This window comes from Hibiscus syriacus, unplaced genomic scaffold (assembly GCF_006381635.1).
Source record: "Hibiscus syriacus cultivar Baekdansim isolate YM2019G1 unplaced genomic scaffold, ASM638163v2 tig00110858_pilon, whole genome shotgun sequence".
NCBI classification, from domain to species: Eukaryota; Viridiplantae; Streptophyta; class Magnoliopsida; order Malvales; family Malvaceae; genus Hibiscus; species Hibiscus syriacus.
The window spans coordinates 702743-774831 of record NW_024062890.1 but is presented as its reverse complement, the minus strand read 5'-3'; the positions used below and the strand labels follow the sequence as shown (position 1 = coordinate 774831).

Genomic DNA, 72089 nt, shown 5'->3' with positions numbered 1-72089 from the left:
TATGCTCATTAGAACATAGGTATATTGTCCATATGTCTCAAAAGACATAGGTAATTCTGTCCATATGTCCCGAAAGACATAGGTAATTATGTCCATATGTCTTAAAGGACATAGGTAACCCTCGACTCTTGGCATGCCAACTATACCTCTAGCTCTCCTTTCACATAACATGGGATTTCTCTTTCATATTATTTCCCATATTTAAATATCATTCTCTTCTATCACATATCAAATGTATGTGTAAACATCTATTTCATATCGTTTAACATGCATCACATATACATGTAATCACATGGATCATGTCTCATAGCTTATATCATATCACATATATTCATGGGTATATCCCATAGCATATAAAATAACATATAAACTTATACATGTATTCATATGTATACTTTCATCTAGCCTATATATCAATGTCATATAACTTAACTCACTTTTCATATTATTCATTTATCACATATAACATGGATTAATATATGTTTGTATTCTTTTTCACCTAATCACATCTACCTCGTCTCATATATCTCATACATAATCTCTACCATATATACATTCATTATCTTATAGTTATGTATCATATTACATAATTTAACTTATATCATATTATCATGTGTACATATACCATGGACAATGAACATGTATCATATAAACATGTATTCACACATATCATTAACACATGCAACAATCAATAACACACATGTAACATATCAAACATATACCCGTATTAATGATTTCATGCATTTTACTATAGGAAATAGACTTGTCACAAGTCTTATTTCCATTAAATATAATACACTATCTAATATGCACTCACCTTGGCCTCAGTAAATTCCAATCTCATTTTATGATTCCTTTCTTTTGATCGAATCTTAACCTGATAGTCGTCCCGAAACTTGTTCGTGCTCGATATATATATAATCATATATTGATACATATCAGTATCCAATTGATGTATTCTAATCTATTATTTCTTAGACCAAAAGAAATATTTATTCCATTTCCCATTGAAGTGTATCGATACATTCTACAGTGTATCGATGCATTCTTTAACATATGCATCGATGCACTATCCATGCATCGGTACATAATTCACCTTTGATGTTCTAATCTTAAGGGGGTACATCGATGCACTCCTTATCATCGATACACTAGTGGCATCCGATGTTCATTTATTTGAGAGTGCATCGTTACACATTGAAGATGCATCGATGCACACAACCCATAAATTACATTTTGAGCTCGAAATTTCTTACTTTATCCTTAAATTCTACTTATTAATCTCTTCTTATACCTTACAACTTATCTATACATATGTAAACCTTCTTATAACATTATAACAATTCACTATCCCTCATAATTCACCATAATTCTTGAATCAAAGAATTTCATCAAATTTTCCACGTGTTCTTAATTCAATTCTATCGCCTCTAACTTCTTAATTAGCCATTTGACAAGTCAAACTCAACTTCAAAATCTATTAACTCCTTCTATTTCAATAATTCACTTAAAATCTCCTTTTACTTAATCTCTTATAACTTGTTCATTTTGGAGTTTTAAGTCACCATAAATCTTCCCTTACTCTTTCTTATCACTCAAGAATCAAAAGAAACCATAAGATTGAAGAAACAAGCAAATGAAATCCAACTCACCTTATACATGAAGACACGGGAAGAAGAATAAACTGAACTCCATCTCTCCAGACTTTTCTTTCCCATTTACACGTGGTTATCTCTTTTATAAAGAGATAATAAAAATCTTTCTTTACAAAAACCAATTTACCCTTACCTCCTTACATATTTACCAAATAATCCTCAAAATATTTCTAATTAAGTCTCTGAACTTTCCAATCTTTCAAAATTAGACTTCAAATTTCCAAAACTTACATTTAAGTCACTAGTCCTTATTTTGGGATGTTACAGTAAATCATTTCTTAGATGAAATGTATATGTCCTCATTCCCTCAAATGTTAAAGTTCAAGCAGAAGGTGATTCCAAACCCTAAACTTCTCAGATGGGCAAAATGGGTTTCAAAGTACTCATTTGATTGCAAGAACATCAAAGGTAAAACTAATATTCTTGCAGATCTTTTGTCTAGACCATCACAAAACCAAATCCATAAGATCATGATGTATAAAGCTTCGTCCTCCTCCTCATCAAAACCACCAAAGAAACCAAAAACTGAACTACCAGAAATAGCTTTTTCAATCCCTCCAAACCTAAATCCAGAATTCCCTCCTTAAGTATACAGACTGGTAATAGAAGAAACATTTCATTCCAAAGCCTGAGATATGATCTTTAAATATCAGTTAGAACTTTTTAGGTTCTATGGAGGTCTTTTTCTCAAACCTCATGGACTTCATGTTGATTACCCATTTATCCACCCAATCCCTTTTGAATTTACTGAAGTATCAGGTGAATTAAAATGGTTATTATGGTATTTCACACATATACACCATGTAGCCATCCAATTCCATTTAGAAGACCTTCAGTATTTTCTTGACAAAGCCATTAGAGGATCAACTCAGCCAGAATTAAGAATGATCTATTCCGAACTTAAAAATCTTTTTGTTATTCTAGAATGGTTTTATCCTTTACCCTAATGGCTTGAAATGGTAAACAAAGAAGCACAAAAGACTCCAGGTCAATACATTCTGATCATCTTCTACAAACCATATTATTTCCTACAACATGGAGTTTCAAAGCAACTTGGCACGTTACCGACAACATGGATACATCGAATCTACCCTGATGATGTCGGAAAAATCGATCAATAATACAAAGATCTTCAAAGATATTTATGCCAGATAAACAGACAATTTCCTATTGAAATCTGGCCCCCTCCTGATATTGATGCACCATGGGACACTTGACGTAGTAACCCCTCACTTCTGACACCCTATTACAGATCAATAATGGAAGCCACTAAAGCATTCAAAGAAATGATCTTAGATCCATCAGAATGGTCTCAAGATTATCCGTGGATCAATAGTGTTGCCAGCTAAGGTAGTGAGTCATCACAACCAACAGAGCACTCGTCAACACAACGGACAAATACTTTGCCAGCTCCAGAAAAAGATAAAGCATGGTATGAAGCTTATCAGTTGGAATGCTACAGAAGAAAGCAGGAAAATGAAGACATAATTATAAAGCTAAATATCACTTCAGATGAGTCTACTGATTACTTTGACATATCACTGTAATACTTTAATTATTAGCGACATATCACTGTAGTACTTTAATTATGTTAAGTTTTTTCTTTTAAAAGCACCAGACTTTGTTTGGAATCCTATGTACTATAATTATATAAGTTTGTCGTGTTATAATTATATAAGTTTGTCGTGTCTGTCTCCTTGGGACTATAAAATGAGACCTTATGTATTGTAAAGGAGATAACTTAGCCTTGAATAAAAATTGTGTGCTTTAAAATCCCATGAGTTTCTAAACTTTCCCTCTTTCTTCTTTTTGAAATCTTAAAGATATGTGAATAGATCTCCCGAGAGAAAAATTTCCTGGTAAACAGATATAAGTAGAAGAATGGATATTAGTAAAATCTATGAAGAAATACTATAACTAACAGACAGTGCCCCGTTATGGCCATGGAGGCCTTTATTTTGGCATAGCATACCTGTTACAATATTATTTGTTTATTGTTCTATTATCCATCCTGATTATTTTGGTATCAGAGCCAGGAAGAAGAAATCCTCAAACATGACAAACTCTGTTTCAATAACATCCTCTTTAAAATCCCTTGTTACTATGGGCGATTTTCCTTTAAAATCTCATATTTCCAAAAAATTTCTACAATGCTCGTAGAGCGTAGTGAATATAATTAACAACGATCACCGTTAAATTAATTTATAAAAATTAAATTATAAAATATTAAATGTATAATTATGTATTAGTTAAAAATATAAATATAATTTAATTAAAATATAATATTTATAAAACATTAATTTTTATAATCTTATTTTAATTATAATTACATCAAATATTAATTTGAAAAATTTATAAACCCTAATTTATTTTCATAGCTTTGAAGTCCCACCGCTGCGTCCACTGTCATCACCGCCACAATCACTATCGCTACCGTAGTCACTGTCCTCGGTATCATCTTTCGTTGTCGATTTAATCTTTGTCATTCGTCGGTGGTGAAAGATGATATATATGACTGCGGCGGCAGCGATAAGAGTTACAAAACTATAAAAATAAATTAGGTTTATAAATTTCTCAAATTGATATGTGATTTAATTATAATTAAAATAAGATTATAAAAATTAATATTTTATAAATATTATATTTTAATTAAATTACATTTAGATTTTTAACTAATTTATAATTATATGTTTAATATTTTATAACTTAATATTTTATAACTTATATTTTATAAATTAATTTAATAGTACTCATCGTTAATTATACTCATCTATACTTATTGTCGCAACCGTCTTTCGGTTGGGCCCCGGAATTGGGCTTCGACTTGAAAAATGTGGATTGGAGTCGCCACCGATCATTTATTTAATAATAAATGGGTTGATCGGATACCCTATTTCTTACCTGATCTGCGTCTTACCAGAAATATGTCGGGTTCGGGCGGTTACGGTCAAGGAAGGATTAGCACCCTTGAACCGCCCTTTCGGTACTACGTAATTTCCAGTTGTCTTAATTAAGAAAAATAACAAGTTAAATTAAAAGGTAAAGTTTCGATCCTAATTACTTACCCTTGATTGATTTAAAAAAAATCGAGAAATATGTTAGATAAACAAGGTAAAGAAAACAAATAAGATACAAGAGAAAAATAAAATAAATAAAATAAGTAAGTAAGATAAGAAAAAATAGTAAAGTAATAATTATATAGTAATATTTGAAAAAAGGAAAAATATAAATATATATATATATATATCAAAGTATTAATAAAATAATAAGCTATATATGTACACCAATACTTAAAAATAGAAAAGCTACCCTCCCAATTCACGAAAATGGGGGGCTCTAATAAGAAATAAGACAAAAAATGGGCCCTCTAGGTTAGTAGTATATAATATAATGTTTAATAATGATAATGATAAAGACACAAGGTTTTTTAAAAAAATAATAATATAATAATAATGAAAAAAAAAACGAAAATAATAAAAAATAATATAAATATAAAGTTATAAGATTATTACATAAATAAAGAAATAATCAAATAAAAATAATTAAGAATATATATATTTAATAATATGTATATAAATAAACTATTAAAAGTATAAAAAATATATACGACTAGATAAGATAATTTAATATATATAGTAATATTAGACTTATAAGTAAAATATTAAAGAATATATATATATAATAATAATATAGTAAAAATCAAATGAAAATAATTTAATATATATATATACATATAATAATAATAACATGAATAATAAAAATAAATGAATAAAATATCCATATAATAAATAAAGGGACTAATATAGATTTATAAAAAGCTCTTTCCCTCCTTTAACCGAAAATCAAACCGGTTTTTAAAAATAAGCCTCGGGGTAGATCTAGGTTCGAAACTTCGAAACCCCACCCATTTTGGTCATCGGCGCAACCCACGTTTTGGTTATTCGAACCAAATCTCAAGAAAAATAACGTGCACATGCAAAAAAGAAAAAAGAAATGCTACCTTTTATTTCCTTTTCGAATACTTTACAATAGCTTTGCCTTTGTATCTTCCCGTGCTTTCCTCTATGTTTTGTGTATAAATCGTGTCTTACAATAGTGAGTTACAATGGCTATTTATAGTGCTTGTGGATCCTATCTTTAGGAGTTTAAATCATAGTAGAACTCTATCCTATTTTTTGAATCCTAGCAAAATTCTATCCTATCTTTAGGAGTTTGAATTCTAGTAGGACGAAAAGGTGTGTTGACAGCTGCCCCTCTTTGCCCATAGTCGTGTAACGGGGATAGGGCAAAGATTAAAAGACACACTTTTCGTTCGATGGAGTTGAAAATTGACTCTGATGTTTCAATAACTCCCTGTCGAATTGAGTTACGGATGACTCCTCCGTCGTGAAGCCGAGTTCATCTTGGAATGAAATTGAAGCCGTAGTTCGGAATTTGAATCAGAACGTGGCTTCTCGTTGCCCTTCGGTCTTCTTCTCGGTTTAAAGACCTTGGATCGGAATCGAACTCAGAAATCTTCATTGACATATAGCTTTTGTTTGAAAATGGTTACTTGTCACTAAGGCACGGTTAACCCAGGTCCTCTTCTCGACTTGAAAACATCGACTGCAACCGGAAAGTAGTGCGATTGATGTGTCATCGAGCTGAATGGAATCGAACTCGACAATTTTGATGGCAGATAACCCTTCTAGCATTGAGTTATGCTGTAAATGATATGCCTTGGAGCTGAGCGTAGTCGAACTCGAAGGTCTTTGTTGACATATACTCCCTTTTTGAGTTGGATATCCTTCGCCGTGAAGTTGAAATCCAATCTAAAGATAGATGATGCTTGTGTGCACGATTCCCTTCGTCGTGAAGTTGAGCCTGAAATTGGATATCCTTCGTCGTGAAGTTGAAATCCAAGTGAGTAGCATTGTTCAGAGTCCAATATCCTCCGTCGTGAAGTTGAAATTGAATCTGAATGAAAGTTTGTTGACAAGCAGCGGTCCCTTCGTCGTGAAGTTGAACTTGCGTTGTCTGGAGTCCAATATCCTTCGTTGTGAAGTTGAAATTGGCTCTGAGATTGGGAAGTTGTTGTTGACAAGCAGCGGTCCCTTCGTCGTGAAGTTGAACTTGCATTGTCTGGAGTCCAATATCCTTCGTTGTGAAGTTGAAATTGGCTCTGCGATTGGGAAGTTGTTGTTGACAAGCAGCGGTCCCTTCGTCGTGAAGTTGAACTTGCGTTGTCTGAAGTCCAATATCCTTCGTTGTGAAGTTGAAATTGGCTCTGAAATTGAGAAGTTGTTGTTGACAAGCAGCGGTCCCTTCGTCGTGAAGTTGAACTTACGTTGTCTGAAGTCCAATATCCTTCATTGTGAAGTTGAAATTGGTTCTGAAATTGAGAAGTTGTTGACAGGCAGCGGTCCCTTCGTCGTGAAGTTGAACTTGCGTTGTCTGAAGTCCAATATCCTTCATTGTGAAGTTGAAATTGGCTCTGAAATTGAGAAGTTGTTGTTGACAGGCAGCGGTCCCTTTGTCGTGAAGTTGAACTTGCGTTGTCTGGAGTCCAATATCCTTCGTTGTGAAGTTGAAATTGGCTCTGAAATTGAGAAGTTGTTTGTTGACAACCAGTTGTCCCTTCGTTGTGAAGTTGAACTTGTGTTGCCTCGAGTGCCACGATATCCTCCTTCGTGGAGTTAAAATCGCAGATGGCCCCTTCGTTGTGAAGTTGAGCCTTGACTTGAATATCCTTCGTCGTGAAGTTGAAATCCAAGTATTGTATGTTACGGGTGGACACAATTCCCTTCACCGTGAAGTTGAAACCGTGGAGACCCCTTTATTGTGAAGTTTGGCTTTGAGCTAGATATCATTCGTCGTGAAGTTAAAATCCACTCTCGAGCAAATCGTGTCGCTTTGAGTTCAATATCCTTCGCCGCGAAGTTGAAATTGACTCTAGCTAAAACCTGAAAAAGTTATGCATATATGATGCTATGGATGCAATGCTCTTAGGTGTGCCTAAAATGCATATGCAACATATGTTATCTTGGGGCTCTGGAGAGAAATCTCGATCTCCAGTTGCCTGTCTGGAATCTTGATTCTTGAATCTTCAAATTTTGATCCCTGATCTTGAATTCTTCAAATGTTCAAATCTGATGTGCACATTCTATTTTTGATTTGAGAAATGCTTCTCGACCATCTCAAGTATGTGCCTGAGCTGAGTGTAACGGTTCAGATGATGCTTCAAAAGAAGTTGTCTTGAAAGAGATAGAATTCGTTTCAAGGGAAACGATCTCAAAGATATATGTTGTTTCATGAGAAACGGTCTCAAGGGAAACAAAATTATGTTTTAAGGGAAATAAATTTGAAGATTTTGTGTTTCAAGAGTAACTGTCTCAAGGGAGAAAAAATTTGTTTTAGGGGAAATAAATTCAAAGGTTTTGTTTCAAGGGAAACTGTCTCAAGATAGACGAAAATTGTTTCAAGAGAACTGTCTTAAGAGAGACAAAACTTAGTTCCAAGGGAAACTATCTCAAGAGAGACGAAATTTATTTCAAGGGAAATGTTTTCAATGTTTATGTTTCAAGAGAAACTGTCTCAAGAGAGACAAATCTTGTTTTAAGAAAAACAATCATGAGTGAAATAAATCTTCTTTCGAGTAAAACAGTCCCAAGTGAGACAAAGTCTGTTTTAAAAAAGCAATCTCAAATGAGATAATCATCTGCATTAAATGACACTGTCTCAAGCGAGACAGAATTTATATTGGAAATGTCGAATCTGAAAATGAATGTCGATCTTTCTATCTGTCGAGTTGGTTGAAGTGTAGCTTCTTGCTGCTGAGCTAAACAACCGACATCAATCTGTAAAGGTGCTTTTGAATCGAGTATCCTTCGTCTTGAAGTCGAACTTGACTCTAAAGTTGTAAAAATTATGTACGTGGAAAGAAAATGATAGATATGATGCTCTAAAATGTATGCATAAGATGCATGTAACATGAATTGGTTATATTTTATCTCCTGAAAAAGGTCTGATAATTTGCATTAGGATGTTGAATCCCCAAAGATGCCCCAATATCAAAAAATGCCCCAATATTTGATGTTGAATCTTCAAAGATGCCCCAAATGTTCCTCATTTCTTGCTTCATCATTGATTCTGAGCACGAGCTTTATGTCTAAGAGTCACATGTCATTTACCAAGATCCACTCTAGAGAGACTGTCTTTTGAAAAAAAATGTTTTTCTTTCTCTTTTATTTTTAAAGTTCTGAAAATATCAATTAAAAGAGTTTTGAAAGATGTTTGATCCAAAGTTTTGAAAATATTGTCACTTTCACGGTTTTACAATTGAGACAAATCATAAAACTAGAGTTCATCGGATATCAAAGAATTAATTACAATGTTAATCCTTCAATAAATTATAGCTATTTGACATGTGCCAAGATCAAAGCTATTTTTGGGAAATGGTCAAGCAAAGAAAGGATAAAAAGTCTCAGGTTATTGCGTTTGGTCAAAGGTTTGGCATTTTTGTTCATTTGATGCTAAATGGTTTGACATTTGATGCTCAAAGGTTTGATGGGGTAGCTTGCATGCTCATCTACTAGAAGTGTTCTCCGACTCCCAGCTTTTATGGTCACACTCGGATTGTGTGATGCCTTGTCGAGGAATTTGTGTGATCGCCTCAGTTGCACAATTTTTATATTCGAGCCGCCTTTTCAGGTTTTCAAATCGAACACTCCTTTGGTTTCAAGACGTTATTCAGGATTTACGTCTTGAACCCCCTTTGTTATTTTTCTCTATCATACATTAATTACATTGTTTTTTGCAAACAAAGATTAATCCTGATGGGCGGGATGAAATCTGAAGATAGTCTCTCCTGTTTAGAAATCCATGTATGATTAGAAAGGACTTTTAAGGCACGTAATGTAGGCCAGGGTTCATGGTTATGAAAGAAAAGGATAAATAGGCCCAAACAACTGTTTCAGGGTGTTGAACCAAGGATCAATTCATTCTGATGCCTTTAATCTTATCTTGCTCAAAATGTCTCTTTCTCTTGATGCTCTATGATCTTCAAGTGAAGTGATTCGGGAATGATTGTGCTTGATCAATCTCGTAGTTTGAAGCTTGATGTGTCATTTGTCTTTAGGGAATCTTTGCATGTGTTTTTTGTCCTTTTTTCTTTTTTCTTTTTGTTCTTTTTTGCTTTTTTTTTGCTTTTTTTTTCTTTTTGCCCTTTTTATTCTGATTAAATCATCGCACTTGGCATTTGGTTCACCTTTCAGTATCTCATCTGAATCAATGTCTTCACTCATGTGAGCAGATTTTTCTCTACCTTGCCCCCAGTGTTGAGGGTGATCCTTGGTTAGGGTTGAATCAGAAGAAAAAAAATACTATAGGCTCAAAAGGGGATGCAAGGGATATATATTTTCTCCTGTTGTGAATGGATAAAGAAAGAAAGTCGTTCATCATTTCATACATGTAAGTCTTCACAGAAGAGGTATCCCCAGGGGGATAGATTTTCAGGATTAATTCTATTCACATGAAAACAGTGCAATTAATGCATGATAGAATTATTTCGAATGAATTATTTTTTCTGCTCCTTGCTCCCAACATGTCTCAATGTTCAGGCTCCTGGCGAGATGCCCCAAACTGTATCTTGGAAGAATGCTCATGTTCAAATGAACAACTCAATGCCTTGGGTTTTAATGGTAAAAAAGGTTAATTTTGAGTCTAAAAAGACAGTTGTGTGATCTTATTGACTCAAAGAAAGGTGTGGGTGTATCAAAAATATAAAGGTAATGTTCAAGAATTTCAAATGGAGGTAATGTCAAAATTTGGTTTTTTGATAATGACAATGAGTTATTTTGGGTAAAGAATCAAGGTGTTTTATTCTAGGGTTTGAGACAGGGTAAGAAAGGTCTAATCTTGTCATATGTCAAAAATCTATAATTCTTGAAGAATTAAAAGAATCCTCAATTCATTTAATATTCAAAGAACTAAAGATTAAAATTTGTTCAATTACTCCACCTTAGAAAGTAACATGAATTCAATCGTTTAAAAGATGTGTTCAAACAAAATAATCCTCTAAGTGCAAATGGTATATGCCATGCCCCCTTCTTCGGCAAGCGCCTTACAGTTTTCAGAAGAATGTTTGGGAATCCTTATGTGGCAACAACTTCAACATCGTAGCCCTTAGGAGATGGGTACTCTTTTCTCAGATCATCCTGGTAGGCTTAGTCCTACAATCAACTGATCCAGCTCCCCCTGTACTGATTTCAGTTTTTCTTTAATTGTTAAAATTTGGCTTTCATGTGGTGTAATGTGGTTAAGACCACTTCATCGAATCCTCCGTGACTTAATTTCATGTTTATGAAAATGCTTAAAAATGTAGATGAAGATGCAAAAATGCAAGAATGCATGAAATGTTCGAGGCATTGATCCAAGAAATGTGCCTGTTATTATGAATAATCCTTATTGGGGACAAAAATGTTTTATCTTTTAAGAGACAAAAATATCCTGACAGCTTCTGACATGTTGACTAATCTTCTGCTTTCGTCTTTCACCGGTTGAATAACCTGTCGAACCGCTCCGACCTCTCTGGATGAACCGTGAAAATGTTGAGTTGTTTTTCGTACTGGTCCAAGAAGTCTCGAATGATCGCATCTCGAGCATTTACTTTTGTTGAGCCTGTTCCCAACGAATTCGTCATTGGAGCCCTTAATTGATAGGAACTATGTGAAGTTCATTAATCTGTTTCTTGAATTCGCCAGCAATGGTCTCCAATTTCAGCTATCATTTTGCCATTGTCGTGTTCAAAGGGACTTCCAAGATACATAACCTTCATCCTGCCCCTGCAACCTCTGCCAGTCAGTTCTTCAAAGATAAGCTTTCATTGTGCTTGATGTAGACCCGGTTCATTCTGAGTCCTTTATAATGCAGCAGAGTGATATACTCTTCAATTGTGGGCACCACGTCTTCTGGATTGAATGTGACACATAGTCGCCTTGTAGACTATCCTCTATATTTTCATCTCTTGTATTACAACACCTTTGTCCATGGATTCAGATTATTCGAGTTTTAACAAACACGTTTTAGTGGATCAATGATCTCTTTTGAATGATGCAAGTGATGAAAATAAAATAAAATAAAAGAAAGATGAAAAGAGTTAGTGAGGTGAAAAATAATAAAAAATGATCATAAAAATGAAAGTCCTACCCCCATGATATCTACCTCACATGCTTATTATTCCTACCTGAACATGATCTCTATCCCGCAAGTTGATTTTGAACAAGTCCTAACCGCATAAATTTCTAGTTCACATGCTTTGAACATAAAGTAAAGTAGGAAATAATTCTGGCATCCTAGGGTTTGGAATGAGGTTTTGGGGTGGGCTCTAACTCCTTGTAGTCTCCCGGTTTAGGTTCTAAAAAAAAAGGTACCCGAGTTATCCTTGCCGGTGCCCCCTTGGGCTTGCCAGACCCTTAGTCCTAAACCCATCACAGGCTTGTGTGGACTAAGTTAAACTCGGGAGGATACATTCCCTTATGCCCATACGGAGAATAAATTCACACGAAGGCATAAGGTATATGAATCCCGAAGGTTACTTGCTAGGCCTATACGGAGAATAAATTCACACGAAGGCGTCGCTTTCACCCCCACTTAAATAGGGTTTGGAGCTCAGGTATAGAGCCTTTAGATGAAAAAGTTTAGAAAGCTGAAATTATTAGAAAACAATCAGTACAACTATTTACTCAAAAATGTAATCAAATGTAAGTAATAAGAATCAAAATGTTACCTTAAAATTTAAACTTACCCTTTTCGTTAAAAAGACAACTGGAAATTACCTTAGCCTGACTCACTTATCTGTGTCCCCAGCGGAGTTGCCAAGCTGTCGCAACCGTCTTTCGGTTGGGCCCCGGAATTGGGCTTCGACTTGAAAAATGTGGATTGGAGTCGCCACCGATCATTTATTTAAAAATAAATGGGTTGATCGGATACCCTATTTCTTACCTGATCTGCGTCTTACCAGAAATATGTCGAGTTCGGGAGTCGGTTACGGTCAAGGAAGGATTAGCACCCTTGAACCGCCCTTTCGGTACTACGTAATTTCCAGTTGTCTTAATTAAGAAAAATAACAAGTTAAATTAAAAGGTAAAGTTTCGATCCTAATTACTTACCCTTGATTGATTTAAAAAAAAATCGAGAAATATGTTAGATAAACAAGGTAAAGAAAACAAATAAGATACAAGAGAAAAATAAAATAAATAAAATAAGTAAGTAAGATAAGAAAAAATAGTAAAGTAATAATTATATATAGTAATATTTGAAAAAAGGAAAAAAATATAAATATATATATATATATCAAAGTATTAATAAAATAAATAAGCTATATATGTACACCAAATACTTAAAAATAGAAAAGCTACCCTCCCAATTCACCGAAAATGGGGGGCTCTAATAAGAAATAAGACAAAAAATGGGCCCTCTAGGTTAGTAGTATATAATATAATGTTTAATAATGATAATGATAAAGACACAAGGTTTTTTTTAAAAAAAATAATATAATAATAATGAATAAAAAAAACGAAAATAATAAAAAATAATATAAATATATAAAGTTATAAGATATATTACATAAATAAAGAAATAATCAAATAAAAATAATTAAGAATATATATTTAATATATGTATATAAATAAACTATTAAAAGTATAAAAATATTACGACTAGATAAAGATAATTTAATATATATATAGTAATATTAGACTTATAAGTAAAATATTAAAGAAAATATATATATAATAATAAAATATAGTAAAAATCAAATGAAAATAATTTATATATATATATATATACATATAATAATAATAACATGAATAATAAAAATAAATGAATAAAATATCCATATAATAAATAAAGGGACTAATATAGATTTATAAAAAGCTCTTTCCCTCCTTTAACCGAAAATCAAACCGGTTTTTAAAAATAAGCCTCGGGGTAGATCTAGGTTCGAAACTTCGAAACCCCACCCATTTTGGTCATCGGCGCAACCCACGTTTTGGGTTATTCGAACCAAATCTCAAGAAAAATAACGTGCACATGCAAAAGAAAGAAAAAAGAAAATGCTACCTTTTATTTCCTTTTCGAATACTTTACAATAGCTTTGCCTTTGTATCTTCCCGTGCTTTCCTCTATGTTTTGTGTATAAATCGTGTCTTACAATAGTGAGTTACAATGGCTATTTATAGTGCTTGTGGATCCTATCTTTAGGAGTTTAAATCATAGTAGAATTCTATCCTATTTTTTGAATCCTAGCAAAATTCTATCCTATCTTTAGGAGTTTGAATTCTAGTAGGACGAAAAGGTGTGTTGACACTTATCAAACATAACAACATCATCCTTAAAAATAAAGCTAATATTTATCAAAGGATCAACAATGACGATCCTAAATTTAGGATTTTCGGTTATAACAATTTTAACGGGGTTTTAGAATGAAAGCACATAAAAATTAAAGAAACAAGATAACAATAATTAATTTTTAAATGATTAGTGTAAAACACACAAGATTATTTGATTATGCCAACATATTCTTTATTCAACAGAATTTTAAATATTATAAAATAATTATTATGAATTGAATAATTATTAAATTTATTAAATAATTAAAAATATTATTATTTATAAAATTATAAAAATTAAAAATAATATTAAAAATATCATTAATATTTGATTAAAATTTTATTTTAATCTATATTTTTTAGAGTATGTTGTCTCTTAATTATTCATTTTAAGCAAAAATAGACTCTTAGCGTTTGTCTAAATAATCACTTTACTTCTTATTTTTGGAGTATTTTAATCTCTTAATATTTTATTTTAGGTAAAAAAAATTTGTTAACTAACAATTTTCATCTACAAACTAATTTAAAAAAAATATTCATATCAGCAAACTCCAAAAAATATAAATTAAAATAATTATTTAATCAAAACTATTTTTTTTCATACAAACCCAAATCGATTTCATATTTTTTTTAATTTTTTTACGTTTTAATTAATGAATTCTATAAAATATCACGTGGAATTACCTTGTCCGTCAAAACAATCTCACGTGGAATCAGCTTCTAGAATACAAATGGTTAATTGTGGAGGGAAAAAAAAGTTGATAGGATGTAAGGGAGTTCATTTTGGTATTTTGCCACCGCATTGCTGACTGGAAGGGAATTCAATGGATTCCTCCCAAACTTGTCCCATGGAACATCACTCTCCTGATGCTGAAGAAATTCCTGACGATTTTGTTTGTTGCGTTTGTCTGTAAGTAATAATCACTAACCTCAAATGATTCTATGTTTCTCGCGATCTTGTCCTTTTTATTTGATTTTCATCTGAAAATACCAAAACTATTTTTTAAAATGAGTTTTTTTTTGCAGGGATCTTCTTTACAAACCGATAGTTCTGCGTAAGATTTTCCTTTGCTACTTTTATAGAAAGAACTATGAATTTCATGTTTTTTTATGTTTAACTGTTATAATTGATTGGTTCAATATTATTTTTCTTCAAAATCTACAGATTGTGGTCATATATCATGTTTCTGGTGCGTTTATAGATCAATGAATTCTCGGTACAAGTCCCACTGTCCAGTTTGTAGAAATCAATATTCTCACTTTCCGGACATCTGTCAAATGCTTCACTTCCTATTGTTAAAGTTATATCCGATTACATACAAAAATAGGGAAGCTCGGATTCTAGGTAAGCTTGGTTTGCTTTTCAGTTCGATTTCACGTTCAATCAAATATGTTTTCATGGATGTGCTTTATAAAGATAACTATTAGCAACAGAAATATTGTTTCTTAGTATTGTTTTCAAGAAAATGACATTTGATTTCGTAATCAATATTTCTATATGACTAATTTGTTGAGTTGGTTTTTGCATTGAAACGGACTGCTTATGTTCGCCATATTCAGTGGTGGATTTGTCTCTATATTTAAGGGCTGAATTGTTGTAGATAGTTTGAGATTATTCTCACTGTATTTAGTGCAGTGCTATATGCCTATATTTTTTGACATTATGGAACTTCTTATCTTGTTGCTTTGTTTGCTAAAGAGGAGGAAAAGCAAAAAGCCTGCTTTTCGCCGGAATTCAGTGGTTATGCATGTGAATCAGAGGCTGATGGAGAAATTAATCACCTTGGAAGCTCGTCAAAGTCTTCTAAAATTTCTGACTCTTCTACAAGCAAAGATGAACTTAATAAACCAGATGGACAGATAGACTCTCATGTTTCCAGGAAGGAAAATGATCAGATTTCAGTCGCGGATGTCTTGTGTGCAAGCAACTGCTTTTCCGTCCTATTGTTCTTAACTGTGGACATGGTATGCCTCTTCAATTGTTTCTTTCTTTACATTAGCATCACTGAGCCTCAATTTCCAGTTATTTGTGACTTATCTTTATTCTTTCTCAGTCTCTTGTCAATCTTGCATCAGTATCCCTGCTGCTGAGATGCTTAGGTGTCAAGTTTGTCAATGTTTGCATCCAAGGGGTTTTCTGAAAGTCTGCTTGACACTTGATTACTTTTTGGCGGCTAAATTTCCCAACGAGTATGCACTGAGAAAAGAAACTATTCAGCTCAAACAAGCTTCTTGCAAGCATGAGGGACAATCCACTTGTATGTCTCAATTTTCCACCGGTCCCATCTTGTTCTTGGTCTATCAACACTTTGGTTGATTTAGTGGTTAGCTGAATTGTATTTTTGGTTCTATCCTTTTTCCTGCTGATTGGTCTATTTCCTTATTTTTTAAGCTAAAAACTGAAGCATTTGCTTACTAATTCAATATCCAATATTTACCGAATTTCTTAGTCAGTCATGTTGGCAAAACCAATCTTAATAGGAGTCTAATTGACTGATTGTGCTATAATAGTGCTGCATTAACTTTGAGTCCTCCATGATTTTAGACTAGTTATTATGTGTGAATTTTCAGGTTCCTGGAAGCTGGTAAAAGAGATATCTCACCTGTCCAGTTGCCCTCAGAAGCAGAGCCTCATCCCTATACTCATGTAGGAGCTGGTTGTAATGCTTGTGGGGTAAATACTTTGCATACTTCCTTTTATACGAGTGCATGTCTATTTATGTTATTTAGGAGTGGCATCAATTCAGTCTTCTTTAAAGTTCAAATGAGTTGGTTTCATGCATGCTCATAATTGTCTTTTGTCTTCTTATTTCATCCCCATAAATAAAATATCCCTGTCGTAATCGGTTTTCGTCCGGGCACGAAATATTTATTTGGCGGGAAAATTGATGTGAATAAATGGTTTTGAAAATAAATAATTTGGGAGTCGCCATCGGCCTTTTGGGTTAGGTAGGTCGAATACCTAAAAATTATCTTTTAACAGAGTTTTTAAGAAAACATCAGTTAAAAGATGAACTGATCTGCGTTTATAACCAAAAATTCGTTCTTTTTAATAATAAAAAGGGATTCGTGGTCGGTTACGTTTAGGGAAGGATTAGCACCCCTACAACGCCCAAAATTGGTACTTTTTAATTATAAATTGTCTCTATTATTATAAATTTAAAAAATTCAAAATATATTTAATTTATAATACTATTATTTCAAAATTATAAAAAATATTTAAAAATATCTGAAAATGACTTCTAGGTGCCTTAAGACAGCTCTTTTCTTTGATATTTAAATTAAATAATATTTTTTATATATTTTTTTAATTTTAAAATACCAGAATATGACATCCAGTTGTATTAAGACTGTTATTTTCTTCGATATTGAAAAATAAATATTAAAATAATTAAAAAAATATTATTTATTATATATATTTATGAATACATAATAATAAAAATATTTAAAAATATAGACAAGTAAAATTAAAACAATAAAAATACAACTAGAACGATATATTTAAAAGCAGTAAAATAAATGAAAACATTTAAAATAAATGACTAAATTATAGTAAAAGTAAAATTAAAAACCTAATTCATAATTAATCAAAATTATAGGGATTATTCATGCTATTTCTTTATTTTATTTATTTAGTGACTAAAACAAAACTATATAAAATTCGGATATTAGATTAAAATAAATTAAAAATATAAACTCAGGATTAAAATATTATTTATTAAAATTAAGGGACTAAATATGTTATTTATCCTAAATATTTATAAATACGGTTAAGGGTTAAAATATAAAAAAATAAAATTTAGAGACCAAATTGAAAGGATTATAAATTTGATTTAGTGACTAAAATGTAAGAATTACAAGTTAGGATGGCTGCGGAAAGGGTTTAACCTTTACCAAATTACACAGATACCCCTCATCAAAACGGCGTCGTTTTGATGAGGGTATTAATACCCAAACGGCCGGCCTCCCTTGGGCTATTGTTTCATTTGTCTGGTTTTGCTTCTCTCTCTACAGAGAGAGAAGCTCTCATTTTCCTTCATCGGAGAAGAGAACCGGTCTCCGTTTTCGACGATGATCGCCGCCGCCGGCCACCGTCTCCGGTGGCCGGAGATTACCAAACTACCCCAAATTAAAGATATCAACTCCTAAAGGCCAAATCCAACCTCCTTTTACCCTAAATCCCCTTAGATCGACATAGATCTAAGGTTTTTTTACCTTTGACTCTCGACTTTTCGATGGTACGAGGAGGCTCTGATGACTGCAGTTTCCTCGGTAAGTTTCTCTCTTCCCTTCTCTTTCGATATTTGACTGTTGGGTTGTTCTGTGTTGGCTTGCTGTGGCCCCTCTTTGTTTTTGTCTCTCCGTTTTTCTCCTATTCTTCATTCCTCTTTTTTTTTTCAGGTTTGGTGGTGGCTTTTTATAGCCACCACAGTGCTCGGATCGGACCAGTCCCAAGAGGGAAGCTTTGGTGAGTCACCATAGCTATGGTGGTGACTCACCATAGGGCTTCAACGTGTGTGGCTTCATGGCAACGGCGGGCTTAGACATCTGGAAGTGGAGGTGTCGGCAGTGTGACATGGGGCAGAGTGGAGGTTTCTGGCGAGGCGGCTGGAAGCTAGGGTTTGGGCCGGTTTGTAGTTATTATTATTATTTATTTATTATTTTCTTTAATAATAATAATAATATATATAATAATATATATAATAATAATAATAATAATAAACAAATAAATAAAATGGGTAAAAAAAATTAGTATCTTCAGCTGCCCCTCTTTGCTCATTCTTGTGTTAACAAGAATAGGGCAAAGATGAAAAGATAATAAAATTTTTTATCCATTTGGTTTCACTTGATTATGCATGGAGATGTTGAATAACTTCTTCTCTTTCTTTCAAATGAGTTCTTCTCATTATGAACTTTCCGCTGGGGATGATGTTGACCTCTTTCTTTCTTTTTTGTGATAGAGTCATTCAAAAGGTTGAATAAGCTCTTGATGAGTTCTTCTCATTATGAACTTCTTCTTCCTTCTTCAGATGAGTTCTTTTCATTATGAACTTTTTCTGGAAAGGCTGATCCATCAATTGATGAATTCAGGTAAAAGGTTGAACAAATTCTCATTATGAACTTCTTCCTTCTTCAGATGAGTTCTTCTCATTATGAACTTTCTCTGGCAAAGCTAATCCATCAAGTGATGGATTCAGACAAAAGGTTGAACAAATTCTTCTCATTATGAATTTCTTCTTCCTTCTTCAGATGAGTTCTTCTTATTATGAACTTTCTCTGGCAAAGCTAATCCATCAAGTGATGGATTCAGGCAAAAGGTTGAACAAATTCTTCTCATTATGAATTTCTTCTTATTATGAACTTTCTCTGGCAAAGCTAATCCATCAAGTGATGGATTCAGGCAAAAGGTTGAACAAATTCTTCTTATGAACTTCTTCTTCCTTCTTCAGATGAGTTCTTCTTATTATGAACTTTCTCTGGCAAAGCTAATCCATCAAGTGATGGATTCAGGCAAAAGGTTGAACAAATTCTTCTTATGAACTTCTTCTTCCTTCTTCAGATGAGTTCTTCTTATTATGAACTTTCTCTGGCAAAGCTAATCCATCAAGTGATGGATTCAGGCAAAAGGTTGAACAAATTCTTCTTATGAACTTTTTCTTCCTTCTTCAGATGAGTTCTTCTCATTATGAACTTTCTCTGGCAAAGCTAATCCATCAAGTGATGGATTCAGGCAAAAGGTTGAACAAATTCTTCTTATGAACTTCTTCTTCCTTCTTCAGATGAGTTCTTCTCATTATGAACTTTCTCTGGCAAAGCTAATCCATCAAGTGATAGATTTGAACAAAAGGTTGGACAAATTCTTCTCATTATGAACTTCTTCATCCTTCTTCAGATGAGTTTTTCTCATTATGAACTCGAACTGGAAAAGATAATCCATCAAGTGATAGATTTGAACAAAAGGTTGGACAAATTATTCTCATTATGAATTTTTTCTTCATTCTTCAGATGAGTTCTTCTCATTATGAACTCGAACTGGTACTGTTGATCCATTGAATGATGGATTTAAATCTTTGCTAAAATCTTTGAAATTCCTATCAAAATTCAACATGGATAAAATGAATGAAAATGCACATATTTTTGCAAATGCCTAAATATGATGCATGAATGTTGATGCAATCTTCATTTGACTTCAAAATGGTGAACTTGGTTTTCCTCCACTTCATCATTTATTGTCAGGGTCGCCTTTGGATATCAGTGTAGCAATTTATGCTATCAAGCTTGCATTTTTGAAGAACCATCTGATCAACTTGTATCTTTATGTCTTCTTTGCTTCATGAAAGTCTCAGAAGAATTGTTTCATTTGTGGAACTCTTGCCGTAGTCAGAACTATGACTTTGATGCCCCATTTTGTTTTGGATAAAACCAACTTTCTTTGCTTGGAGTTGTGTAGAAATCTAATAAAGCTTTCATCTTTGAAAAGAGAATCTGTCATCTTTAAAAAGGGAATCTATCATCTTTAAAGAGAGAATCTATCATCTTTGAAGAATGTAGATGTAGATATGTTTGACTCAGCAGGGATTAATTAGGAGAGTAGAGTCTGTTCTGATTTGACTCTTGAAACACATCATAAGGAGAATTTATCTCAATTCCTTTCATGTCTCCATATTTAATTGGTTCCCGAACAAAGCAACTTGGACCATATAATATGTCTCCATATTTAACTAGTTTCTTGTGGTTAAAATTTCAGCTCTCCATCTGCGGAAAGAAATCTTCATCATATCTCATCTTATAGTCTTGAAGTTGAAAAAGACAAACTTCATCTTGGATCAAAAAAATGGAAAACCATATGATAACAATATTGGTTCAACACCATAATCACTGGTTCGTAAAACATTTGACAACATATTCATCATCTCATGTGGCTTCTGCTTGGATTGCTGGTCAAGAAAATTCTTTGCACAGTGTTTAAAACTTTTGTATGATGTCACAAGACCATTTGAGAACAAAACTCCATGGGGATTCAAGTGTGATGTTGGTATGACCAAAAAGTTGGTCAATTTCTCAAGATAAGCTAGTGTTGAATTGAATAGGAGACACTAATTGATCTTGATATCATCTCGGGCAAAGACAAATGTGATACTGATCACGTTTTCTTCTATAATGATCTTTGTAGGAAGTAGAAACACTTCAACTATAGGATCAATGTACAGAAAGATATTCGTGGAATTATTGCTGCTGGGGATGAAACAATCATGATAAAACCAAAATAGATGAAAACTCAGTTTATCTTGGCTAGCAATGATGATCCCAAATAACAACTGGAATAACAGTAATATAAGTGAGAGTCGAGTCTCCCTTTTTCAATGTCATCAAGCAAGCAAAAACTGATGTGAAAAACAGCTTCATAATCTCAATAGTATGGTTGAAACTATTTGCTAGGAATCTCAAAGAAATATGAAATTATCACCGACACACAGAAGGCCAAATTCAATGCTGAGATCTTAAGGAACTGAACCCTGGATCGAGTGGTCTGTCTGGGGATCATCTTTATTCATGCAACCGTAATGTAGTTTATCAAAGAACACACTGTCATGTGACACATGGTTAAGAAGATTGGGTATTTGAAAACATACTTGCTGAGTAAACATTTGTTCAATAACATGATCATAATGTAACTGCCTGATGAACGAAGCAATTTTGTATAGTCAGCTCGACTGTCCTTGTTTCATCATTTTCATTCTTCATATCTTTCTGTCTCATTGGAAATATTTTCTTAAATCAATGATCTTTAACACAGGATGATATGGGCCTTCAGCATACCCCAACATGGGCTAATACAAGCGTGCAAAATGCATCGACATTCTTGATTCTGATTGAAATGGGCTTTTATCATGCACCAACATTTGCTTCTTGTTAATCTGAGCCTTCAAAATGCCCCAACATTTGCTGATACATATGCTAAAAGTAGGCTTAGTCATTACTTCTTGTTGAGATGAGCCTTCAAAATGCCCCACATGGATCTGTCTGAAGAAACCTTTAAAATGCCCCAACATTTGCTGATATAGATGTTAAAAGTGTTCTCAACATTATTTCTCTCTGAGATGAGCCTCCAAGAATGCCCAAATATTCATATTGCTGTGAGCCTTCAAAATGCCCCAAGATTTTATTTCTGATTGGAATGGGCCTTCACGATGTCCCACATGGATCTGTCTGAACTGGGCTTTCGAGATGCCCTACATAAAACATTTCTGTCTGAAATGGGCTTTCGAGATGCCCCAATATTTGCTGATGCAGATTCACTCTCAATGTCTGTTTGACTTGAATATCATGATCCCCACGAGGTCTAATTTTGACAATACACTGTTGTAGGTACTTGTGGCTTTATTCGTGCCTCAAATCTGTTTATCTTGAATGCTCTCATTCTGGTGTCACTAAACAGTAGTGTTGTCAAGTAACTGGAGGAATTCTCTTCTTGTTGTCATAGAATTAATAAGTGCTCAATCATTCTGAAAGAAACGTCTGAAATATGTGTCTTCTGAATGAGGTGACCATTTTCTGTATCTGGAGGGATTTAGTCAGATAGTGAAGTAAAAATAGCTTGCTAATCCCAGGCTGACACAGTGGCTTATCATCTTTCAGTGAAGGCCATCTTTGAAATATATTTTTCTGTGGGAGAGAAACCAATTTATGCAAACAGTAATCTGATGCAATGGCAAGACTATATATACAATAATACAAGTTCATCAAAAATCCGCACACATGCAACATGTTGATCCTGATAACAACTCATCTGATTATGAAGCGATCTTTCAGGATGATTTCACAGATATTGATAGTTCTTCTGATATCGAGGAAATCATGAATTCTGATTCTGATGAGGAGAGTAAACTGTTATACTTGACAAAAATGGGATTCTCAGAGGTTGAGGCTTCAATAACCATGGAGAGATGTGGTTCAGATTCATCAATTGCAGAATTGACAGATTTTATATGTGCTGATCAAATGGCTAAGGTTACTGATGCACTTCTTATGGTAGAAGATAGGAAGCCATTATGCAATGATCCCAATTACAAGCAAAGGCGAAACTTGGGCTATGATTTGTGGAAAAGGAAGAAGCAGAGGAAGCTTGAAAAGAAGCTTCTTAATGAAGATGATCATGCAGTTCATCTTTCAATTCCAATGATTGATTTTGGAGTTCATACCGAATCAGATCAGATAACTCAAAGAACACTTCCAGAAGATGTTATGAACACATTCCTCTCAAATTCAATGATTGGTTTTACCAAACCAGATCAGATAACTCAAATAACACTTCCAGAAGATGTTATGAACACATTCCTCTCAAATTCAATGATTGGTTTTACCAAACCAGATCAGATAACTCAAAGAACACTTCCAGAAGATGCTATGAGCACATTATTCTTCCAAATTCAATGATTGGTTTTACCAAACCAGATAAGATAACTCAAAGAACACTTCCAGAAGATGCTATGAGCACATTATTCTTCCAAATTCAATGATTGGTTTTACCAAACCAGATCAGATAACTCAAAGAACACTTCCAGAAGATGTTATGAGCACATTATTCTTCCAAATTCAATGATTGGTTTTACCAAACCAGATCAGCTAACTCAAAGAACACTTCCAGAAGATGCTATGAGCACATTATTCTTCCAAATTCAATGATTGGTTTTACCAAACCAGATCAACTAACTCAAAGAACACTTCCAGAAGATGCTATGAGCACATTGCATTTATTCCAGTTAAGGTTTGGACTGGGATATCACAGTACTTATTAGATGTAAAGCCATAATTTGTAGATTCGAAACATTTTCATGCTACTACACTGACAATGACTATATTCATAATTCTGCCAATTAAGAACAGATTTTCTCTTTATTCTGCTTCTTCCATGTGCTGATGCTTTTCCATTGACAAAGAAATGATGGCCTTCTTTTGAGTGTCCAGAAATATGTTCTTAATGAGTGCTGAAAATGGAATCTAGTATGGGTTGGAAAGAATAAAGTTGCTCCACTTGAACCTGATGAGGTGGAAATGCTTCTAGGTTTCCCTAAAAACCATACACGAGGATCTGTATAGAGACATGTTCCATGGTGGTATCAATGTCCTGTCTTTTTTCTCTGGGATCAATGATGCAGAAGTTGCATTTTACTGTCTTGGCATACTTTTGAAAACAGATGTGCAAGAACTGAATGATGATCGGTTGGAGCAATTGATGAGTAGTTTTGTCGAATTCGACCTTGTTGTAAGTGGAATCCAGCGTAACAACCTTACTGGAAGAAATAAACATCATCATGATGAACTAGAAGATTTTTGTTAGTGCATTTTCTTGCAATGATTGCTACAACAAACTGTCTCTTCTGCTGCTTCAATATATCCCACTCTTTTCGAATTATGGAACGGTTTAGTTGACAGTAAAATTTGTCATCTTCAACTTTTGGAATCCTGTAACCAATGTTACCCTATATAAAAGGCCTATAAGGGTAGATTCTGTTCCAATGTCTTATTCTGTGCCATAAGTCCTTAAATTCAAATTCAGCAATCTTCTGAAGGACATAATGAATATCATCTTGACAAAGAAAATGATCAGCATAGAAGAAGTAGCAATAATGTATCAAGACTTGAGCCAGCATCACGGTATAACCAGAGTGCAGGTAGTGACTTGTTCATGGCTTTATGATGTAATCTTCTAGAGAACATGAATTGATGGTTGGGGAAAGTAATCTTTCTGGCGATGCTTATCGCCCTCAGCATGAGATAAATGATAATCTTTCTTGATGAATTGCTAATGTCATAGGAGAGTGTCACAAGTTCAATTCTCCAGACTTTCTGGCTTCTTGGACCACTTGCCTTCAAAAATGTGAAGCGCTTCATTCTTCTGGCTTCGTTCATTCTTTTTCTACAACAGAGGTAGAATAAGCAATAATTGCTTTTAGGATCTTCCTCATTTGAGACTGTATTATTTGAAAATGTTTTTTTCTCCTTTCTTTATTGAAGAATGAAAGAATTTTGCAAAGTATTACCCCTTTCAGGTTCACAATATAATCGAATCATAAACAACGAGTTTAATGAATATCAAATAAATCAACTACACTTTTAAATCATTCAAAAATCATAGTCCTATGGCAAGTGTCAAAATTATTGACTGATTTAAGGTGTAGGTGGATTTTGGTAAAGTAGGTTCTTTCAAGTTGGTTTAGTATGTCGTTTTGGCTTACACTAACTTGAAGAAATGGTTGTTATGCCCATCTTGTAGAGATGCTTCTTGTTTCCAGAATCTCAGGAACATTTTTGAGATGTGTGGTGCTTCATTAAGAGCTTAAGATCGTCTCTTATATCGTTGTTGCACCATTCAATATTCGAGCCGCCTTTTCAGGTTTTCAACTCGAATCCTCCTTTGGTTCTAAGATGTTATTTAAAAATTTATATCTTGAACCCACCTTTATCATTTTTCATATCATGCATTAAAGATTTTAAAAACCAATTTTTGCAAATAAAAATCAATCTTGGAAGGTGGAATGAATTCTGAAGATATTCTCTTTTACTTAGAAATCCATGTATGATTAGAATGGACTTTTCAGGTACGTAACGTAGGCCATGGCTTATGGTTATGAAAAAAAGGGATAAAAAGGCCCAAATAAGTGTTTAAGGGTCATCAAACCAAGGATCAATTCATTCTGATGCCATCAATCTTGCCTTGCTTAACTTGGATCTGCTTTGTTGGGGATTTTTCCATCATTTGGATCCCTCTAGACTGCCAAATTTTGGATTCATTTCCATTTTCTCATATCTTCAGCATTTCTTGCTTTTCTTGTTTGTACTTGATCAACCTTGTAACTTGAGGCTCAATAATTCACCCATCTTGATTCAATTTTTTCTTTTTTCTTTTTTTTTTGTTTTGTTTTGTTTTGTTTTTCCTTCTTTCTTTGCTGGATGAGTATAATACTTCAATTGCTTTGATCACCTCCTTTTCCTTTTGCATTTTGGAGGTTTTCCATTATTCTTGATTGGATTGATCTTCAAGCACTCTGTATTTGACATACTTTGTAGTTCAAAACTTTCATGACTTCATGGAAACTTGTCTTCGTAATAAAACTGTATTGACAATCTTTATTCTTGTGAGCCAATATCCTTTACCTTGCCCCCCAATGTAGAGGGTGATCATTGGTTAGGGTTGAATTAGAAGAAAAATTATTCAGGCTCAAATGGGGACAACAAAGGATATATATATATATATTAAAGGATAAATGAAACAATGCCGTTCATCATCTCATACACAGAAACCTTTGTAAAAAGAGGTATCCACAGGGGGATGAATATTCAAGATTAACTTTATTTACATGAAAAAATGTAATTAATGCATGATAAATTTATTTCAATCAATCACTTTCCCCTTCTTCTTTGAGTATGCCCTAATCACTCGAAGTTATCATCAATGAGTTGGTCCATGATGCCTCATCTAGTCTCTTCTTGCAGTAAAATTCACGAATAGTTGAAAGTTTGGTTCTTTTGAGGTCTTTTGGTTTATGATGGTTTTGTATTTGGAAGGACAAATGTGTGACTTATAAAGTCATGTATATGGTGGAAGGTAGTATCATCAATCAATCGACTCTACCCGATAAGGTAAACATCTAGAGTTTGTGTCTCAAAAACAGGTAGAGACATTTCTTCAGAGTCTCAAATAAATGTAGTGTCAGGATTTGGTTTTGGTAAAGGTCGAGTAATTGGTGTTGGATGGGATATGGAATATATAATTTTATCACTTGCCAATAGATCTATAACTCTTGCAAATTTAAAAGAATATTTAATCTACTTGATACTCAATAATCTCAAGATTAAAACTTGATTCTTTGCTCATAACCATAAAAGCAACACAATTTATTTTTTTGCAAATGGCGGAGAAAGAAACAAAAAAACAAGTTCAAACAAGATGCTGAAAATAGAAAGTACTATAGTGGTAGATAACACTTCCACTTGTTTTTGCATCATACTCCTCTAATGTTGGGTGTGTACTTAGCCCAAAATTTTTATCCTTATTTGCCCCCCATTCCTTGATCGTTTCTTGTGTCAAGACTCCCTTGTCGACGAGCGTTTCTATTTCCTTTAACAGTGATCAACAATTCTCTGTTGAATGTCCAGATATTCCCAAGTGAAAATTACAGAAGCTATTTTGATCATAGCAATGGGCATAAGGCTTTGGTGACATCTTCACCAATCTTGGTGTAATGTATTGACTTTTAACCAAATGAGGGTACAGGTCTGAGATAGATTCTTTAAACACCTTCAGAGTTTTTCTCGCTCGCGAGGCTATCACTTTCTTTGATCGTTCTGAACGAATGAATGCTCTCATGTTATCGAGGGGGTTCTGAATGCTCATTTCAGCTATAACTGGGGTAATATTAACCAGATTTCTTAAGTTGTCCTTTGCCTTACTGGTTTTTGGAGAATCTGATATATATCTGAGGTGTCTTCTGGGTTATATCTGCCTCATTCTTTCTTTAGACCTATAGGCCAATCTCGAATTACATCCATGGGAGCCTTTTGATTTCTTTTCCCATTTTCTTGTGCCCAATATTCTTCGTAGGATTTGGTTATATTAGTTTCTGTTGAAGAAACAATTTCTGAACATTGAACCTTCACCCCTTCTTTTACCTTATATTTTTGAATTGCTTGCTCTAAAGGGTCTGGGAAATTTCTCTTAAGGTTACCAGGAACCTTAGCTGAACAATTTGGAATTCCAGTCTGATTTATCCAAGGAACTTCCTTATAGGTCCAATTATCATTTGGAGGCCACTATGATTGATCAAGTTGTGGAGTAATTGATCTGGCTGAGAGCATTTTTGGATGCAACTTTTCACTCGAACAGTGGAAGGGAGGAAATTGAAATCCCTGCACATTCTTTTTCTTCTTGATCACTCTATAAGATTTGGCACCATGTTTAACTGAATAAGACCTCACTGTATTAACCCCAGCTTCTTTCTTGACTTTAGTATTGTCAGAGCCTCTTATCTTGCCATTCTTGATAGCCATTTCGATGATTTCTCCACTTATGATGATGTCAGAGAAATTATTAGGGCCAACCCCTATCATGTGATTAACATAAGGAAATTTTAATGTGCTGATGAACAAAGTAGTGAACTCTTTTTCAGTTAATGGTGGATGTACTTGAGAAGTAACGTCTTTCCATCATTGTGAATATTGTCGAAAGCTTTCATTGCACTTCATATTCATACTTTGCAACATTGTTCGATCAGGGGCCATATCAGTCATGTGCTTGTATTGACCCAAAAAAGCTTGAGCTAAATCCCTCCAAGAACGTATTTGAGTACGTTTTAGCTGATTATACCATCTGGATGCAGACCCAGATAAACTGTCTTGGAAACAGTGGATCAACAATTTTTCATTCTCTACATAGCCAGCCATACGACGACAATACATAGTGATATGATATGAAGGGCATGTGGTCCCATTATACTTCTCAAAATCTGGAACCTTGAACTTTGGTGGAATAACCAGGCCAGGGACCAAACTTAGTTCTTTGGCATCAAACCCATAAAATGACTCAACTGTCTCTATAGATTTTATCACCTCTTCTATATTTTCCAGTCGTTGAGTGAATTTTTCCTTCTCAACTGATTTGTTTAGGTCAAGGACCTTATTACAAAATTCATCAGGCTCCAACTCAGAAGTAGTAGAACAATTAGTGGGGAATGATGCTCCAGCTTGATATGGTGAGTTCTTAACAGCAAAATAAATTGGTGACAGAATTTCCTGGGGTATAGAGGTGAACTCAGGAATCTGAACAGGTGTAACACCCAAAGAATTTGTGGGGTTTTCAACAAGACTCTTTCCAGCAGTCAAATGCTTATCAATCATTTCTTTCATATTGTTCAGTAGATCGATCTGAGAATTAGCTTTGATTTGTGCCAACTTGCTCCTCAATTCCTCTTGTATTTCTTTCTTCTTTATCTCAAATTTGGCTAGCCTATCTTCAGTTTCTTTAGACATTTTTCTTGTGTCGTGCTGAGCGTTCTTGCTTCAAGGAAAAACCAAGATCACTTCGTTTGGAATCCTTATTTTAATGAATGAATGTTTTAATGTATTATGAAAAAAATGCAAAGATGCCAAATGCAAATGTAAAATTGTAAATGTAAATTATTTAAAATACCAGAATAGGACATCCAGTTATATTAAGACTGCCCTTTTCTTTGATATTGAAAATAAATAAACATTATTATTTAATTAAATATGTTTTAATGCATGATGTAAATTTAAAAATGTAAATGTAAATACAAACGTAAAATGTACAAATGCAAAATACAAATGCATGTATGAAAAGGTGTTACTCAAGAGTGATCATCTTAGAACAGATTTCATTGAACGCAAAAGTTTCGGTACATCAAACAAAACTTTACATATAGGGATATATTTCATTCCTAACTTCTCCAAAGCCAAATTAGTCTATCAACTTAAGGGACATATTGCTTGTCTGGACTGCAACCTCTTCCATGACATTCTCTTTCATTTTCTGTCACTTTTCGGAGTTGCTCATTTTCCCTTGTAAGAGATCTTTTCTGTCCAAGAAGTTCTTGAACAAGATCTTCATATATGTTGCAGTTCTTTTTCAGCTTGGTGACCCCTGTTATCCATTCTTCTGGGGTACTTCCTAGGCCAGCATTTTGAAAGGTTTGACTGATCTTCTGAAAATCTTCATGCATGGTTTTCATTTCTGTGCTCAATTTCTCGTTTTGGTCGTTCAAGTCCTTCAAATAACATGCTTGAGCTTCATAAAAATCTCCACTACTCTGAATGTCCCGACTTATACTCTTACCATAGACTGCTTTTGATATCAATCTGGCAGAATCTTTATGGATTACTTTTGGTATTAATATAACCGGTTCTCTGTGTGCAGAACTTCCCTCGATCCTCGTAGTTTCTTCAGGATGTCTTTCCTTGGTCGTATCATATTTTGTTTGATCATAATTTTTTTTTCCATTTACGATTTCTTTCCAATATGATGAACAGTCTTTCAAGCCAACACCTTTTGGTTATGCCATGATCATGTAATGCAAACAAAAGAAATCAATATGAACATATTAGAGCAATGTAATATGCATGAAAAAAAAATAGAATAGTTAGTACCAACTAAAAAAATCTATTTATCAATGTATAAATCTTAACCTCATGTTTTCTAGTTCCATGATTTGTTTGGAAAATTTAACTTAACCGCACGATTTCTAGTTCGCATGCATTTATTCAGGAAAAGGAAATAAAATAAATTAAAAGTTAGAGTTTATTTCTCCTTTGTGTATACCTACTGACAAAATTTCGGCATGGTTTCAGATTGAGAGAGTTTCTAGGGTTTATTATATGCAGGTTTTCAGTTATAGGAGTAAAGGTACTCGAATTGTCCTTGTTGATGCCCCCTTGGGCTATCAAACCCTCAATCCTAGTCCATTATAGACTTAAACGGACCGAGTTCAATTCGAGGGGATACATTTCTCTATGACTAACACGGAGAATAAATTTTCACGAAGACATAGAGCATGTGAACCCCGAAAGTTACTTGCTAGGTCTGACACGGAGAATAAATTCTCACGAAGACGTCGCTTTCACTCCCACTTAAAAGGGACAAACTCAATTATAGAGCTTTATGTTATGCAATGCAAGTGTTGTGTGTGAGGAGAAATGTTCAAACCTCTAACAGAACAAATAAAATAATGAAATAAAATATTTGCAAATAAAATGAAATATTAATAAGAAAATATATAAATAGTATGAAAATAATAAGTATATATAAAAATTTTGAAAAGAAAGAATTAAAAATTAAATATATGAATTTTTAATTTATAATTAATAGAGACAATTTATAATTGATTTTAAAAGATTGACCGGTCCCCAGCGGAGTCGCCAAGCTGTCGTAACCGGTTTTCGTCCGGGCACGAAATATTTATTTGGCGGGAAAATTGATGTGAATAAATGGTTTTGAAAATAAATAATTTGGGAGTCGCCATCGGCCTTTTGGGTTAGGTAGGTCGAATACCTAAAAATTATCTTTTAACAGAGTTTTTAAGAAAACATCAGTTAAAAGATGAACTGATCTGCGTTTATAACCAAAAATTCGTTCTTTTTAATAATAAAAAGGGATTCGTGGTCGGTTACGTTTAGGGAAGGATTAGCACCCCTACAACGCCCAAAATTGGTACTTTTTAATTATAAATTGTCTCTATTATTATAAATTTAAAAAATTCAAAATATATTTAATTTATAATACTATTATTTCAAAATTATAAAAAATATTTAAAAATATCTGAAAAGGACTTCTAGGTGCCTTAAGACAGCTCTTTTCTTTGATATTTAAATTAAATAATATTTTTTATATATTTTTTTAATTTTAAAATACCAGAATAAGACATCCAGTTGTATTAAGACTTTCCTTTTCTTCGATATTGAAAAATAAATATTGAAATAATTAAAAAAAATATTATTTATTATATATATTTATGAATACATAATAATAAAAATATTTAAAAATATAGACAAGTAAAATTAAAACAATAAAAATACAACTAGAACGATATATTTAAAAGCAGTAAAATAAATGAAAACATTTAAAATAAATGACTAAATTATAGTAAAAGTAAAATTAAAAACCTAATTCATAATTAATCAAAATTATAGGGATTATTCATGCTATTTCTTTATTTTATTTATTTAGTGACTAAAATAAAACTATATAAAATTCGGATATTAGATTAAAATAAATTAAAAATATAAACTCAGGATTAAAATATTATTTATTAAAATTAAGGGACTAAATATGTTATTTATCCTAAATATTTATAAATACGGTTAAGGGTTAAAATATAAAAAAATAAAATTTAGAGACCAAATTGAAAGGATTATAAATTTGATTTAGTGACTAAAATGTAAGAATTACAAGTTAGGATGGCTGCGGAAAGGGTTTAACCTTTACCAAATTACACAGATACCCCTCATCAAAACGGCGTCGTTTTGATGAGGGTATTAATACCCAAACGGTCGGCCTCCCTTGGGCTATTGTTTCATTTGTCTGGTTTTGCTTCTCTCTCTACAGAGAGAGAAGCTCTCATTTTCCTTCATCGGAGAAGAGAACCGGTCTCCGTTTCCGGCGACGATCGCCGCCGCCGGCCACCGTCTCCGGTGGCCGGAGATTACCAAACTACCCCAAATTAAAGATATCAACTCCTAAAGGCCAAATCCAACCTCCTTTTACCCTAAATCCCCTTAGATCGACATAGATCTAAGGTTTTTTTACCTTTGACTCGACTTTCCGATGGTACGAGGAGGCTCTGATGACTGCAGTTTCCTCGGTAAGTTTCTCTCTTCCCTTCTCTTTCGATATTTGACTGTTGGGTTGTTCTGTGTTGGCTTGCTGTGGCCCCTCTTTGTTTTTGTCTCTCCGTTTTTCTCCTATTCTTCCTTCCTCTTTTTTTTTCAGGTTTGGTGGTGGCTTTTTATAGCCACCACAGTGCTCGGATCGGACCAGTCCCAAGAGGGAAGCTTTGGTGAGTCACCATAGCTATGGTGGTGACTCACCATAGGGCTTTAACGTGTGTGGCTTCATGGCAACGGCGGGCTTAGACATCTGGAAGTGGAGGTGTCGGCAGTGTGACATGGGGCAGAGTGGAGGTTTCTGGCGAGGCGGCTGGAAGCTAGGGTTTGGGCCGGTTTGTAGTTATTATTATTATATTATTATTATTTATTTATTATTTTTTTTAATAATAATAATAATATATATAATAATATATATAATAATTATAATTATAATAATAATAATAATAAACAAATAAATAAAATGGGTAAAAAAATTAGTATCTTCAATCCCATTCTACAAAGTTTTAAAACCTGTCTTCCTTTATTTTCTCTCATAACATTTTTATTCTTTTCTAACTAAAATTGCTTGTAAATAGTCTAATGGAAATGCAGAGTGCAAGCATGTGTGTGCGTGTACGCGCTTGTTTTGGCTAGTGTCTTTTATTCTTATTCCTAACACTCCTTAGTTAGTCTTGTCGATAGTTTCCGGGCATTGAACTTTGAAAATTTGTATTGATGACATTTTATTGCTTAAAGAGGGGTCCAATAATGGGCAAGTTGCTCTATATTGCTTTTTGATTCAGTGTTTGTTGGATTTTGTTAAGAGCTATTCAAGCTACATTTTCGCCTGATCTAATGCATAAAGATGGGAGTATATTATTGCTTTGCTTTGCTAAACTAATTGATACTTATTTCTATGGTGTAATGGTCATTGCTTGTAGTGTTAGATTCTTTTATAGTAAGTCTAATAATACTCAATTTTGTACTGGCAGATTTGTCCGATAGTTGGGGATAGATACAGATGCAAGGATTGTACAGAGAAAATGGGATTTGATCTTTGTGGAGATTGCTATAAAACTCGACCTATGGTTCCAGGCAGGTTCAATCAGAGACACACTCCATGTCATAAGTTTGTGCTTATAAAGCGCAACTTTACCTGAAGGTTGAGGCTGTTGACTGAACAACTAGAGAATGATTCTACTTCTATTGTCGTCGTTAATGAATCTCCGGATATCTGGAAACCGGACTAGTGCCTCATGCTTTATCGGGCACTATACAAGAAAACATTCACACTAATCTAGCATCGTATTTGAAGATGCAGCTGGAGATACTGTTTCCCTATTGGTCGATTGATAACGGGTTAGTAATATTCTAGTGATAGGAACCGATTAATTACTTATAGATCTCATAATATTCCATGGTAACTCATGTATGACGAAATAAGCATTTTGTTGAATAGGAGGAAAATCATGATTTATCATAGACAGCAAAGAAATCAGAATCAAGTAAAAAGCACACTATAAACTATTCAAAATTTAGAGCAAGCAACAATGGTTCCCCTCATTTTTTTATTTTTTATTTTTGGCTTATTAAAGGCATGAATTGTTTGCCAATACTCCTTCAAATTGTACTCGAATGAGAAATACTATGGCAACTTAAGGGCGCAACCCAATCGAACAAAATCATGTATCCCCTTGGGCCATATTGAAGCCATAACAAAAGTCACATCGTGGGGTTGCAGTCTAGATATCCATGTCAGCATCCTTAAGAGGTTTTAGATCTCTGAACAAAATGAAAACAATGAAGTATGATCAGAATTCTAGTCTTGGAGTACATCATATTTAATTTAAGTTTTGTATTCATCAGATGTCCTATTACGATCGATCAGTTGGTTTTAGAATCGATTAAATTCAAAAGATTTTGATATCATTAAATGTAATATTCGACTTAAAAGATTTTAAAAAATTGATTGTTACATTAAGTCACAGAAATTACTCACTAAAATTTTCAAATGTTTGATTTGTCAAAATCATCCTTACATCCAAAAAATTAAGAAAATCATAGCACATACATATGAAAACAATATTATAGAAAATATGGAGTTCCAAGATTAGAATATTTTTTTAACGTCAACCCTAAAAAATTGTATAAGCCATACAAAGCTGGGAAAAAGAAAAACTCTTTTTCTCTATCATCTTCTCTCCTCTATAAAATTATCAATTATAATTCCCCACCTGAATCAACCCATACCAAAATCATTATAATTAACATTAAATACAAATACCGTAATTTAGTTTAAAAATTTGTTGGAACATTGGATTCCGTTGTCTTACCAAACAAAAATCAAAATATGAAGCCGAACGCGTGCCCAACAGTGATAATGAACTGACGTAAAACAAAACTTTTTAATAATATAAAATAAATATATCTTTTCAATTTTTTCATGTCTCCCTTTTCATTTCCTCGTTTGCTGCTTCTTTAAAGCTTTAGATTTGACCCTTTTAGGTATATGCTCTGTCGGTTTAGTTAAATAGATACATAAAGCTTTCACTTACAACTTTTAAACATAATAATTATTATTAGGGTAAAGGATATTAATAGTCCCTAAACTTTTAGAGAACTTTCATTTTGGTCACCTAATTTTTATATCTTACAATACAGTCACTAAACTTTTAGTTCGTTTTCAATAAGGTCTCTGACGTTACCTCTCGTTAGTTTTATCCGACATGACACTTACCTATATTTAACCCTTCTTTTTCTTCTTCTTTTACTCTTTAAACTAAAATCCCTTCACCACATTTTTTTCTTCTTCTTTTTATCTACCTTTCTCGTTGGTGTTGGTTTTTTTTCGATGTTATTTCCGACGAGTCGTTCTTGTGAATGTTTGAAAAACAATGGTACCAGCGGCGGGGAACTCATCCACTACGAAAAATCGACATTTGAGTCCCAACGGTTCCATAGCACGCGCCACCTTCGTCCAGACTTCACGGCTGTTACTCATCGTGGAAATCGAAACCATCGCCGACTTGAAAACCTAAACGGCTTTCTTCAAGGTCTCAACAATGTCAAATTCTTCATCGTAAACGGAGTCGACACACTCGAAGCTAGCATAGTTGTAACCATCTTCAATCACCCTAAAACCAGGTTAAATTGGTTTCAGATAGAGAGTGTATATTTTTTGGGTTGGGTCGAATTGGCCGAAAACTCAACCCAACCTAACTCATGCTGATCTCTAGATAAAATTTTTTTTGACAATTTCTAAATATAATTATAATCCTATCTAGAGCCTGGAGAGGAGAGACTCTAGAGGAAGAAAGGAGAATGTTCCTAATAAATCTAAATTCCATGACTTAAAAAGATACGAAAAAATAAAGACGAATAACTTCACCGATCAAATATACTTGTAACATATGATTATATATGTCAAAAATTATATAAGTAAATGGAGTGAAGTGATGAAGATGAAAATGGGAGGGGGTGGTGATAGATATGAAATGAGATGATAACAAAAGAGAAGTATATTAAATGGGAATGGGATCCCACGCCGGCCCCTTCCTAATAATAACCCTTTTAGGACCCACCAATAAAGGCATCCCCAAGTGTATATGTATTTTTATTTTATATGAAAGCAACCTTTTCAAAATAGTTAGTTGAATGTTCTGAGTAAAAGGTTGTTAGAAAATCATATCTTCTTAATAAATGCACGTATTATATATTATATGGAAAAATATATAAATTGGTGATATGATTTAATCAGAGCTAGATATCAAATTTTATATTATATATATTAATTTTTAGAGAATTATATTAAAAATTTAATAATAATTTTTTTAAAATTTTAAAAATATAAAATTAAATCATTAATAAAAATATAATAATATTTAAATTATATAAAGATTTAAAAACTTCAAATACAATATCATCTCAATATATGTATATAAAAACTATTAATAATAGAAAATAAATATGTATATATTTGTGTAGGAGAAATTAATATTAACAAAGATAAACAACATGGTAAATATATTAGATTGTTCAAAAATCCATATTGATACTATCATATTAATATATTTAACGGTTGAATTTTTAACATAATAATTATAAAAGAATTTATAAAAATATATAAAAGAGTGGTCAGCATTCTACTTTTTTTGCTGCCTGATTTTAGGCTTTTTGTTGGAGAGGATTAAAGGCTGGCGTTAGGTGATTAGTGTGCTTAAACCTCAAGCCATTTTTTTAGAATTAGAGTGTTCTCTACTCTAATGTAAGGGTCCCCTAACCCTATCTACTTAGGGTGCCCTATTCAAACTAACATTTAGCTCATTAAATTAACATAATGCATACGTAATTATTCGAATTCGAGACTTTTAAGGAGAATAATATTCTCTTTAACATTAAGATCATTTAATATATTAAAAATATGACTTTTTAATGACTAAAATAAAGTGTTATCTCTCAGAGGACTTTATCTTTTTTTTAATTTAAAGAAAAATCTCTGTTCATTCCCGATGAGTTTCGTAGATTTTCTTAAAAGTAGAAGGAATTCACCGTGTAGTTCGAACGAACTACAATATTTCCTTTTCTTTGTCCCGCAGTGAAGATGAACTTTAGATTTTAGAAATAAACAATGACGAATGCAATTAATATTCCCACAAATGAAAATGCCATATAAGGAGAATTCTTCATTAATCATTCCGTGGATGTTTTGTCTAATAATGGTCTAAGTAGCGGTGAAGAAAACCCTAGAAAATATCCCAACTTTTAGCAATCAAAATTAGGTCAAACACCATCAATTTTGTCTCTCATACAAGCTTTTTTCTTTCTTTTAATGAATAGTCTCAATTACCAAAGGAATATTGTTCTTGCTCTCCCCTTTGCAAAAGGGCAATCATATCCTTTGATTTGTGGGTGTTGATACCTCTTAATCAATCTTTTTGGGGATATAGGACATCTTTTTGGACCCCAATTTAATTCATAAATAATTATATATACTGGTTTCAATAATGTAATATTTATATATTGTGGTGAAGTGCCTTTAAAAGCAGGTGGTTGGCCTTTTTGCTCCAACTTGGGATAATTGATAAAAGAGAAAATAACTACACTGATCAAAAATCTCAGATAATATACGATTTTAATTAACTTTTTTTGGATTTACGAAAATGACCAACAAAATAGCAATGCGATCTATAATTCGCATTGCGATCTCCACTATCGCAAATTCGCATTGCATTTTGCGTTGCAATAGTTAAAAATCGCGTTGCGATTTTCCATTTCGCGTTGCGATAGTCTACAGTTATCGTTGCGATTTTCCAAATTCGTTGCGAAAATTCGTTGTGATAGTTAAAAAAAAAGATTTTGTTTCTTAAGAATTTTCTCTAAAAAGATAGTATCTGCGCGGACGTGTCGAAGACACGTACGACCACGACCCCGAGACGAGACGAGACGGCGGCGGCGGCGGCGCGCGAGAGTCCCCTTGTTCTCTATCACTCAACAAGAAAGTGGGAAAGCCAAGCCTTAAATACAATTTCCAATAGTATTTCCAATACTATGTGGGATTTGAGCATTACCAACACTTGTTCTCAATACTATGTGAGATTGAGCCTTAAATAGTGATATTATTTTTGAATGTTTTGCTTAAAATTGCAATAATCGCGATTGATTGTAGATTGACTTTTAATTATGACATATTTAATTGTATAATACTAATGCAATTAGTTGCTGATTCAGTTATTTTAAGGTGCGTGATTGTTAATTGTTTTCTGAATAATCACATTGTATTGGAAATAAGTGTTGGTAATGCTCAATCTCACATAGTATTGGAAACACTATTGGGAATGGTATTTAAGGCTTGGCTTTTCCACTTCCTTGTTGAGTGATAGAGAACAAGGGGGACTCTCGCGCGCCGCCGCCGCCGCCGTCTGTCTCGTCTCGGGTCGTGGTCGTGGTCGTGGTCGTACGTGTCTTCGACACGTCCGCGCGGATACTATCTTTTTAGAGAAAATTCTTAAGAAACAAAATCTTTTTTTTAACTATCACAACGGATTTTCGCAACGAATTTGGAAAATCGCAACGACAACTGTAGACTATCGCAACGCGATTTTCAACTATCGCAACGCGATTTTCAACTATCACAACGCGAAATGGAAAAGCGCAACGCGATTTTCAACTATCGCAACGCGAAATGGAAAATCGTAACGCGATTTTCAACTATCGCAATGCGAAATGCAACACGAATTTGGGATAGTGGAGATCGCAATGAGAATTAGAGATCGCATTGCGATTTTGTTGGTCATTTTCGCAAATCCAAAAAAAGTTGGTCAAAATCGTATATTATCTAGGATTTTGGTCACTGAGGTTATTTTAATGAAAACTAAAAATATTAGGAAAGAGGGGGTATAATGGAATTCTCATAACATGATGGGGTGAAAATGTAAATATCCAAAAGATTGCTTGCAAGCTAAAGCTTGGGATGGGAGAAGGCAGAAAAGATGTCTTTTTTATTTGTATTTTATGCTTTTTGACGACATAGAGAAAAGCAAAACAAAAGAAAAGGATATCCGAAGATTACAACTCCTTTCTTACCTGCTTTGTTCATTTTTTCCTAATGAGATGCATTGTTTTTTTATTAATACGAGATCTTTATAAGATAAATATGTTTGAATTTCTTAATTAATTGACAATAAATATACATATTTTATATATGTAATTACTCAGAATCTTAAATCTTTAGAAAAATAATATTACTTATTACCACTAAGATGGCGAGCCATTGTTAAGATAAGATGGGAGGATGTTAAAAGGATGACCCACCAAAAAAGCCCCATTGGTTTGGACAACAGAAATCTATGGTTTGAAGATCAGCAGTTTGACAAAAAATGGCCAAAGAAGTTAAGCAACGAGATACATCTACAACTGGGACTCTGTCTTTGTCTCTCTCAATTAACCCCACACCTCTCTCTCCTCTCTTTCTTAGTGTTTCATGTTTATTTTTCTCTCTCCCGAGTTCACTCAGTGTCTCTGTCGATGGACAAGCAGCAGCAGAATCATTATCGTCATCAGCTGTCTTTGGTAAAAAATTCCAGGCAGCGTTGCAATGAATGGTACATGTTTCATTCTAGCATTGTTACTAGTTCATGGTTTGTTTGATGTGTGTTTTTTCAAAGCTTTGATCTTTTTTTAAATGGATAGTCACCTTGTTTAAACAACTGTTTCTCTTTCATATTGTAGTTTGCTTCAAGTTTCAGTCTCTTCTTTTCTCAATGAACATGCTCTTTTGTTGCTTTTTATGTTACATGGTTTTTCTCTCACGTATCTTGTCTGGTTGATGCTTTGAAATAAGTAAGTTTTCACTTAGAATATTTGCTCTGCTCGTTTTTTATGTAAAGAATTACTATGCTTCCAGCTATTTCATGATCATTCCTTTCTTTGGGGACTATGATTTTGTCTTTGTTTGTGTTTCAGTCCCTCAGTTACCATGACTTGGACGTTGATATTTTCTTTTACCATTGAAATGTGAAAAGTTACATGGGGATATTCATAGATGATCTCTTCCTTTTTTTCTTCCCTGCATATTCAAAGTGCTGCTTCTTTTGTTGTAGGATTTTCCGGGATGTTAAAAGTGATATCACAATAGAAGTAAATGGAGGGAGTTTTTCTCTACACAAGGTAATTTGGTGCTTTACTTCTCAAAATTTATTCAATGTATTTTATTTTGATTTAAATTGAATTTTATAGTTAGCTATTTACTTTAAATTTTCCAGCAGTGTAACTAAAGCATTAGGGAAAAATGTTCTTAGCCTTCTACTGATCTGAAAATTGTTTTTCTCACTTATTTTCCTGTTTCTGAATGACGATCTTTTGTCTAAATACTGTGCCATGAATTGCTTGGCCTGATATGTTCTTCAATATGTTAAACATTAGGCTAAGGTTGCCATTGAAGTGAAATGGCATGTTTTTTCATGTGCAGATTCGCGCTGATAATTGTGGTTGTTATCTGCAGTTTCCTCTTGTCTCTCGGAGTGGACGGATCAGGAAGTTAGTTGCGGAACATAAGGAATCTGATTTCTCGAGGGTGGAGCTTCTGAATTTACCTGGTGGTGCTGAGACATTCGAGTTGGCAGCTAAGTTCTGTTATGGAATTAACTTTGCAATTACATCTTCAAATGTGGCTCAGCTCTGTTGTGTCTCCGAGTACCTTGAAATGACCGAGGAGTTTTCGAATGATAATCTCAGCTCGCGAGCCGAAGAGTATCTCGAGAGTATCGTTTGCAAGAACCTGGAGATGTGTGTTGAAGTGTTACAACAATGTGAACTCCTACTCCCTCTTGCGGATGAGCTGAGAATAGTTAGCCGTTGCATTGATGCCATAGCTTCAAAGGCTTGCGCAGAGCAAATAGCATCGAGCTTCTCGCGCTTAGAATACAGTAGTTCAGGGAGACTTCATATGAACAGGAAGGCCAAATGTGAGGAAGACTGGTGGATAGAAGATCTTTCTGTTATTAGGATTGATTTGTATCAAAGAGTCATGACAGCCATGAAATGTCACGGTGTCCGTCCGGAGAGTATCGGTGCATCGCTCATAAACTATGCACAGAAGGAGCTGACCAAGAAATCCAGTTTGTGGAATCCATCCGGACAGACAAAAGTTGATTTCCTTTCGACCGAGCACGAATGTCTGGTGGTTGAGACGATCATTAGCCTTTTACCTGTCGAGAAACTTGCTGTTCCTATTAGTTTCCTTTTCAGACTTCTTAGAAGTGCAGTGATGCTTGATTGTAGTATTGCTTGTAGGCTTGATCTAGAGCGGAGGATTGGTTCCCAGTTGGATATTGCAACTCTTGATGACCTTCTGATCCCGTCTTTTCGGCATGCGAATGACACCTTATTCGATGTTGATACAGTACAAAGAATACTGGTAAATTTTTCTCAGCAAGATGATAGTGAAGATGATATGGATGATGCATCTGTTTTCAAATCGGATAGTCATCATTCACCGTCTCAAAGTGCATTATTTAAAGTTTCGAAGCTAGTGGATAATTATCTTGCAGAAATTGCTCCTGATGCAAACCTCAAGCTTGCCAAGCTCATGGCCATTGCAGGGACTTTACCTACACACGCCCGTACGATCCACGATGGGCTATATCGAGCCATTGATATTTACCTGAAGGTATGTATGCTAATATCTTCATGTTTTTAACGCCTGATTCGTTTTCCATTTGCACCAAACTTCTTGATAAAGTTTCTAATGAATGATTTTTTCAGGCTCATCAAGGTTTACCAGATGCAGACAAGAAGAAGCTCAGCAAACTGATTGATTTCCAAAAGCTTTCACAAGAAGCCGGTGCACATGCTGCACAAAACGAACGACTTCCCCTCCAATCTATAGTCCAAGTTCTTTATTTCGAGCAATTAAGGCTGCGAAACGCTTTGAGCTGCTCTTATGCCGACGATGACCACAAGCCAGTGCATCACCAATCCTGGCGGATCAGCAGTGGTGCACTCGGTGCAGCAATGTCTCCGAAAGACAACTATGCATCTTTAAGGCGAGAAAACCGGGAACTAAAACTCGAACTTGCTCGGATGCGGATGAGATTAAATGATCTAGATAAAGAACATGTTTGTATGAAGAGAGATATGTCGAAGTCTAGTTCTCGTAAGTTTATGAGTTCCTTCTCAAAGAAAATTGGTAAACTGAGCTTCTTTGGACATAGCTCTTCGAGAGGATCAAGTTCACCCTCGAGGCAATCCTACAGAACGGATTCGAAGGTGATTGAGAGGACATGTGCAAGCACCGATTAGGCAATTTAAAATGGCATGCCTGTATCTGTTAAGGCCATGATTTTGGTAACCTTTTATGTCAATGTTTTTTTCACTTTTCTCTTCTTTTGGCCACATTGTATATGAGTTGTGATGTTTGAGTTACCTCTATGAGTTTTCAGCAGCTTTTTTATTTTTTGTGTAATGAGTCCTCAAGTTCCTAAGGATATATTGAATAAACACACAGTATCATAATCAAGGGTAAAGCAAGCTACATTGAACAAAATTTTATAAGATTTTTGGGGTTTTACTTTTATTATTCTTGGAGAAACCCATTGATCTACAAAGTTCAATAAGTAAAAAGACCTGGAAATTCTGCTCTAGACAATGCAACTTTTCTTCTCCTTTCCTCATAATTAGTAGACAAGGAAAAGGAAACTTTCAGATGAAGCAACTTTCTATCACTGTCATGTTTCCTTGAGCAAGGTTTCAAAATCGTAGCAATCTGTTTCTCACAGTCATTCCCTGAAGCTTGAAACAAGTTCTGCTTTTTACCCACAGATTCAGTTTCAGATGTATAACCTGTTACTGAAATCTCTTTAAACTCTTTGTAACTGTTCCAGAACTTGACCATCGTATCAGCAAGGGATTCAAACTGTGTAGACCGACTGAATCTGTCACCGGAAGCTTGCTCCTGGAGACTTCCGTCTTCACAACTAGCTTGAAATTGTTTCCAGTCTGATTGGCAATGGTCTTGGTGCATTGGTGTTGTCCCAGCAGACGACTTACTCGGCGAGTCCAATTCGAGCAGTTGCCAGTGAACGTAACTTATGGGTGGTTTCTTTTGCTCCAAGGAAGCTTGGATGTTGTATCCTGTCTGTTTTATTAGTTTATAGATTGTAAGGTTAGGAACAATGTAAAAGACTCTCCCTAGTTTCAACACAGACTCAGGTCTAACAACGATCCATGGATACTCGAACACATCCGGTCGAGTAACACAGTGTCTGGGGTTCCTCTTCAACACCTCTGAAGCGATAATAGGGTCAGTGTGAGTCTCTACATGTCGTCCCGGATGGACCAATTTCAGTACACCTTTTTTTGCTTCTATGGCCCTCATGTTTTTCTCTTCATCAACTACAAAAACTCGAAAACAAAAATGGCAAGGGAGAGGGAATACACTGCACGCCCTTGTTTGTTCTTACTTCTTATACTGTCATATGGCGACTAGAATCTAAATGGCGATGAAAACAATGAAGGTACTTAGGAGAGGAGAAATCTAGTTACTAAGAATTTGACATGGTGTTTGTTTGTTTGTACACCATGATCTATAAACGGATAAAGATGCGTGAACATCTAAGGGAAATACTTTGCCTTGTAGTATCAATCAAGCTTACTTTGTCTGATTAACCATGTCGTTCCTTGGAAACCAGATTCAGTAAAAGAGAAATTTTGCTACTTTTATATTCTTCACACCTAGAAAAGAGTTGGCCTTTGGAATAATCATCTCGTCAAATCAAAGACTACCGCTTTGAACTAGTAAAGTATTTACTCGGTTGGTGCCTCAAGAATCAATAAGTTGTTTATGAATTTGTGCATTAATTTTCTTGGTATTCAACTTTTGGAATGTAATTTCATACTTCATTTGATTCAATATCGATGATTTTGAAGGGAACCATTAGTACTTTTTAGGCATCCACGAGTAGCATTTTGACCTGAATTTAGCTCATAAATCAATGGACTGAAGTACATAACATTATTGGAGAGGGAGACCTTAAAGGTTACCAAACCAGAAAGAAATGGTAGTTTTACCAAATACAGGCCAAGGAGAACAGGGGTAGATATTACAGAGAAAATGGGGCACGAGCAAATATTGTAATATCGAAGTTCGACCATCCCATAATATGTGACAATTCCAAACAAACTTTTAATTAACATAATCATATTGTGAAGTTCTTTTTCTTTCGATCTTAGGTTGCACTCTCGATGATTAAGCGGGTGATTTGGTATAGAAACGGACGCCAAAGGCCAATCCCAAGATCAGCAAGGGAACGAGGAATTGGAGAAGCTTGATAACAAAATCTGAGGTCTTGTCCTGCTCGTAGTGTGGCTGCTTGGGTGGGGAGTACTTGGTCTTAGTTGGGATGGTTGATGTATCGATGTCACCCACATAAAACTCGTCCATCATCGCTCGAGCACTGCTACTATGACCAACATCCTCAAAATCATCACTTGCATCTTTCCCTGCCAGGCTCAGCCAAACATCAAACCAAGGTTATTAACATTCTTTTCAACATTTTCCACAGCAATTCCCACATTGAATCATACAAAATAAGTGGAAATTTTGGAGAGATTTGTTAACCTGTTGCAGACAATAAGACCTCATCACCACCAGGATGATCCTCCAAGAATTTAGTCACATTGTAAACCTGTTCAAACATAAGGAACTTTTAGGGGACTAAAATGGTGCCAAATAGAAAGAAGAAATATAAGTAGTTAGGCCTCTAGAGTAGAATTCGGCGACCAAATCAATGGGAAGACTGATATCTAAATCCAAACCTTGCTTTTTGTGACAAGAAGATCAAACCGGCTTCAAAGGCATAAAATTTTTTGGTTACTTAACACCCTCTTGAGATTCATGAAAGAAACCACAACAAAAGTTCATGAAAATTTCCAAAGATTTTTTTTAAAATGATGATAATATTACTTATTAAAGTCACTCTCATCCGAAAGACAGAATAATATTACTGATTAAAGTCGCTCTCATCCGAAAGACAGCTATCTACAAATGCAGGGAATATGATACCAAATACACATAACAGCATATCTCTCTTAATGAACCTTGGTACAAACTAACAAGAGAATACATTGTGCAAAGTCCATCATGCAGGATGCCAGGATTCATTCAAGGGTAATACTAAATCTAAGGGCAACAAAGCAGAAAAACAATTGTTAAGCCATCAAGCCAGATTAAGATAATAATTAAGAAATCCAGGGAACAGAGAGGCAGAGGGTCTATACTTGCATCCAGCTTTAGCAATCATAAGGATCACAAGTGAATATGTACGATCCAATCAAAAGATTGACCTTGAAACTGAAGATTTATATTGAACCAATCTATGTTATCAACCCAGCAATTTCAGATTCAGCAATCTTTTTTTATATAGGAAAGATGGAGTATTTAAGTATCCTGATATAAGCTGTCAGCCTCTCTCTAAGACATCCATCCTCGGGAATTCAAAATTTTCTCACCATCAGAACCAAAATAAACAAAAAACGAACAGACAAGAAAATAAATCCAAGAACGCCAGAAAAAAAAGACAAAATTTGCAACTTCAGAAATAAACCAAAACACCCAACTTCAGGATTTTTCCTTTAAAAAAGAAAAGACAACCGCAGACTGAACTGGATCACCCAAGAAATCTGTACCAACAAAAGAAGAAAGACAAGAAAGCCGTACCTTGCCCTCAATTACAAGCCAACAGTCTTTATCATGGTTGTGTTGGGAAACCTCCGCCAAAGTATAGAGCTTTCCGTCTCCACCCATATTCTTGCCCTGTTTCTTTGTTTGATTGAGGAAGAAGAACAGCGAAGAATTGATTAAACTGAGTGAGAGAGTGAGGTTGGCATGTAAGGTCAACGCCATAATTGTTTGGTTAAATTACACCCTTCATAACTTAACTATCTTTTCACTCCTATTTCAATTATTAAAGTTTAAATTTTTTCAAAAAAATTATTAAACTTTTAAATTATTCTTGTTTTAGCCACTCTTCCGCTTAAATTATAAAATCTTTAAAGACATGGATAATTTTATTATTTTTTATTTTAACATAATATTTAGTGCCAAATAAGATTTTTTAAAAAAAGACAAAAATAAAACTAAAATCTTTAAAACCTAATTCCCGACGCAAAACTCAATTGACCACTCTTAACCTTCACCGACCTTTGAAATGATACACCTGCAAGTGATAACGTAATTCACCGCACAGACACATTTGAGATATTACACTTGTTGCATCCTTAACATCGATTGACAGTGTGATAATGTACTATCAGATGACACGATTCAACTTCTATTATGAACCAATAATCAAATTCATGTCAATTTGATCATGGATCCCAACCTACTTCATTTATTGTTGATAAGCCTACTGATGACGGCCACAACTGACGGAAGTACGAAAACATGTAAAAGGGAATGAGTTTCCAATAAATTATTTTAAGTGTATGATTTTTTATTGTTTGGTGAAAGGGGCATAAACCCCAACCGACTACCCCAAATTAGAGAACAATCGGACGATGAAAGGGAGTGAGTTTTCTTTCGGCACTAATATCAACGTGAATGGTTGTTGGATCATGACGATGTGCGATAATGATGGTATCAATGTTAGACTTGTGGAGTTTGGGTTAGTCATTGACTAAGCGGACAATGAATTCACGTTCATAAGGGTCAAGCAAGTTTAGTAGGTTATTTTGAGACTTATCAACCTTCGATGACGGTGATCACAATGACGACCAATATAATCAAATTATGAGTTGGTTTAGGTTGAGAGAGTAAAAAGGAAATGAGGAAGAATAAAGAAAGAAGAAATGAGAGAAAAATAGATTTTTATATATAATTAAAATTATGTCGTTTTAAATTAAATTTGGTTTTATGTATAGATTTAAAACTATATCATTTTCGTATAGGTTATCATGTTATAGCGCTATTAATTATTTAATGGAGTGATCAAAACATGAATAATTCAAATTTTCAATAATTAAATTAAAAAAATTAAATTATAGTAACTAAAATAAGAGTAAAAAATAATTGAGTGATGAATAATATATTTTACCTTATATATTTAGGAATAATTACAATAATACCCCTCTATATATAATTTTTTTCCCAATTAAGTCACTGTTTTTATTGAATAAAAATAATTTTTTTATTATTTCGGGTCGGATTTCTAATTTATATATTCGGGTTGGGTCGGGTGGAGGGTGGAGGTTCCCTTGTTCTTGGGTCGGGTGGACCAAAAAACCAAGAAGGACAATTCTGTCATTTTACATTATTGAAATCCAATTAATCTGACATGATTAGGAACCAAACAGAATATGAAATTAGATTCTAATTCAATTTCTTACCAACCATATAAGTTTCAGATTCAGATTCTAATTCTCTCTTAAACATTTTAACGAACAAAACTCCACTTAAATGTTTTGTTTGGGGGTGTGGAGGGGGGGAGCTGAGGGGCAGTGTAAGATGGTTGAATGACCATTCGATTAGAAACCAACCAATGAACAACCAACTCACCAAGGCCGAGGTTTTGTTTTGACTTTTCAAAGCGCTTTGCAATTTTTAGGAATTGTTTAAGGAAATACATATTAATATAAAGTAAAAAAACATCACAATCGAAAATCTCAAAATAATCTTAACAAAATCGGTTTAGCACGATTATAAATATTGGCTTATGCCTAATATATTAATTATAATTGTGTAACTGGTAAATTTATCTTATCGATAAATATTGATACTTTTCTACGATAATAGATACTTTCAAATTTAAAAAAATTAAAAATGAGAAGGTTGTAAAGTATTAATAGTTTTCTACAAATATTGACACTTTCAAATTTTAGAAAAATATTGAAAATGAGAATGTTATAAAATTTTAATATTTTTCTACAAATATCAATACTTTCGAATTTTAAAAAAAATAAAAAAAGAGAAGACTATAAAGTATCAATTTTTTAAATAAATATTGATACTACGATATGATAGTCAATATTTTAACATTTGATGAATGGTAAAATATTGATATTTTTTTCTATTATGTTTGTACTTTAACATTTGAGAAAGTTATTGAAATTAAAATATCGATATTTTTTTATTTAAAAAAATTGTTAAAGTTAATATCGAAAGTTACTTATTTAAAAAATTTCATTAAAATATCGTTGTAAAAGTATTGATAGTCTAATAATAATTACAACTTAACCGGTTAAAATAAAATAGACGTAATATATTACATTAAACTATCTACCAGTTTGTTTAAAGGTATAATAATAATATAAATGGTCAAATAAAATAGGTGCAACCTATTACGTTAAACTAGCTACCAGTTTGTTTAAAGGTATAATAATAATGTAAACGGTAAAATATTTACAACTTAATCAGTTAAAATAAAAAAATTGCAACCTATTACGTTAAATTATCTACCGGTTTGTTTAAAGGTATAATAATAATATAAATGATAAAATAAAATAGACGTAATCTATTACGTTAAACTAGCGACCGATTTGTTTAAAGGTATAATAATATTATAAACGGTAAAATAAAATAGGCGCAACCTATTACGTTAAACTAATTATCGATTTGTTTAAATGTATAATAATAATGTAAACGATAAAATATTTATAACTTAACCGTTTGAAATATTTTTTAAATTCGAAAGTATCGATACTTGTAGGTTGATGTGGGGGGAGTTCATCAACTTTTTCAAAAATCTCGACACATCAAATATCAATTATCGATATTTTAACATTCATCAACTTTTCAAATGCTAAAGTCTTGATAACAGTTATAAAAAATCTAAAATTCTAAAATATCGATACCGGGTATTAATAATTTTCTTGAATACGTATCAATATATATATACATTAAGTATCAGTATTAATAATTTCCATACATCTACAATAAGTATCGCTACTGAGTATAGGAGTTTCGATACTTTTAATATTGTTTAACCTCTTTTTTTATCGATTATATTGAGTATAATTTTTAATTTCTTAGATGTCATCTTTTAAATATGATTGTTTTGGTTAATTAAATTGATTTTAGTTTAATTAATTTATTATTTTATGATAAATAAAAATGAAATTGTCACCACTCAACGGTCATATTATTCTAATGTAAATTGGATCGTTTAGTGATTGTAAATCAAACACCATAAAAAGGAGATTTTCTAAAAAAAAATTGATTCAACACGTTCTTAGAGGATCAAATCTTAACCAGAAAATATACTTAAATTAAATAGATGATTAGGATTTTCATAGTCAATAAAGTAGTAGAATTTGGAGGGAAACGAAATAAAAACCGTCGACAGCAGGGTTCGAACCTGCGCGGGCGTAGCCCAACAGATTTCAAGTCTGTCTCCTTAACCACTCGGACATATCGACCATCTGTTTGTTACGCTAAGTTATTAAATTTAACTAATTAAAATTGATGAAATTACAGTTCTTACGGTCGGTCTAACATGAAAAGAAGCCAAAGCCAATTAGATCACGCGTTGGAGTGCATAGGGTTAGGCCGAAGGGGCAGCCTATGGAAGTATACATGTAAACGAATCAAACAAATACGAATAATGATATGTTCATGTTTGCTAGTTTAACTTTAATTGAAAAAACAAATGAATATGAATAATTAAATGAACATAATTTTTTCTTTGTTCGTTCATTAAGAAATATAATATTCATATTCGTTCGTTAAAATGATAAACGAACATAAAATGTAACTTTATGTTAAATCAAGCAAAAATTATTAGAAGAATATAGAAAAATGAAAATAAATATAAATTTAATTAAACAAATGAATAATCGAACGTAAACAAATATAAACAAACAGATTATCGAACATAAAAGAATGAGTTACAATATGTTCACGAATGTAAATGAACGAACGAACCATTTGTTCATGTTCGTTCATTTAATTAAGCGAACATAAAATTTTATTTATGTTCGTTCATTTAATAAATAAATAAACTTTTCGTCTGTTTACCGGTAGTTCGTTTAGGTATGCAAATAAATGCTATATTATTATTGTGGAGTTGAAAGGGGTTGGCTTTGCTGTGATTTAAGGTTGGCATCCTATTAATTAAACAACTGAGTTATGACCACATACATTATTGGCGTTGCTCTCTTGTTATTGTAAACCTAACTTTTTTTACGCTGTATGTATTCCTTATTTCTTATTTAAATTTTTATTTTTTTAGTTTCTAATAATTCTATCTTTATAACACATTTTCTCTACATTTATGATATGTTTTCTTCTACCTTCATGACACGTTTTCGATCATTTGAACACTTTTCAGGGTTAGATTTGATATCACATCGATTGATCAATATTAAACTTATTTGTTATCTCGTTGATCTTCCCTGCTTTGGACTCTTGGATTGAATTTGGGAATGCGGTTTGTGTTCGTAGATAGTTTTCTCACGACGTTCAATTCTAATTTTTCAGTTTTCGGTGATCTTTTAGTAGTTTAATCTCATTTTGTGATTCATTTGTCGATGCAGATAGATTTGTTTGTATATGTAGTTTGTTCGAGTTTCTTGGATGAATTTAAATTTTACCTTATATGGTCCTTGAATGATCTCGAATGATTAATTTATTGTATTAATGGTTGTAAGAAGCTATTCTAGTTATATATTTAATTTTAAAATTATTATAATTTTAAATATTTTCTCTTTTTAATTAAGTAAATTTTCAAAACACGTAAGAAGCTCTGCTTGGCTATTAATATAGTGTTTTGAATTCTACATTACAATGAAAAATATAATCTAAATCACACTGGTAGTCACTAAACTTTTAGGGTACTTTCATCTTAGTCATTAAACTTTTAAAAGTTATATTAGAATCATTAAACTTTTAATTCATTTTCATTACGATCACTTTCGTTAATTATGGTTAAAAATGCTGACATGAAATGTTATTTCCTTTAAGAAACCTAAAATTTTCAAGTTGACATATACCGTAAAGGAAACGTAGCAGACGCGTCCCTGATTGCAAATACACTGCAATTTCCATCGAGGATGTAAGGGATGTGGAGGAGGAAAAAGCGGTCAGAGCTTATCGTCAGGCGTTGCTTGCAAAGGATCAGCTTTCTCCACATTATGATGATTACCACACTTTGTTAAGGTAAACAGACTTTGTATTGCAGTTTTTAGAAGAAAGTTATGTTAATTCATTTGTGTGGCCACTTAGCATTTACCATGTTGATAAGAGACGAGATCATTCCATTAAACCAAACTTGTGCTGTTTTGAAATTCCCAAAGATAGCTTGAATGATGTCATACTGATTGAATAATGCGCCTATCAATTGACTTTAAGAAGAATTTATATATTTTAATTACTTAAAACAAGAGTTTCCAGTTCTCTAAATTTCGAAATCTTCTTGCATTTCCTTAGTGATTTCTAATTACTTTTGTTAAGCATCCAACCAAAATTAGTTGCCAATATGTGGAGGGTCCAACTTGATTATAAGACCCTTAAGAATTCCCAGGACCTTTTAGATGAGTGATAATACCATTTAACAGTCCCCAAACCTATAGCTTAATAGAGCCTTACAGTCTATACATAGGGTTAGGCTTGCTCTTATACCATGTCAGATGTAAACTAAAAACAATATATGAAGGGCTCAACTAAATATAAGAAGACAGAAACCCAAAGCGAATAACTCCACTTAACACTTTCAGCATAAGCAATCTAGAAAGCAATATTTGGATTGTCTATTTAAGCATAACGTATGTAAGAAATGTTTCTTGTCTGCTTAGAATGGTGGTAGCATGGGGTAACATATCAAACCATCTTCAGTTTACTCATTTATTGAACTGCAACTGCTCCCTTTATTGAGTTTTGGGCCGTGTACTATTTTTCATATCAAATTTTTAGGAGCAAGTATTTAAGGGTTGCATCTCTCTATACAAATGAATTATTTAAAAATCTACTGTCTAATTCAGAGGATCTATGAGTAGACTCGTTCTAATAAAACTAAGGTTTGAACCTTTGGACATTGTGTATAATGCAAATACGTCTGCCGGCTTGCAGTGATGCATGATATAACTGAAGTCTGCACCCCCCACTCAACACTTGAGTAGACTTTCATAACCAGTAGACATGGAAGTGGAAACTGAGCTCCACTTTAAATTATATTTTTGGGAAAAAAATACTTATTCCAACTTATAACTCCCCCCCCCCCCCACAAAAAAACAAAAACAAAACAAAACAAAAAAATAAAAGTCCTACGTTCAAGAGCCTCCATTCAGCTATGTTCATTCATTTAAAAAATGTGGAATTTGTTTTTTGCAGGTTTTTGAAAGCAAGGAAGTTTGACCTTGATGAAACCATGCAGATGTGGGAAGATATGCTGAACTGGAGGAAAGAGTATGGAGTAGATACTATTGTACAGGTAAAAGTGCTCCTCTTATCATCTTTAAAATTGGATTATTTGAATTTTTACTGCACTTCACGATTAGATGAATTAGATAGCATCTTTGTCTATCTTGTTGTTTATGAAGGATGTGCTGTCTGTCCTTTTTGTTTGTAGTAGTTTTCAGCTATGTTCATTCATTTAAAAAATGTGGAATTTGTTTTTTGCAGGTTTCTGAAAGCAAGGAAGTTTGACCTTGATGAAACCATGCAGATGTGGGAAGATATGCTGAACTGGAGGAAAGAGTATGGAGTAGATACTATTGTACAGGTAAAAGTGCTCCTCTTATCATCTTTAAAATTGGATTATTTGAATTTTTACTGCACTTCACGATTAGATGAATTAGATAGCATCTTTTTCTATCTTGTTGTTTATGAAGGATGTGCTGTCTGTCTTTTTTGTTTGTAGTAGTTTCTTTCATAGTTTTAACACGTGCTATGATGCACATGGAGGATTTTGTGTATGATGAGTATGAAGAAGTTCAGCAGTGTTACCCCCATGGTTACCATGGTGTGGACAAACAGGGTCACCCTGTTTATATTGAAAGAATTGGTAAAACTGACCCTGTCAAACTGATGAAGATCACTACAGTTGAAAGATTTTTAAAATATCATGTGCAGGGATTTGAGAAGGCTTTTTTGGAGAAGTTTCCTGCCTGTTCTATTGCTGCTCAGAGGCACATAGATCGTACGATAACAATATTAGATGTCCAGGGTTTGGTTAGTATTAAAAATGACAAATCATATGCATTTAATCCCGTATCATGTTTCACATTATTTCCTTCTTATGCAGAACTGGGTGAGTTTTGGCAAGGTTGCACATGATCTCTTGATGCACATACAGAAAATTGATGGTGACAACTATCCTGAGGTATCTTAATTGTTTCATTAAGGTGATTAAATATATATATGTGCGTGTGTATGAGTTTTTTATGTATGAATTCCTCTATTGTTCTTACATCTGCATTCTCTCCACAGACTTTACATCAAATGTACATAGTTAATGCTGGAAGTGGATTCAAACTACTGTGGAGCACAGCAAAAGGCTTTCTTGATCCAAATACTACTGCAAAGATTCATGTACAATAATATTGAAATGTTTGATCACAAAGAAATGTGTATTGATGCATGCTTTTGTTTTGAAGACTGGGTTTCAACCATAGTTACATAAATCGCTCAATAGTCCACGATCTACGTACTGAACGTTGTGATCCAAAACGCGGTACGATCGCGTTCGGATCGTCTCAAAATTGCGATTCGGTACTTCGTAATTTTGCAGCAGGGATAAGAGGAGATGCAATCAGAAAAATAAAGGGATTGGGGGTTTGAGAGAGAAAATCAGAGGAGAAGAAGAGGGAGAGAGGAAACCATTTGGGGAAACCAGAAAAAAAAAACAGTGAGTTGAAGAGCCTTACCTTAGGTGTTATCGTGGCTTCACCGGAGCTGGAAGAGCCCATCATCGTTGTAGTAGACATTGATTCTCTCGAGTTGAAGATCTTGGTCTCATTGGTAACGACCGGTTGGATCTATACCGTGCTCGGCACAAACAACCTCCCAAAACTTGGTTCCGATTTGGTTGTCGCACTAGCCACCTTGAGTGTGAAGGATCTCACGCATCTTCGATTTTGGAGAGAAGAAACCAGAAAGGATAAATGAAGGGATTTAGAGAAAGAGAGAGACGACAAAATAAGAGATGTAAAATTGAAAATGGAAGTGGGAAGAGCCTGGTTTTTATATAAAATATATTTCATATAGTTTTGGTCTAATTTTGAGTTTAGATCCTCTAGTCTACTCAAATTTAGAGATTAATCCTTTTACTTTTCGAGATAAGAATGCTCAGTCCAGCTCCTAACTACAAACAAAATTGAGCAGTTCAGTTGATAAACCTCAAATTCAAATTAAATAAAATAAGGCAAACAAAACATGCATTTCTAAATTTCTTCTATAATTGATCTCTATCTAAGAAATTGGTACATTGTACCAGAGCGATCCGAAATAAGTCTACCCTCTCGTACCGAATTTTAGGGACCTAGCGAATTACGATCCCGTTCCACGTTCCCGTACCGGAGCGTACCGCGATCCATGTGACTATGGTTTCAACTAATCAATGAGTATTCTTTGATCTTACAGGTTCTCGGGAACAGATTCCATAACGAATTATTGGACTTGGAGATTATTGATCCAAGGTTGTATTTTTTTTGTATTACTAGTGAAATATCTTACTGCTTGCGTTTGAACTTTTCTAACTAGACTTGTTTAAGGAAAATCTCCCAAACACCCAATTGCCAGAGTTTCTTGGTGGAATTTGCTCATGCCCTAATGATGGTGGTTGATTTGGATCTGATAAGGGACCCTAGAATGACCCAGAAATAATGAAGGTAGGATCCCTGACAGTATTCAAAAGGAAAATGAATAACTAATTGTAGCATTTTGTATCACTCCTCTCTGTTCAGACATTATGTCTGAGAAATGCCATAATTATTCTTTTATGCCGTAAGCTAAAATTCATTTCCTGTATTCTACTTGCAGTTGGTACACTCAGGAAATGCCTTGTACTTGAAGGAAACAAAAAGCTCTTCTGAGAATGATAATTTGGAAGTCAAGCTTTTGTCTACTAAGGTTCCTTTCACTAGTCACGACCTTCTATATTTAATCCAGTTCTCTCTGTCTGCTGGCAGTTTATCATTATGTAGCTAGGCATCATGTCCCCTATTAAGTGGTTGTTTTGGTAGGTTGCAAGTATTAAAATATCTTATGCTTCTGATGCGAGGCCAGACACAATAGATTTCATGCAGTTAGTGTCACACTCTGATGAAATAATTATCTCTGCCCCATCTTTCTAACTTCTCTTCTAAGCATGGTTATGAATTTTTTTCATTTGACTTTATAATCCTTGTTTCTTTTTGTGCTATTTGCAAAAATATTATTTATGATTTACAGATCCTTCTGCCAGGAAAGGATGTGTGATCATGACTCTATGCATGGTATTAGCAAACCAAAGAACGTTGCAAGAATTGGAGCTGGGTCAACAAGTGAGTAATTACTTAGTGATCTTAATTGAACATCATATTAATGCTTCGGTTGTTGATTTATATCATCATACCATTCAACTTGGCATCAGTGCATGTTTTGGTAGTTTTCTAACATGTCTTATTATAGTTGTTACAACTATATATAGTAAATACCATCATTTGGACAAGAATAGGGTCATTAAAGCATAATTAGTAACAAAAAACAATCTTGGGAAGGTGCAGGAAAAGTTATGTCCGGTCCACACTACTAATACATGAAAGGTGGTAGTCGTGTTTTGTTTCTTTGGCCATGCTGGGTTTGGACTTGAATCACATTTTAAAGTGTGACTCCTAACTATTTAGTAGATGCAATTGCTACTATATCATAGTAAATAACTATCACATGGAGAGAGAGAGAGAAAGAGAAGTGGAGAGAGGAACGGGGAAAAGTAAGTATTTTTCTGAGGAGATTTGGACGGTGTTTGTGGATAATCTTAGTCGAAGAGTGTCAAGACGTGCGTTAAGAGAAATTTTTTTAGTTCATGGTCCGATTCAGAGAGTTTATATCCCAAAGGAAACAAGAAATCCAAAATACAGATTTTCTACTTTTGCTTTTGTGTAGTTTGGGTCTGAGATTGGTTTGAAGGGCAGTAAATAATGTTAATGGTATTGTCATAGATGGGAGAAGGATCTCGGTGGGAGCTGCAAGATACAAGGATTCACGTTCATGGATGGAGCGTAATAATATCTCTTTCAAGAAGGCTGCATGTCCGATTACTGTTGATATAGCAAACTTAAAAGAGTCAAATGATATTAATAGAAGTTTGAGGGATGACAGATCGTATAAAGATGCCCTACTGTCGAACAGGATAGCGAGAAGTGTTAAGGGGATTACGGAATCATCAGCTGAAGGTCTTCACAGGGGAAAAGATAAGAAAAACTTATTGGAAATGCACATTCCATCTGAGAGCTTGAGCTGGGTTAAAAGATCATTGACGGGGATTATCAAGCATTCATTGGAGTTTGTTGAAACATTTTAATATTTCGATATAACAAATTAAGTTAAATGGATTTTAAGATTTTCCAAATGATTTTCTAAGTATATTCGATATAACTATTCGAATATCAAAACATTACTCCAAATATTTCAAAAATCATTTTTGATCCTTACTTAAGTGTAAAATTAAGTTTTAATCATAAAACAATTTCAAAATAATTTTACAAAGTATTTCGAACCTATTCAAAGCCAAAAATTCCAGATTGCTCAGAGGGAACCGATTCCCCCCCATAGGAGGAACCGATTCCCCCCTGAATGGTTTGGCTCCGAGATTTCCAGAATGCTCGGAGGGAACCGATTCCCCCCAAGGGGGTACCGATTCCCCCCTGATTCAACGGTCGAAATATTTGAATTTTACACTTAGGGAACCGATTCCCTATGAGAGGGAATCGATTCCCCCCACGCTCCAAGCTGTTTTATTAAATGTTTTCACACTAAAACGGCTATAATATCTTCTCTAATTATCCCCAACGTTCAGAAGTGATCCAAGGTGTATTTAAGCAAGCTTAGAAGCCATTGATCAAGAACAAGAAACATCAAGCAACTAGAATCAAGAGAGAATCAAAGAGAAAGCATCAAACCTCAAGTTTGAGCATTTCAAAGCCCATTTTCATTCAATATTCATTTTGCTTTCAAGAACACTTTTTGTTCTCAATTGTATTCATCTTTGAGTGTTCTTTTCTTTGTTCTAGAATTGTGCAAACATCTTACCTTGTGAGGTTTTCTTGTAAGTTTGTAAATTTGTAATCTTCTCTTTGAGAAAAGAGTGTTCTCAAGAGTTGGGGTATACTCTTGAGGGAATTGTAAGGTTATCTCTTTGGCCTCAAAAGAAAGAAAAAATTAGTGAATTTGTTGGAAAATCCTTAGTGTGGATAGCTAAGGTAGTGGACGTAGACTTTGTTTGAGAAAGTCGAACCACTGTAAATCGCTGTGCAATTATTTTCAATTTTCTGCAAAAGCTTCCACAAAATTTTTATTGCCAATTCACCCCCCTCTTGGCCAATTTCGTCATTCGATTAACTCAACAATTGGTATCAGAGCCTAACTCATTTGAAGGTTTAATCTCCTCTTGAGTCGATCCGGGAAGAGTTACATCGATTACAAAGTCATCAATGGCCTCCACTTCAAACTTCGACTCCGGTCTCGATTCGATGCCCGTCAACAAGCCTCCTTTCTTCAATGGAGCTAACTACGCCTATTGGAAGAATAGAATGATGTACTTCATTCAAGCAAGTGACATGGGAGCATGGAATGCCGTAGAAGAAGGATACATTAAGCCTATCACTCATCCAAGGTTGTGGAGTGAAGGAGATACTAAACTGTTCCAGCTCAACTCCAAAGCCATCCATATTATCTTTTGTGCTCTTGGACCAGATGAATACGGAAGAGTTTCATCGTGTACAACCGCCAAAGAAATATGGGACAAGCTTCAAGTCACACATGAAGGTACCGATGAGGTAAAGAAATCAAAAATTAGTATTCTAACGCATAGCTATGAAAATTTCAGGATGAAACCAAATGAAGACATCAAAGCTATGACGGATAGATTTTCAACGATTGTCAATGGTCTCAAATCATATGGAGAGATCATCTCAAATGAAAAGCTTGTGAGGAAGTTAGTCTACTCCCTCCCAAAATCATGGCAATCAAAGAAGACGGCAATCATCGAGTCTAAGGACCTATCGTCCTTAACTCTTGAAGAACTTATCGGTTCACTCCTCACTCATGAGATGATGCTTGAAGATGAGGTGGACCTTGATAAAGTTGAAGAGACACCAAAGGAGAAGGAGAAGAAGAAAAATATTGGAGTTGCTCTCAAATCCACAAAAGATGAGAGTGATTCTAATGATGATGACGAGGAAATGGCATTGTTTGCCAAACGGTTCAGAAAAATGATGAGACCTTACCAAGGAAGAAAATTCAAACGAAACGAAGGCCTCAAAAATGAACCAAAAGAGAAGGACCCAATCATTTGCTATGAATGCAAAAAGCCGGGGCATGTCAAATATGATTGCCCACAATTGAAGAAAAAGGGTCAATCAAAGAATAAGCACAAGGCTCATGTGGCTACATGGAGCGGTGAAGAAGGTTCCGATGAAGAGGAACAAGAAGTAGCAAACTTGTGCTTGATGGCATTCGGGGAAGATTCTAAGGTAACCTCTAACTCATCCGATTTTGATGATTTATCTTATGATGAGCTATTAGAGGAATATAATGGGTTGGCTTCGGACTATGAGAAATTATTTTTAAAATATAAAAATGATGTTTCAAAGTTGAAAAATGAAAATAAACTCATATCCAAAACCAACAATGATCTTGAAAGTAAAATCAAAGATTTGCAAATCAAACTAGAAGAGTTTGAAAAGAAAAATTTAGATTTGCAAAATTTACTTTCAAAGGTCAATGATGATCATCAAAAGAAAATTGATGATCTTAAAACTTCTTTTGATAAAGTTGGAACAAAACGTTTTAAAAAAGGAGAAAATTCAAAATCCAACTTTGTTAGAAAAGATTTTAGAAACTACAATCATAGAAATCCTCTACGAACCTTAAATGGTAAAATCTTTAGAAGTATATGGGTTCCTAAAGGACTCATTACTACTAAAGATAAAGATATCCTACACAAATGGATACCTAAGGGGACTAGGATTTTGGAAACTAATGAATATGGACCCAAAAGAATTTGGGTACCAAAAATCAAAAATTAATCTGTGTTTGTAGGGAAAAGAGCATTGCTACAAGGCACGGGAAACAAATTCAAACTCATGGTACCTTGATAGTGGATGCTCAAGACATATGACCGGAGACAAAAGCCGGTTCATTGAGCTTAACGCCAAAAATGGAGGAGAAGTGACTTTTGGAGACAATTCAAAAGGTCACATTGAAGGTATTGGTACAATAGGTAATACCTCTTCCATACAAATTAAGAATGTTTTATATGTGAATGGATTAAAGCATAATCTATTGAGTATTAGTCAATTATGTGATAAAGGATTCAATGTCTTATTTGAAATTAATGGTTGTAAAGTCATTGACATTGCATCTAATCGGATTATGCTTGTTGGTCATAGAATAGGAAACATTTACATGGTGCATTTAGATTCTATTGATATGACTAATTTATGCCTAGTTGCTAAGGATGAGCATGATAGTTGGTTATGGCATAGGAGACTAGGTCATGCTAGTATGAGTGTTTTGCAACGGCTAATTCAAGGTGATTTAGTTCGAGGGTTGCCTAAGCTTAAATTTGATAATGATAAAATCTGTGATGCTTGTGCTAAAGGAAAACAAAAACGAGTTTCTTTTAAATCTATTAATGATGTATCAACTAGTAGAGTATTACAATTGATCAATTTAGATCTTTTTGGGCCAACTAGAACTACTAGCTTGGGAGGAAAACAATATGCATTTGTCTTGGTAGATGACTATTCTAGATACACTTGGGTTCTATTCTTAAGTACTAAAGATGAAGCATTAGAAAATTTCATCACATTTTCAAAAATAATCCAAAATGAAAAAGGATACTCTATCACTAGTGTTAGAAGTGATCATGGAACTGAATTTGAAAATCTTGGATTTATTGAGTTTTGCAATTCTAATGGTATTAGTCACAATTTTTCAGCACCTAGAACCCCTCAACAAAATGGAGTTGTTGAAAGGAAAAATCGAACTTTAGAAGAAATGGCTAGAACCATGCTTTGTGAAAATAATTTGCCAAAATATTTTTGGGCGGAAGCCACAAATACCGCTTGTTATGTTGTAAATCGAGTAATGATTAGGCCAATTTTAAAGAAAACTCCATATGAAATTCTCAAAAATAAAAAGCCTAACATTAGCTATTTTCATCCTTTTGGATGTAAATGTTTTGTTTTAAACAACGGTAAAGAAAATATTGGTAAATTTGATGCTAAAAGTGATGAAGGAATTTTTCTGGGTTATTCCTTAAATTCTAAAGCTTATCGTGTATTTAATAAAAGAACTTTAGTTGTAGAAGAGTCTATACATGTTGTTTTCGATGATAATCCCCTTCCGAGGAAGGATTCTTCTGTTAATGATGATGTAGGTATTGTACAAGTAAATGACGTTAGACATGACAATGGAGAATCATCATCAAAGGAAGAAACAAAAGATGAGGAAACTCATGATCCCCTCGAGAATCCAACCATTGAAGAAAGGGAAGTATCTTTTCCAAGAGAGTACAACTATGTCAAGGATGGTGAAATTATAGGTGATCCATCAAAAGGGGTAACTACTCGATCTTCTCTTAGAAATATCTGTAATTATGTTGCATTTATTTCATGCATAGAGCCTAAGAACATCAAAGAAGCATTAAAAGATGAACATTGGATTATGGCTATGCAAGAAGAATTAAATCAATTTGAGAGAAGTAAAGTATGGACATTAGTTGAAAGGCCTAGTAATAAATCTACTGTAGGTACTAGATGGGTTTTTAGAAATAAACTTGATGAAAGTGGTAATATAGTGAGGAACAAGGCTAGACTTGTTGCTCAAGGCTATACTCAAGAAGAAGGCATAGACTATGATGAAACATACGCTCCCGTAGCTAGGATGGAAGCAATTAGAATGTTATTAGCATTTGCATGTTTCAATGAATTTAAATTATATCAAATGGATGTTAAAAGTGCATTTCTAAATGGTTTTATAAAAGAAGAAGTGTACGTGGAACAACCTCCAGGTTTTGAAGATTCAAATTTTCCGGATCATGTTTTAAAATTGACAAAAGCTCTTTATGGTTTAAAACAAGCTCCTAGAGCTTGGTATGAAAGATTGTCAAATTTTTTAATTGAAAAAGGTTTTTTAAAAGGAAAGGTTGACACTACATTATTTTTAAAAAGAAAAGGTAAAGATTTATTAGTAGTTCAAATTTATGTTGATGATATAATATTTGGTTCTACTAATGATGTTCTTTGTCAAGAATTTTCTAAGCTAATGCAAAGTGAGTTTGAGATGAGCATGATGGGGGAGCTCTCATTTTTCTTGGGACTCCAAATCAAGCAAAGAAAAGATGGCATCTTCATTAATCAAGCTAAGTACGTCAAAGATATGCTCAAGAAGTTTGGACTGGAAAATGGGAAACCTCATAACACTCCAATGAGCTCTTCAACAAAGCTTGACTTAGATGAAGGAGGTAAATGTGTAGATGTTAAATTATATAGGTCAATGATTGGCTCTTTGCTTTATCTAACTGCAAGTAGACCGGACATTATGTTTAGTGTTTGCTTATGTGCTAGATTTCAATCATGTCCTAAGGAATCACATTTACTAGCTGTTAAGAGAATCTTTAGATACCTTAAGGATACTCCTAGTTTAGGACTTTGGTATCCTAGAGACTCTAGCTTTAGCTTGCATGCTTTTTCTGATGCGGATTATGGAGGATGTAAATTAGATAGGAAAAGCACCTCCGGTACTTGCCAATTCCTTGGAAATATGCTGATTTCTTGGTTTTCAAAGAAACAAAATTGTGTTGCATTATCTACCACTGAAGCCGAATACATTTCAGCTGGTAGTTGTTGTGCACAAGTTTTATGGATGAAACAACAACTTTTTGATTATGGAATTGAAGTAGGTACTATTCCTATCAAGTGTGACAATACTAGTGCTATTTGTCTCACTAAAAATCCCATCCAACACTCTAGAACTAAGCACATTGAAATAAGACATCACTTCATTAGAGACCATGTCACTAAGGAAGATGTAGTTCTAGAATTTGTTGATACTTTGCACCAATTAGCGGATATATTTACAAAACCCTTAGACAAGGAAAGATTTTGGACACTTAGGAGAGATTTAGGTTTGACCAACCTATCTTCACTTAGTGTTTAAAATAATTTTAGCACTTTTAATAAATCTTGAAAAATGCTTATAATAATAATTTTTGATTGCATTCTTGCTATTAGTTAGGGGGAGTTTGTGATTCTTAATGAAAATTAATTTTATGTTCAAAAATCAATTAAAGATTAATTTAATTATTTGAACATAATTAATGTTTGATATATGAGTTGCCAATACCACTAGAAAAGATTAATTTAGCATTTTGTGCTTAAAAAATCGGATTTTAGCATTTTGGTGCAGAGAGAATCGATCCCCCCCTGAAGGAACCGATTCCCCCTTTGAAGGGGAACCGATTCCCCCCCACAGGGGAATCGATACCCCCCTGGGGTTCTGCTAAAATCGGGCAGAACAACCCCAAACTCTCAAAAACCCTCTTCCTCTCTCTTCGCCGTTTCTACCCTCTAAATCTCTCGAATCTCTATTTTTGCCTCAAATCAACAATATTAATCGGAATTTGCTTCATAAATCATCTTCTAAACCTGTTGGAATCATTAAAATCGTGCAAACAACATCTAAATCCCCTCAATCTTCATCTTTCAAGGTAAATTTTTCTAAACTCTTTATTTCATTATTTTTGAACATAGGATTAGTTTCAATTAGTTCTAGGTTGAAATAGTGATCGGGCATTGATTATTTAGTGATTAGAAACTAGATGTTACAACTAATTTCATCAAAAACACAAGAATTTTTCAATTTTTTTTTTTAAAATTTTCGAAATAATAAAAAAAAATGTTATTTTTCAAATTATTGTGTTTTGATTAAATTATGTTGTTGTTATGAAAAAACTATACATATATTGTTTCTCAAAACCATATTTTTCAAAAGTTTTTCAAAAACTTTGCCCATTAGGATTGATTCAGAGAATCTTGAAATATTGAGGACTCATTTGAGTTTTTGGATTAATTGAATTGCATACACTTGTTTTAAAATTGCAGGTTATTATATCTATTCTGATTTCCTTCACCATGTCAAATCCTAAACGTCCTAGGTCTTCATCTAGTCGTTCTAGTCGTCAACCAAATCCACCTCCAAATCCTCCTTCTATTCCAATTTCTAATCCCAATCCCACTGATCCTAACTTGACTATCCAAAATTCGTGTTTCAATCATCCTGGGTCTAGAAATCACCGATATTGGTATTATCAATATTTCGATTCTTACAAAATACGGGAAGAACGTATTCCTTCTCGTCAAGCTATGTTAGCTATCGATTTTAAATATCTTCCCATTTTACAAGAATGGAAATTTGATAAACTATTTGATCTTGAACCCATCGTTTACCATCAACTTGTTCGTATATTCTACTCTAATGCCGTATGTGTTAAAAACCAAGCTGAAACCGAAACTATAGGAATTCGTTCCTACCTCCTAGGACAATTCTTATATATTGACCCGGCATATATAGCCAATACATTTGGATTAGATAATGATGGTATCTCGAATGAAAAACAAATTTTAGGTTCTCATTATAAAAGAAGAGATAGTGCGATTGTCTTAGACCTACATGAGCGTTTTCTTCATCTAATGATTTCTTGGTGGTTTCGACCATCCGGAGGTCGTTATTCTACTCTTAGAGCTTTGGATCTTTGGTGGTTACATTGTTTCGAAAACCGTATTAAAATTAACCTACCTCAGATTATTTTTGCTGAAATAGTTGAAACCGTAAATCTTGTTCCTAACAAGAAACACTGTTCATCTCTAGTTTACGGTTGCTTTTTGAGTAATCTGTTTTCCAAAACTGGGCTTAGAGTCGGTCTAGATGCCGTTTTTCCTCTTAAGAAACAAATAAATCTTCTTTCCTTAACAAGAGCGGGATGGGTAAAGGACAAAGAAACCGGTGAATGGGTTCGTTCTTCTACTCCGGGAGCTAGTTCTTCACAAGCTCCACCCGAGGCTGACGAAGATCCCGAGTTTGAACAATTAATGAGGGATATTGATGAAGCTGAAGAAGAACCTGAACAACCCGAAGAGCAGCCCGAGGAGCAAGCACAACAAACACATCAAATGCCTCCATATTTTCAATCCTTTATGGAGACATTCGATTTTCGATACGCTACCATGGACTCGCGCTTTTCCTCTATAGAGTCTCATTTATCCACAATAGGAGCTCAACAATTAGAGATTCTTCAGGAGATGCGTGCAAACAATGAATCAACCAACGCTCGTATCAATGAACTAACACACGAGATGGCCGCTATGCGAGCCCGTTTTCCTCCTACCGATTCGGATGCTTAATTTTATATTTAGCTTTAAAACTTTGAACAAAATGAATATTGTTTCAACATTTTGAATTGTTTGATTTTGTGGATTGTTGGATTTTGGATTTATGAATGGTGTGAACTTATATGTTTGGTATTTTATTCATTTTTGCATCATTTACATTATCATTAGTAATATGACCAATTTTGCCATATCACATTATTTATGAATATTGATTTATGAAACTAATGGCTAACCTCTCTTTTGATTGTGATCTTAGCAGCTTAAGCTTATAATTAATAAATCAATTGGCTAAATGATTTTCATAACCTTGTTTTACAATGTCTTTTTGATTTAACAAAAAGGGGGAGAAGAATAAGTGTTAAATGTTTTACATGATAAATTGAAGAAGTGTTAAAGTAAGGGGGAGTAATTTCAACAAAACTTGATTTCAAAAATCTTAAAATTACTAAAATGTTTTGTTATATCAAAAAGGGGGAGATTGTTGAAACATTTTAATATTTCGATATAACAAATTAAGTTAAATGGATTTTAAGATTTTCCAAATGATTTTCTAAGTATATTCGATATAACTATTCGAATATCAAAACATTACTCCAAATATTTCAAAAATCATTTTTGATCCTTACTTAAGTGTAAAATTAAGTTTTAATCATAAAACAAGTTCAAAATAATTTTACAAAGTATTTCGAACCTATTCAAAGCCAAAAATTCCAGATTGCTCAGAGGGAACCGATTCCCCCCCATAGGAGGAACCGATTCCCCCTGAATGGTTTGGCTCCGAGATTTCCAGAATGCTCGGAGGGAACCGATTCCCCCCAAGGGGGTACCAATTCCCCCCTGATTCAACGGTCGAAATATTTGAATTTTACACTTAGGGAACCGATTCCCTATGAGAGGGAACCGATTCCCCCCACGCTCCAAGCTGTTTTATTAAATGTTTTCACACTAAAACGGCTATAATATCTTCTCTAATTATCCCCAATGTTCAGAAGTGATCCAAGGTATATTTAAGCAAGCTTAGAAGCCATTGATCAAGAACAAGAAACATCAAGCAACTAGAATCAAGAGAGAATCAAAGAGAAAGCATCAAACCTCAAGTTTGAGCATTTCAAAGCCCATTTTCATTCAATATTCATTTTGCTTTCAAGAACACTTTTTGTTCTCAATTGTATTCATCTTTGAGTGTTCTTTTCTTTGTTCTAGAATTGTGCAAACATCTTACCTTGTGAGGTTTTCTTGTAAGTTTGCAAATTTGTAATCTTCTCTTTGAGAAAAGAGTGTTCTCAAGAGTTGGGGTATACTCTTGAGGGAATTGTAAGGTTATCTCTTTGGCCTCAAAAGAAAGAACAAATTAGTGAATTTGTTGGAAAATCCTTAGTGTGGATAGCTAAGGTAGTGGACGTAGACTTTGTTTGAGAAAGTCGAACCACTGTAAATCGCTGTGCAATTATTTTCAATTTTCTGCAAAAGCTTCCACAAAATTTTTATTGCCAATTCACCCCCCTCTTGGCCAATTTCGTCATTCGATTAACTCAACAGAGTTAGATTTAGTTCAAAAGGCTCTAGTAGATGAAGGTTATGACGTCCAGATTGTTAGATGGGGATATGTCTGGAACTCTTGTGTATTAATTTTTAATTCATCTGAAGAAATGTCAGAGGCATGAATGAAGAAGAAAGAAGAACTTCAACTCTGGTTTGACCGTTTGGAGCCCTTATTGAATGAAGAAGGTGTTCCAATGGATTTTTACCTGGTTGAGTTATTTGGGTTGCCATTTTTATGTTGGAATGAATCTTTTTTGGAAATTATAACAGGGAGATGGGGAAGAGTGGTAGATATTCTTGATGCCACTAAACGAAGGGATGATCTTACAAAGACGAGGATTTTAATTAGGGTGGCTAGCCCTTTTGATGTTCCAGAGCAAATTACGATTGGATCATACGGAAGATCCTTCAAAGTCAGCATTGAGATTGGTTCAGCGAATAAACATTCATAGTTGTTTTCCGACAATTCTCCGGTGGATTTTTCAGACGAGGGATAGTTTGGAGCGTTGAGGTCTGAGAATGAAGCAGATATGAACTGGTCAGAAAATGAGGAAGGTTCAGCAAGATCTGTAGAAGAAAGTCGTCAGAGGGTGGACAGTTGGATGGAACATGGCACTGTTATCGGGCTTGGTGGAGCTGGTGGGGAAATGCAGTTTCCAAGGATTTCCAAAATTGGGACAAGCATTAAAAGAAGGATGTCAGATTTGCAGAAAGGTGGGAGTATCAAAGTGGGTGAGTTTATAGGTTTAGGGTTGAGAGATTCAAAATTTTTGACTGATGGTTCTCAAGCCCATTCAGAGGATGATAGGCTTTCTGGGCCGATTGTATCTAAGATTATTCCTGCTAGGCCAAAAATTAAAATTGATGAATTTGGGAAAATGATTCAAGATCAGAATGTGGTTAAGTCAGGGAATGTTAGTAAAGAAGAACAGAGGAAGAAGACTATTTCAGAGATTTATAATCAGGCTGGTTTAGGTGTCAAGGAATCTGAGTTATTGTTGATACATCTATGTATTGATAGTGTTGGAAGCAATTCAAGGGGTAGATTTTTCTATAAGTCTGATAGTTCTTTGAGTACCAAAAGTGAGCCGTTAGAGAAAAGGAAAATTAGAAGTTATAAAAGGGTTTACAAAAGGTGCAGGGACAGAAAATTCTGGTTTGGTAGTGTGTTAAATTTTACGCCTGAAAAAGTGGATGACTTAATCATCAGGGACCTGAAAAATTTAAATTCCACAGTTATTCAACGGGCTAATTTGTTGGCTGATTTAGAGGTGTAGGGTTGTCAGGATCCTACTGATGGAAGAAGTTTGGGTGATATGAGAGTGGATAGGGAGGTTGATGGATTACAATCAATGGGAGAAATTCTAAGCTTCAAATCTGGTTCGTTTGATAGAAGAGCTAGAAGACATTTGCTAAGGGAATCTCTAGAAAGAGTGAGCATCTCTACAACTTCCTCTCCAGCCTTTTTAGAATTTTTGGAAGAAGCTATAGCTACTTGGGAGATAAGTAGGCTATTGGGGGTTTCTTTTAAGCAGGGCAAACAAGCATTTTTGGATAAGATTATTAGTTTGGAGGAAGGCTTGAGTATGGATAATCAGGGGGTTCTTGGGGGGTTTAGATTGATGATTTTTTAATGATGATGTTAAAGTTATCAATTGTAACTTGGAATGTTAGAGGCTTAGGTAGAAAAGAGAAGCAAAGGGTTGTTCAGAGGCTAGTTTCAGAATACTCTCATTTTTTGTGGCTGCAGGAAACTAAATTAGAGAAGATTCAGAGATCTTTTTTTAGAAAGAAAGGGTTAAAAAATTTACAAGGGGTTATTGAGTCTCCATCGGTAGGTTCAACAGGGGGTTACTGAGTTGCTGGGGTGACAACAGTTTTGAGTTGCAAAATCAGTTCATAACCAGCAGATTTATTGCTATTTCTGGGAGATTTCGTGCTAATAATTTCAAGTGCAGATTTATTAATGTTTATGGTCCTTCTGTTAAGGAGGAGAAAGGGAGCTTTTTTGAAGAGTTAAGCATGTTTATAGGAGGTTAAAGTGATCCAATTTGTGTTGGAGGGGACCTTAATGTTTATCTACATGAAGATGAGAAGATTGGTAGAGCTCAGAACAGGAGTTCAATAAGGATTTTCAGCCAATTTCTATTTAATACAGGGTTGATTGATTTGCCATTAAGTGAGGGTAGATTTACTTGGTGTAACAACCAAGATTCCCTGACCTATGTAAGGCTGGACAGGTTTTTGGTTGATAGCCAATTTATGGCTGCTTTTCCAGATCTTGTTCAATCGTTACTGCCAAGGTTTGTCTCAGACCATAATGCAGTTAAAATTGAAAATGGAGGTATGGATTGGGGGAAAAACCGTTTAAACTGTTTAATTATTTGATAGATGAAGATGGATTCGAGGATCTGGTCATATATATATTTCAAGAATGTAAGGCCTTTCGGAGGAATGTTGGAATTTTTAATATTCTTAGGCAAACCAAATCTGCCATCAAAAATTGGGTAGGGAAGAGGGACAAGTTTCCAGGAGTTTTAATTTCTGAGTTAGAATTGAAGATTCATAAGCTAGAAGTGGATGGTCTACAGATGCAAGATGGTTCTAATGGTGAAAAAGCAGTTGAACTGAAGGAATTAAGATCAGAATTATGGAATTTGTATAAGATAGAGGAGCATATTTGGTTCCATAATTCAAGATCGAAGTGGGCTGAAGACGGGGACAGAAATACCAGATTCTTTCATACGTGTGCTTCAATTAGGAGGAAGAGAAACGCTTTGAATGTTCTAATTAGTAGGGGAAATGTTATTCAAGACCCGAACGTTATAAAGGCCACTGTCAGAGATCACTTTTTTAAGGCTTTCAATGATAAGTCTACTTTAGAAGTGGAAGATATTGGACTGCATTTTTCCAGTATTTCATATGAGCATAATCAAAGTTTGGAGAAAGTTTTCACAGAGGAGGAGATATGGGATACTTTAAAGTCTTGCAATAGCAATAAAGCTCCGGGGCCGGATGGTTTTAATATGGGCTTTTTCAAAAGATATTGGCATGTTCTTAAGGGAGAGATTTTGAAGTTCTTTCATAATTTTTACTTAGGGAAAGATTGAGATCATGGCATTAATCATACCTTTATTACTCTCATTCCTAAGACTTCTAACTGTGGTGACCTTGATGATTTTAGACCTATTAGCTTAGTTGGTGGATTATATAAGATCATCTCTAAGTGTCTTTCGAGGAGGTTGAGGAGTTGTCCTACTCAGTTTGCTTTCACCCAAGGTAGACAAATATTGGATTGTTCATTAATTGCAAATGAAGAAGTAGATTTTTGGAGGAAAAATGGAATTAAAGGATGTGTTTTCAAGGCTGATTTCAAGAAAGCATATTGTAATACCCCTAACCCGTACCCGACCCGAGTACGAGTCCGAGATGTGACATTACCTTTTTAAAATAATTTTCCTTATAAAATAACAAAATATTTGAACTTATTTTAGGAAAATAAGATAATATATTATTAAAATTATATTCAATATAAAATTTTGAGGTAAAAAAAAATGTATTTGCGAACAATAAAATACATATAAACAATAATCTGCTACAGCACTGTGAACAGTAACCTGCTACAGTACCCGAAATGTTAAATTTTCCAGTTTACAAATAGGGAATCGATTCCCCTGCTACAGGGAAACGATTCCCCTGCTACAATGCCGTTACAGTACTGCTACAGTACTTCCGTAAAAATGTACATAAAATTCATAAAAATTCATCCGTTCATTACTATACACTTACATAATTACATTTAAAAACATTAGAAAAGTCGATCAGAGTGTTCGTAACTAACAACTTATTACATGCCAACATACTTTATACAACTAAAATACATACTTTGTTGTTTACTTCTGATTTGATCCCCTAATGATGGTATGCTGCGTTGCTGCTCTTAAGATCGATCTTCTTACTTTTCTGTACCTACGTGTAAATCACTTACACGCTAAGTCATAGACTTAGTGAGGTATATAAATATAATGATGATGTATTCCTTATAAATATGAACATGTGATCTATCCATTCAATGATATAACATATAACAATAATAATGCAATTACCTTTGATAACATTCTATAAGCCCATGTACAATACTGAGAACTCAAGGTATTCGAGTATATTGAGGTTGTGCACTATTACTGTCATCACAGCTCGTATAAGTCCCACTGAGTGGCATATGAAATTTGTCCCGAAGGACCTGTGAATATGTCCCGAAGGACCTATGAGTTGTCCCGAAGGACCTATGAAACCCTCGACTATTGGCATGCCAACTATACCTATAGCTCTCATATCGTATACTATGGGCATCATTCTTATATTTCATATGTTCATGTGCTCATGTCACTTATCATATCACATATACATTTGAATTTATTCACATATATCATTTATCAAATCATATGAGCATATATACCTTATGCATATATCATAATAATTATCATGTATGCATGTTCATAACTATTGTTCTATAAAAATCAACATAGGATTAGACTTATCACAAGTCTTATTCCATTGTACTACCCTTAAAATAGGCACTCACCTTGGCCTCGCTTTCGTTGTTTCAATCCTAACTCTTCGATTGTTCCGGAATAGAATTACGTTTTATATCTACATAAACATAATTTTCAAGATATTTATCAGAAGCCTAACCCTTGTAATTTGATACTAACAACTTAAACTAATTTAATAAACCAAACTTCAACATTTTCTTTTAGGGGGAATCGATTCCCCCCAGGGGGTATCGGTTCCCTCTGCATAATCTGAAATTTTACTGTTCAAACCCAAAGATCATCAACTCTTCACTAAATTTCTCAGACAATGTTCCTTTCATACCACCAAACTTAACTATAACCATTTTAATTAACTTCTATCAATTCCAATACTTTAAAATCTCCCATGCTTCATTCAAATTCTCAAAGCTAAAAATCATACCCAATTTTCAACATGTTTTAAATCCAATTCTGACACACCATATTCCTTAATTAACTTCTTGATAAGTCAAAAATCTTATTCTAACTTCAAAAACTCATCAATATCAAAATTTCATCTAAAAACCCATTTTTCAAATCTATCTCCAAAACACTTATCTTGTTGTCTTAATGTCATATAAGCTTTCCTTTAGCTTATATAACATCCAAACTTCAATTTCCAAGCTAAAAATCAAAGAAACGACCAAGGTTCTGATTCTTACCTTAAGTTTGGGTCTTCACGTTTGGAAGAAGAGAAGAGTGAAGAAGATAAGAAAGAAGGAAGAAGAGATGAGAGAAATTTGGAAACATTTGTTTCCTACTCAAGCCCCACGTGGGTTATAATATAACCCCATCAAAATTCTTAATTATAAATTTTCCTTGCAAATGTCCAGTTTGTCCTTTAATTCATTTCATATTTACTAAAAATTATTTTTAAACTATTTAATTATTCTACTTTAATCAGCAAATTTTGAATTTTTACAATTTAGTCACTAACCCGTTATTTGGGATATTACAAATCTCTCCCCCTTAAGAAAATTCATCCTTGAATTTTTATTGCACGAACAAATGGGGGTATTGATGTCGTATATCTTCTTCACGTTCCCACGTTGCTTCTTTTACTTTATGATTTCTCCATAGCACTTTGACCAAAGGAATAGTCTTATTCCTTAGTTGTTTCACTTCGTGAGCTAATATTTGAACAGGTTCTTCCTCATAAGTCAAGTCAGGTCGAACCTCAATCTCTTCTGGTGTCACGATATGAGAGGGATCAGATCTATATCTTCGAAGCATTGAAACGTGAAAGACATCATGTATCTTTTCCATCTCAAGTGGTAAAGCTAGCTGATATGCTACAGGTCCTACTCTCTTTACAATCTCATATGGTCCAATAAACCGAAGACTCAATTTTCCTTTTCGACCAAACCTCAACACCTTCTTCCATGGAGACACTTTTAAAAACACTTTATCTCCGACTTGAAACTCAATTTCTTTCCTTTTTAGATCTGCATATGATTTTTGTCTGTCTGCTGCAGCTTTTAGATTACTCTGAA

The 72089-nt window shown here is 34.0% G+C and overlaps 3 protein-coding genes, 1 non-coding gene and 1 pseudogene across 4 annotated transcripts; 3 read left to right on the top strand and 2 right to left on the bottom strand.

Moving 5' to 3' along the window:
- Window positions 1–14832: 14832 nt before the first annotated feature.
- On the top strand, window positions 14833–33738 carry LOC120143592 (annotated as a pseudogene).
- A 5486-nt stretch (window positions 33739–39224) lies between these two features.
- On the top strand, window positions 39225–42362 carry LOC120143493 (BTB/POZ domain-containing protein At5g48800-like). Its single transcript, XM_039157800.1, has 4 exons — window positions 39225–39501; window positions 40000–40066; window positions 40401–41567; window positions 41663–42362. Exons 1-4 carry the CDS (start codon window positions 39425–39427, stop codon window positions 42197–42199), a joined length of 1848 nt encoding a protein of 615 aa, XP_039013731.1. The 5' UTR covers window positions 39225–39424; the 3' UTR covers window positions 42200–42362.
- Window positions 42363–43939: 1577 nt separating this feature from the next.
- LOC120143494 (cytochrome b5-like) lies at window positions 43940–45769 on the bottom strand. The gene is made up of 3 exons (XM_039157801.1): window positions 45615–45769; window positions 44517–44583; window positions 43940–44398 (listed from the first exon to the last, which is right to left on the bottom strand). Exons 1-3 carry the CDS (start codon window positions 45699–45701, stop codon window positions 44145–44147), a joined length of 408 nt encoding a protein of 135 aa, XP_039013732.1. The 5' UTR covers window positions 45702–45769; the 3' UTR covers window positions 43940–44144.
- A 3458-nt stretch (window positions 45770–49227) lies between these two features.
- TRNAS-UGA lies at window positions 49228–49309 on the bottom strand. Its single transcript has one exon. It is a non-coding gene; the product is annotated as a tRNA-Ser (tRNA).
- Window positions 49310–50314: 1005 nt separating this feature from the next.
- LOC120143591 (phosphatidylinositol/phosphatidylcholine transfer protein SFH9-like) lies at window positions 50315–55252 on the top strand. Its single transcript, XM_039157894.1, has 10 exons — window positions 50315–50319; window positions 50889–51047; window positions 52218–52317; window positions 52791–53057; window positions 53131–53208; window positions 53316–53417; window positions 54468–54523; window positions 54616–54715; window positions 54867–54956; window positions 55070–55252. The coding sequence occupies exons 1-8, from the start codon at window positions 50315–50317 to the stop codon at window positions 54668–54670; spliced, it is 822 nt and encodes a 273-aa protein (XP_039013825.1). The 3' UTR covers window positions 54671–54715; window positions 54867–54956; window positions 55070–55252.
- Window positions 55253–72089: the final 16837 nt, after the last annotated feature.

Excerpts from the sequence above, each read along its gene's own strand:
- LOC120143493 (XM_039157800.1), top strand. The coding sequence starts at position 39,425 with ATGGACAAGCAGCAGCAGAATCATTATCGTCATCAGCTGTCTTTGGTA. Across the intron at positions 40,067-40,400 it reads GGAGTTTTTCTCTACACAAG|TTTCCTCTTGTCTCTCGGAG; the intron begins GTAATTTGGTGC and ends TGTTATCTGCAG. Across the intron at positions 41,568-41,662 it reads CCATTGATATTTACCTGAAG|GCTCATCAAGGTTTACCAGA; the intron begins GTATGTATGCTA and ends TGATTTTTTCAG.
- LOC120143494 (XM_039157801.1), bottom strand. The coding sequence starts at position 45,701 with ATGGGTGGAGACGGAAAGCTCTATACTTTGGCGGAGGTTTCCCAACAC. Across the intron at positions 44,584-45,614 it reads GGCTTGTAATTGAGGGCAAG|GTTTACAATGTGACTAAATT; the intron begins GTACGGCTTTCT and ends ATGTTTGAACAG. Across the intron at positions 44,399-44,516 it reads GGTCTTATTGTCTGCAACAG|GGAAAGATGCAAGTGATGAT; the intron begins GTTAACAAATCT and ends TGAGCCTGGCAG.
- LOC120143591 (XM_039157894.1), top strand. Across the intron at positions 52,318-52,790 it reads GAGTAGATACTATTGTACAG|GATTTTGTGTATGATGAGTA; the intron begins GTAAAAGTGCTC and ends ATGCACATGGAG. Across the intron at positions 53,209-53,315 it reads ATGGTGACAACTATCCTGAG|ACTTTACATCAAATGTACAT; the intron begins GTATCTTAATTG and ends TTCTCTCCACAG.